This window comes from Helianthus annuus, chromosome 4 (genome assembly GCF_002127325.2).
Source record: "Helianthus annuus cultivar XRQ/B chromosome 4, HanXRQr2.0-SUNRISE, whole genome shotgun sequence".
Lineage (NCBI taxonomy): Eukaryota > Viridiplantae > Streptophyta > Magnoliopsida > Asterales > Asteraceae > Helianthus > Helianthus annuus.
This window is the reverse complement of record NC_035436.2, coordinates 123,972,376-124,044,464: the sequence shown is the minus strand read 5'-3', so window position 1 is coordinate 124,044,464 and position 72,089 is coordinate 123,972,376. Positions and strand designations below refer to the sequence as shown.

The 72,089-nt window shown below is 36.5% G+C and overlaps 1 protein-coding gene and 1 long non-coding RNA gene across 13 annotated transcripts; one reads left to right on the top strand and one right to left on the bottom strand.

The window, feature by feature from the left end:
- The first annotated feature begins 37,194 nt into the window (after positions 1–37,194).
- Positions 37,195–51,049, top strand: LOC110916956 (protein DOWNY MILDEW RESISTANCE 6). Its single transcript, XM_022161594.2, has 4 exons — positions 37,195–37,478; positions 37,695–37,942; positions 50,217–50,541; positions 50,629–51,049. Exons 1-4 carry the CDS (start codon positions 37,281–37,283, stop codon positions 50,869–50,871), a joined length of 1,014 nt encoding a protein of 337 aa, XP_022017286.2. The 5' UTR covers positions 37,195–37,280; the 3' UTR covers positions 50,872–51,049.
- On the bottom strand, positions 40,734–43,807 carry LOC110916957. Of its 12 annotated transcripts, none has more exons than XR_002580159.2 (7): positions 43,605–43,803; positions 43,321–43,377; positions 42,485–42,588; positions 41,976–42,368; positions 41,653–41,882; positions 41,149–41,287; positions 40,734–41,068 (listed from the first exon to the last, which is right to left on the bottom strand). It is a non-coding gene; the product is annotated as an uncharacterized LOC110916957 (long non-coding RNA). The 12 variants fall into 12 exon arrangements; XR_002580151.2 differs by having other exon boundaries at positions 40,734–41,287; positions 41,976–42,248; positions 42,327–42,368; XR_002580153.2 differs by having other exon boundaries at positions 40,734–41,287; positions 41,976–42,217; positions 42,327–42,368.
- Positions 51,050–72,089: the final 21,040 nt, after the last annotated feature.

Here is a 72,089-nt window from a genome sequence, read left to right as displayed (position 1 = left end):
TCTGGATCAATCTGGTCGTAGTCTTCTTTTGTCAGTTCAGAATTACCGATTTTTCCAGCTACAAGACCTTCATATGATTCCAGAACAGATGCAAGAAAGCTCATTTGCTGCTTTGCTGCATTTGATGCTCATCGAAGGAGAATTCTTTAGTTTAAGAGCAATGTTGCACAAAATCTCCTCTCCATCTTCAGAACTAGTTTGTGAGGATGAATGATACCCAGAATGATGACTTGTGGATGTTGTTTGTGGTTCTTTCATCTTCTCACCGCTGAATGCTGTCTTTGGTGAACCAACGCCTTTATCAGAAGGTACACTGCCTTTGTAGTACAAGCCAACATTCTGTTGATGTGAAGAACCAGTCATCTTGCTTTGCTTTTGAAGCTCCAAGTCATGACTTTCAATCTTTTCAAACAAAGAATCAAGAGAAATTTCATCGTATGAAGCATCATTTTTTAAGATAAAAACAAATGTTTGCCACTGATCAACTCGTGGTAACGCTTCAATCACTTTATCTATAAGTTCCTCTCTTGTTTTGTCAATTTTAAAACGTTCAAGCTCGATTTTAAGGTGACAGAATCTCTCTATCATTTGCCTCACCGATTCTCCTTTTAAACCATTAAAAAGATCAAATTCTTTTTTAAGTAAAGCCATTTTGTTCTTTTTTATCTGTTTGCCACCCTCAGCTTTAACACGTAAAGCTTCCCAAACCGATTTGGATGACCCACTATGATTAAGCAATGCAAATATATCATTCCTAATTGCTGACTGTATCAATGCAATCATCCTTTGTTCGGCGGCAAATTCTGCTTTGTCATCTCTGGAGAATCTTTTGAACGGTAGTTCTTCACCTTTGTCATCTTTTGGCTTTTCGTATCCATACTCTAGACAGAACCAGCTTTCATGCGCATACGCTTTCGCCCAGTTGATGAACCGTTCTTTCCACCAAGTGTAGTCTTCAATACTTTCGAGAGTTGGTGGCTTTGAGTGCGTTCCGTAAAAGTTATCATGCTTGATGTTCTCATTGATCGCCTTCGTGATGGTTTTTGGTGTAACATTTGCAATTTCGGATGATTCGGATGTGAACGCGTTGAAAAACGTGTTATAGAATTCTTCAGCCATGGTTTGAACTTCTAAATTACCTTGAATCACCTGAATCAATCACGTAAACAAACGATTAGTTCAAAAATATCAATCAACTTGTACGTACGGGAGTTTGAACAATTGATAGTGATTTGTGCAGTTCGATCGAATACACCAGCCGATCGAGTGAACTGGTCGAACCAAGACAGTGCTAGCCGATCGAGCGAGATGTCCTGCTAGCCGATCGAGCGAGATGTCCTGCTAGCCGATCGAGCGAGATTTCCTGCTAGCCGATCGAGCGAGATGTCCTGCTAGTCGATCGAGCGAGATGTCCTGCTAGCAGATCGAGTGACAATTAACGCTGCTGTTCGATCGAGTACACCAGCCGATCGAGTGGGCTACTCGATTGAAGATACTACACAAACAAACAAACACTACACGACAAAACTTGTTCGATAGGCTTACACTTCTACCAATACCACTTAAAGACAAAACTGACCGATCGGTTGACCTTTTAAATCATCACACGCAAACTGACAAAATACAAAGCGAAAATTATCACATGCAAACAATTATCAAAATCATGAAGTGTTCGTTGATGATTGGGCCGCAAGTAATGAACAAGGATAATATCACAGTGGCCGACAACTTTTAAATGATCTTCAAATGTTATAGGGCCGCCAGTTACTTGTGACATTCAAAAAATGGCTGACACAAATTTATATGAAACAATTTTCAATTGGACCGATTGGCATTGATATCACTTTATATGCAAATACTGACAAAAATTTAGAACAATAATTCTCCCTTTTGACTTTAGTTTTTAGTGGGCGGCAATATCTTGATAAAACAATTGTTGATTGGGCCGCTTTATGACATATATGATTTTAATTCACATCAAAGTGTAGCCAATACATTTATATCATTTAGTCGGTTGTGATGTCATCTTTACAAAGTAAATCACATGTGTCTGATCAATACTGATAAAGTTGTCTGATAAAAATTGATTTATGTTGACAAAATGTGAAAGTGATGACTTAAAAGGATGATGTGTTATAACATGATATTCTGACCGAACGGTTATAATTGACAAGTCAACTCTTATAAAAGTATGTCAGATAAGCAGTGCACGAGTATGATGTTCGATTGGTTGAATATGAGGTGGATCGGATAGGAGTGCTGGCCGATCGGCTGGGCTGGCCGATCGGCTGGGCTAGCCGATCGGCTAGGGTCAACAGGTCAACTAAATAAATGAATGTGATGCAATGAATCGACTAGGCTAGCCGATCGAGTGAGATGTTCGATCGAACTTGCTAGCCGATCGAGTGGTTGGTTCGATCGAACTTGCTAGCCGATTCAAGACAATGCTAAACTTTCTGTTCGATCGGCTACACCAGCCGATTCAAGTGACACCTAAGTCTGCTGTTCGATCCAAGTCAAAGTACCTGCAAACTTGAATCACTCAATCACATGCATTTGTTAAGTGACACTTAATTCTCATAGGACCTCACTTATGAAGTGGCTGACATCAATTAATAATAGTCACATGCACCTTTTTAATTCTTAGTGACTGACATCAATTCACATAACAATGATTGGACCGAACTAAAGGTGCAATGGGATTCACATGCAAACTGTTAGTGGGCAGCACCGTCTTGGAATTAAAAAAAAATGTATTTGACCGATATTTATAACAAAGTTGACTTATGTGGCCTAAATGGTGATGTGTTGTGAACTTATTTGCAATGAACATGAATATGCTGTTCGATTTATTGAATATAACGGTGAAAGTGGAACGGTTAGAGATGCTAGCCGATCGGCCGGGCTAGCCGATCGGTTGGCATCTTCAACATCAACAGCATACATATCTCAACTTTTTCGAACCGAAAATTCAAGATTTCTCTCAAACCATTAAGAATTAAGATCTGAAAATTTGTAGGGTTGTAGATCAGGTAGTTTCGCACAACATATCAAAAAAATCACCAATTTTTAACCGTGAAAAGTCGTTTAATTTTGCGATTTTCAGTCAAAAACGTGAAAAAGATGAAGAGTGAAGAAATTTGACAAATCTGAGTGAAATCGACTCTGAATCTGACGAATTTCTGTGCGAATTCATGCGTTTGATCCGTGCAATCGAACTCCTGCTCTGATACCACTTGTTAGGACCGGTTTGACTCCGAAACGATTGCGTATGACACGTTCGACGTGCGAAATCCGTGAACGTGAACGACCAAAACACACGAGACGTACTCAATCTGTGATTCTATAGAAACGTATGAAAATGTACAAGCAACACGAATCACCTTTTGCCTTTCTCTCTCTAGCTTCTCTCTCTAGCCTTTAGCTCTCCAAGATGCAAAATGGCAAAAGTTCTAAATGAGAACCCTAATGGTTCTATTTATAGGCCAAGGTGATAAGGAATCTTTCCTTATTTACAATAATGCCACCTTGCCTTTTAGTAACAAGATATTACATTATAATCACTAAAGTTCTTCTGTTTCTGCTACGAACGGAAATGACGGAGGCGATAGACATTACTGCACTAACAATATCGAAAATCGTTTTGAAAACCATCGTTAAAACCTTGAAAACATTTAGCACATATGAATCACCCCAAAACAATTGAAAATAGTAAAATAGGGGAACTATGTACTCACATGGAGTGCAAAGTATCCTCAATCAATAGAACTTCAACAAACTCGAGCAAACCAGAGAAATCAAACAGCACCTAGTAATCGAATCACTAGTCAAACAATAGACGCCTAAATCGGAAGATCGGACAGAATGTGTAACAACTGTCACAAAAATCCATAATTAGGATGGTAATTAGGTAATAAGGAAACCCTAATTAAGAAACCCAAGTGATTCCGTATAAACCCTAAAATTTTCATAACAATCGGAATCAGGATCAGGGCCCCTAAAACTCAGGGGGGGTTAAACCTTAGCAATGTTTATCTTCTAAATTGCTGTAGAAACGAAATTGATTCGTTTAACTTACTCACCAAGGCTAATAGGGACACGAAACAACCTAGGCTACGAAATAGACCCGTCGCGCCACGCGACGGGTACACATGTCTTCTTCGCGTGGCGCGAGGGAGGCCAAATTCCAGCTATAAATAGAAGGCAGTGGGACTTAGTTCTGTGCTTTACTTTGACGTTCAATTTCGAATTGAGCTCTGAGTTATAACGAATATCGTTCACACAAAACACACACCGATCACGAAGTGCTGCCGCAATCAGGGTAATAACTCGATCGCTATTACGATTCAACGTCCGATCGATTATAACTATCCAACGATAGTCCGGGTGCTGCTCAATTGAGCTTGTACTTTGATTATTCGTCGTGATTTCGACTTGAATATTAGAGTGCTGTTCGAATTCGGACTATGCTCTGTTATTCGTTGTGAATCCGATTGAATTATCGAGTATTGCACTGATTAATCGTTGTGAAAGTTTAATCTCGTGAATTGACGTAACTGCTGTATTAGTTACTAACCTGTGTGTGTGCATTGTGTTAAATTAGGTTTAAGCAAGGCTAATCAGTAGGCTTATATCTATTGCTCGTTAATCTGCAATGTGAGTCATTCTTCTTTTTAACTGTTTTCTCACAGTTTGTGAATAAGTATTACAATACCTCAAATTATTTTCAAGGTTATAGTTACAGGGATTAAGTCTTTGTAATCACCAAATTACAGCTGGTATGTGGGGTATTGTGCACATTACTGTTATTATCACTCTATGTGAGTGAATATTACTCTATGTGAGTTATTATTACTCTGTGTGAGTACACCGTCACTATTTGGGCAACGGGACCCAATAGTGGTATGACCACAGTCACAGAAATGAATCGAGTGACAAATACCCATTCTTGATAATTGGTTGATAGAAACATTGTAATCGCTCTTAATACTGTAAATTATAACTAACGGGTCGTTTTAGAAAACAGAATGATTCACTCAGTATTTCCCGCTGACAAAACCTTTTTCAAACATGTTTCAGGTGATCTGTGTGATCCAGAAAAAGTGCAGTAAAGCACTATCAAGCTCAGGAAAGTGGCTCAGTATAAATAAATGAATAAAACATGTTTTGAGAAATAAAGATTTCTGTGTGAAATCAACGTATTGTAAATTATGGGATTTATCCCTTAAACTTTGTGTAATATATTAAACGAGCATATTTCACGGATAAAAGATCCTGTTATAAAAAGACTTCCGCTACCACATAAATTAAATACCACGGGAACTGCCTCGCGGTCCCCCGACTCCGTCCAGGGTGGGTCAAGGGGCCGTGACAGCGAAGGTGGTATCAGAGCTAATAATTAAATTGAGCCACTGATCGAGCCACTGATTAAGCCTAAATTAAGCATTTTTGACCACAGTGCTTAATTTTACTAATTGTTATTCTATGATTATTTGTTTTATTAACTGGCTATTTTTAGTTACAGTATGGGTAAACAAAAGTTGTCTGCTATCTACCACAAACTAGATGTGGCATCTTCTTCTAAAAATCCGGTAAATTTAGAAGAAGGAATCTTTGTCCGCAAAGCAAACTATGAGAATCCTCTTTCCCCAGAGAAAAGGGATTCGATACTTAAAAAGAGTCAGGAGACAAAGAAACCCCGAACCAAGAGAGTTAGGTTTAACCCAGAAGTTCAAGAGTTGGGTAATAATACACCTTGGGAAGATAAAATAGACGGGAAATGGGCAAATCTCTATATGCTAGCTACTGTAGCAGAAAATGCTAATCTCTAAATATCCGATAAGTTGGGTCTAGTAAGAGAAATCACAATCCCGTAAATAAATAAAGTCCTAAGTGTGTTTATTTCTGTTGTTCTTTGTATAAATTAGTATGCAATAAAACTTCAGTATTTTGTTTGTTAAACTTTGTTCCAAAGTTTTAACATTGCATTTTACATATATGCTATGCAGCATGAATGAGATGTCGGAAACATTCCAGAATCTCAACTTATATCCAGTGCCTATCGAAGTCTCTCACGACTTTACTGGTTACATTGCTGACATAGAAGAACCTGTGGAATTCCAAGCTCCACCGCTGGAAAAAGCCAAACCTAAAAAGAAGAGAAGATATGTAGGGTGGAGGAAAGTGCGCCGTAGGAAAACTGCCACTAGGAAACTCCCTAAAATAGAAAATCCTGTGATCATGAACAAGGGAAAGGAAATAGAAACTGGAGAAGGTTCGAAATCACCTGAAAAAGAAATAGGAATAGATCTGAAGCAAAAGGGAATAGAGATTGGCGAAAGCTCTAAACAGTCTGAGGAAATCACGTTCCAGGACGAAATAGATCGCCTATTAGAAAACTGTGATGTTTTAGAGCCTATCAACGATAATCTCTTTTCTTACCCGGCTACAGTTCAATTCCCACTAAATCTAGGACCAGTTATTCCAGACCCACTAGTTCATACCAGACCATTAGGCCAAATGGAGGAATGGTGGACCAACGACTGGCAATTCCAAAACATAGTTAACAGTGCTTACAGTTTCCTTCCACAATTTGACCCAGAACCACTCCCAAATCCTCCCATGAGTAATGAAAACCTAGCTGAACTCCGTCAGTTCGGTGAAGAACTGATAGGTACAGGTAATAGGATTAGGGAAATGGGAGAGCATATAACTTGGAAGTACGATGAGAGGGAGCATCATTACTAGAACTGTCAGTTAAACCACAGAAAGCCGTATTGTATAATAGTAACTTAAAATTCTGTAAAATGGGCAATAAAACTCTGTAAAATACAGGTGTGTATGGATGCATATACAATATACTAACAAAGTAAAAGTCGAGAAATCGACAATTTTGGTTATATTCGTATGTTGTAATAATCTATGTGTATCTATGTGAATTTTGTCATTGATAAGTTAGACACTAATAATTTTACCAATTAGCAGATGGAAAACGCTATCAATGAACCAATTAATGAAGTAAATCAATCTGAGCAAGAACAGGAAGATCAATATATAACTCGACAAGATATCGAGCATTTTATCGCCCAAGGGATAGCTCATGCTATTCCAGAAATTGTAGCTGCTGTTCGAAAACCTGCCGAACCACAATTAATTCCTAGTAAACGTATTCCAGAAGATAACGACAGTAACAGCATAAATGGAGGCGGTAATCATGACGATCATGATCCGCAGCAGGCCCCACTCCCTAAAAGAATGAAAGCTGCAACGCCTGGTTGCACTTACAAAGAATTTCTTGCTTGCAAACCCGCTGAATTTGCAGTTAACGAAGGGGCAACTGCAACACTGCGTTGGTTAGAGAAAACCGAAGCAGTAATTGCAATAAGCAAATGTGCCACAGAGGATCAAGTGATGTATGCATCAAATTTGTTCAAAGAAGGAGCACTCGAATGGTGGAACACGGTCCTCCAGGCAAAAGGAAGAAGGATAGCCTATGCAATGAGTTGGGAAGAATTTAAGAGTCTTGTAGAAAGAAAATTCTGTCCCGAATACGAGAAGGAACAAATGGCAAACAAGTTCCTAAATCATCGTATGCTATGAGTAGATTGTCGGGGATACACTTCGACATTCTTTGAATACGCAAGGGTAGTGCCATCACTGGCTTCGCCAGAACCGGTACTTATCTCTCGTTACATCTGGGGGTTAATTAGTGAAATCCGAAACATCGTAAAAGCTGCGAGACCTCGTACTATTGACGATGCTGTAGAATTAGCTAATACCCTAACAGATGAATTGGTACGCACAAGAGAGGAAGATCGCAAGAAGGAATTAGCTCACAAGATTACCCAAGGATTTCGTGTGGGTAATGCCAAGAAGAGAGGAACCGGACAATCCTCATCATCTCCTTTCTGCAAAATTTGCAAAAAGAAGCATTATGGACAATGCAACATGGTTTGCAATTTTTGCAAAATGAAAGGACATCGGGAAGAAGACTGCAGGAAGAAAACAAAAGTTTGTTATAATTGCAGAGAGAGGGGACACTTTCAATCTGAATGTCCTAAGTTAGCTAAACCTGTAGTTAACCAAACCAAACCAGCTGAAGGAGCAACCAAGAGAAATGCGCGAGCATTCCAGCTGACCACTCAAGAGGCCGAACTCATTCCAGATGTGATAGCTGGTACGTTCTTAGTTCACAACGTATTTGCAAAAGTATTATTTGACTCTGGTGCGAACCAAAGTTTTATAAATACTTTATTTTGCCAAGATCTTAAGTTACCTTTAACCACTCTTAGGCAAATCTTCACAGTAGAAACCGCAGAAGGAAATTCTGTAAAAATAGATAAAATCTGGCAAGAAGGAAAAATAGAACTATTAGGCCATAAGTTTTCTGCAAATTTGTTACCAATGAATTTAGCAGGATTCGATGTAGTATTAGGAATGGATTGGTTAATAGCCAACCATGCACGAATCCTATGTGACAAAAATGCAGTAGAAATTCAAACACCTACAGGAGAAGTAATTTTAATTACCGGAGATAGACCTCGAAAGCCACTAAAATTCATCTCAGTAATGAAATTGGCTAGTTATTCAAGAAAACAGGAAATGGTGTATATGATTTCAGTAACCATTAACACTAAGGATAAGGAACTTCAGGATATTCCGGTAGTGTCAGAATACCCAGACGTTTTTCCAGAAGAATTACCTGGATTACCACCTGATAGGGAAGTAGAGTTTAGAATTCATTTAATTCCAGGTACTGCACCAATAGCTAAAGCACCATATAGATTAGCACCTACCGAAATGCTAGAATTGAAAAAGCAATTAGATGAATTATTAAGCAAAGGATTTATACAACCTAGTTCATCCCCTTGGGGTGCACCGGTATTGTTTGTGAAAAAGAAAGATGGATCGATGAGAATGTGTATAGATTATAGAGAATTGAATAAGGTTACGATTAAGAATCGATACCCACTACCTAGGATTGATGATCTTTTTGATCAATTGCAAGGAGCTAGGTATTTCTCTAAGATAGATTTAAGATCCGGATACCATCAGTTGAAAGTACAAGAAGAATTAAACATGAGGCAAAGAAGATGGATGGAGATGCTAAGCGATTACGACTGTGATATTCAATATCACGAAGGAAAGGCAAATGTAGTTGCAGATGCCTTAAGTCGTAAGTATCATGAAAAACAGAAACGAGTCCGTGCTCTGAGGTTAAATCTACAAGTAGATTTAATGGCACAAATCAAAGAAGTTCAGAAAACAGCAATCCAAGATGATGCTGAAGGAATGAAAGGTTACTTAAAAGAATTAGAACAAGGAAATGATGGAATTTGGAAATTCCATAAGAAACGAATTTGGGTACCTAAGCAAGGAGAGTTAAGAAATAAGATTTTAGAAGAAGCTCATAAATCTAGGTATACTATGCACCCAGGAAACAATAAGATGTACCAAGATTTAAGAAATAATTTCTGGTGGATAGGAATGAAAAAGGATATAGCCGAATACGTATCCAAATGCTTAACTTGTTCACAAGTTAAAGCTGAACACCAGAAACCTTCAGGATTACTACAACAGTTAGAAATGCCTGTATGGAAATGGGAACTCATAACAATGGATTTTGTTACAAAGTTACCCAAAACCAAAAGAGGTAATGATGCGATTTGGGTAATCGTAGACCGATTAACCAAGTCAGCTCATTTCCTACCAATGAAAGAAACCTTTAGTATGGAAAGGTTAGCACAACTCTACGTGGACGAAGTAGTATCCCTACATGGAGTCCCGCTCTCCATTGTATCGGATAGAGATAGTCGATTTACTTTGCATTTCTGGAAAAGTTTTCAGAAAGCAATGGGAACTCGACTAAATCTAAGTAATGCTTATCATCCACAAACAGACGGACAGAGTGAAAGGACAATACAAACGCTAGAAGACATGCTTCGAGCATGTGTAATTGACTTTGGTGGTAATTGGGATAGCCATTTGCCATTAATTGAATTCTCCTATAACAATAGTTATCATTCAAGCATCGAAGCTGCACCATTCGAAGCATTGTACGGACGTAAGTGCAGAACCCCAGTATGTTGGGCAGAAATCGGAGAAAGTCAATTATCAGGTCCTGAAATTGTACAAGAAACTACTGACAAAATAACTCAGATCAAGGAAAGATTAAAAACAGCTCGAGATCGTCAGAAGAGCTATGCAGACAATCGTCGCAAGCCACTCGAATTCCAAATAGGAGATAAGGTACTTTTAAAAGTTTCTCCTTGGAAAGGAGTAGTACGATTCGGAAAGAAAGGAAAGCTAAGTCCGAGATATGTTGGACCATTCCCAGTGATTCAACGAATCGGACCAGTTGCCTATCGTTTGCAACTACCAGAAGAATTGGCTGGAGTACATGATGTATTTCATGTATCCAATCTCAAGAAATGTTTAGCAGATGAATCCCTGGTAGTACCTCTTCAAGATGTAGAGGTGAACGAAAAGTTGAAGTTTATAGATAAACCACTACAGATCGAGGACAGAAAAGTCAAATTTCTCAAGCACAAACGACTAGTACTGGTCAAAGTCAAATGGAATTCAAGGAGAGGACCAGAATACACTTGGGAACTGGAATCGGAAATGAAGCGAAAGTACCCTCATCTATTCCAGTAAATCTCGAGGACGAGATTTTTCTTAAAGGTGGGGAGGATGTAACAACTGTCACAAAAATCCATAATTAGGATGGTAATTAGGTAATAAGGAAACCCTAATTAAGAAACCCAAGTGATTCCGTATAAACCCTAAAATTTTCATAACAATCGGAATCAGGATCAGGGCCCCTAAAACTCAGGGGGGGTTAAACCTTAGCAATGTTTATCTTCTAAATTGCTGTAGAAACGAAATTGATTCGTTTAACTTACTCACCAAGGCTAATAGGGACACGAAACAACCTAGGCTACGAAATAGACCCGTCGCGCCACGCGACGGGTACACATGTCTTCTTCGCGTGGCGCGAGGGAGGCCAAATTCCAGCTATAAATAGAAGGCAGTGGGACTTAGTTCTGTGCTTTACTTTGACGTTCAATTTCGAATTGAGCTCTGAGTTATAACGAATATCGTTCACACAAAACACACACCGATCACGAAGTGCTGCCGCAATCAGGGTAATAACTCGATCGCTATTACGATTCAACGTCCGATCGATTATAACTATCCAACGATAGTCCGGGTGCTGCTCAATTGAGCTTGTACTTTGATTATTCGTCGTGATTTCGACTTGAATATTAGAGTGCTGTTCGAATTCGGACTATGCTCTGTTATTCGTTGTGAATCCGATTGAATTATCGAGTATTGCACTGATTAATCGTTGTGAAAGTTTAATCTCGTGAATTGACGTAACTGCTGTATTAGTTACTAACCTGTGTGTGTGCATTGTGTTAAATTAGGTTTAAGCAAGGCTAATCAGTAGGCTTATATCTATTGCTCGTTAATCTGCAATGTGAGTCATTCTTCTTTTTAACTGTTTTCTCACAGTTTGTGAATAAGTATTACAATACCTCAAATTATTTTCAAGGTTATAGTTACAGGGATTAAGTCTTTGTAATCACCAAATTACAGCTGGTATGTGGGGTATTGTGCACATTACTGTTATTATCACTCTATGTGAGTGAATATTACTCTATGTGAGTTATTATTACTCTGTGTGAGTACACCGTCACTATTTGGGCAACGGGACCCAATAGTGGTATGACCACAGTCACAGAAATGAATCGAGTGACAAATACCCATTCTTGATAATTGGTTGATAGAAACATTGTAATCGCTCTTAATACTGTAAATTATAACTAACGGGTCGTTTTAGAAAACAGAATGATTCACTCAGTATTTCCCGCTGACAAAACCTTTTTCAAACATGTTTCAGGTGATCTGTGTGATCCAGAAAAAGTGCAGTAAAGCACTATCAAGCTCAGGAAAGTGGCTCAGTATAAATAAATGAATAAAACATGTTTTGAGAAATAAAGATTTCTGTGTGAAATCAACGTATTGTAAATTATGGGATTTATCCCTTAAACTTTGTGTAATATATTAAACGAGCATATTTCACGGATAAAAGATCCTGTTATAAAAAGACTTCCGCTACCACATAAATTAAATACCACGGGAACTGCCTCGCGGTCCCCCGACTCCGTCCAGGGTGGGTCAAGGGGCCGTGACAGAATGAGGTCTTGTAAACCAAATGAGTGTTGGAACTCATGTGATATGGTTTAACAAAGCCTACATTCTAAATCGGAACCTAACCTAAGTGCTTTCGACCCATTGCGAACTATTTAAGGTAGCTCACGCTACTTTAACGCGACGTGCGTGCAAAAGCGCGTTCGAGACGTCTAACTAGTCCTCTGACAAGTATTATATGCCCATACATGTTTAATTATGTTACATAATCAGTTACGTGTCAAAAGTTTAGGTTACATATGCTTAATTACCAATTATGTATGAAAAGGGTATTTTGGTAATTTACCAAAGGCATATAACTACCTATCATGCGACTAATTAAACCTAAGTGACCATAAGGTATAACCTTGGAAGGTTATTCCCTATGCTACTATGGTCACTAAACATGTTTGGTCGGATCCTAACGATCGACCAAACGGGTCGTGTTCGAAAGTCTAATCGGGTGTTTAGTCCGCTTGACTTACGACTCTACACAAGCACCAAACTAAAAGTGACGAGCTAAACATGCTAAAACATGTTTAGTTAAGTTAGAAAACAGGTTTTGATATCAAAACAAACGGTTTTGATACCCTAGAGTAGTTTGGTTACAAAATACGCATAAACACGCATTTTGGCCGAAACTACGACTCGTCACTACGCCTAGTCAACGTGGTAATCAGTAGGTATAGTCACAAGGGACTATAGACATCGTGATTACGCTCATGTTGCAAAGTTCAACGGAACTTTGTGTTGACCATTGACTTGGTCAAAGCTGAAAGTCAAACTTGTTTGACTTTCATGCTTGAAATACAGGAACAAGCAAGAAGAGGACTTACAAAGGGTCCAAGAAGGATGTTTGATCTAAAATAGCTCAGGTATGAAGTGTAAACACCCCAACTTAGAGCTGAATTCAGATCAAGTGTGAAGAACCCAAATGAGGAAACTTGCTATTTATAGGAAGTTAGGATCAATAGGATGATTCCAAGTGGTTTGAGGGAGTAATCTTGGCCATACATGTGGGTTAATGGTAGTAGAATACAATGGGAGTCGAAAACCAGCTCCAGGTATTGCAAATATTACATTAAAACCCTTGAATTCAGCCCAGATTGCTGTTTCTGAACTTTCTGTCTGGCAAGGCCACGCGGCCCGCGTAACCTACACACCAAACCTTACGCAGCCCGTGTGAGGAAGTTTCACAGAATGTCAAAACAGGTCCCTGCACTTCAGAATCCTGCAATTCGGCTCATTTTTGACATGTTTAAGCCCCGTTAACCTCATTTCAAGGCTCTAAAATGATGTTAAAGTATAGGGAACTCAAAACATGCTCATAAAAATCTCGGATGTAGGTTCGTTTGGTTGTACGGTTGCGTTGTTCGGTTAATTACGACGGAAGTCGTAACGAACGCAAATATGATCCAAATTAAGCGACGAATGAAATTTTATCATGCCACACACTAAAACATAATATTTTAATGATTATATGAATTTTTGGATGTCCGGATATATTCAGAACGTAAAATATGCGCGAAAATGCAAACTTGTGCACTTTTTGACGCTTTTAGTCCCTATTGATCAATAAAGTTTATTTTAGCATACCGAACCCTTCAAGGCCTATTTCTAAGCTATGTAAAGGATATTTATGGTATGTTTAACTTATGATCAAGTTCCGGAGTGTTCGTTACTATACAAATCGGTACAGTTTCGCAGTTTGACACAAATAATCCTTGCGATCGAACAAAGTTGATTTTAACACACCAAACCATCCAAAACTTATTTCTAAGTTATGTGGAGGTTATTTAAGGTATGTTAAGCTTATTTCACTATTCCGGATAGTTTATTGCATTAAACTAGTTATATTTACGTATCAGTGCGCGTATAACCTTCCAGAAAGCGATTTAGAGCTTGAAATTGGAATCGAATCGAATTGAAAATTCACCAAACACAATTACACACATAATAAAATTAAAACATATATAATAACACCAAAGCACATTGTTTTATTAATAATCAACATTGTTTTACATCGTACATCGATTACAGAGCACAGTTGTCACAGTCTCCCCTACTTCAGGAAATTTCGTCCCGAAATTTTAACTAGAGGAAGCTTGTGAAAGCAAATGCGGATATTTCGTCATCATTTGGTCCTTACGTTCCCAAGTAAATTCTGGGCCACGTTTGGACTCCCAACGAACTTTAACCAAATGAATCTGTTTGTTCTTCAACTGCTTGAATGTACGGTCCACTATCTCCACGGGTTTCTCGACAAAGTGCATCGTTTCATCGATTCGGATTTCGTCGAGAGGAATGTGAAGATCAGCATCAGCTAAACACTTTCGCAAATTGGACACGTGAAAAGTCGGATGAATATTTCCAAGCTCTGGAGGTAGCTCTAGTCGATAGGCAACCTTCCCAATTCTTTCCACAATATTGAATGGTCCCACATATCGAGGTGCAAGTTTTCCTTTCTTTCCAAATCTCATGACTCCTTTCCAAGGTGAAACCTTGAGTAGGACACGATCTCCGACTTGAAATTCTAAGGGCTTACGTCGCATATCCGCATAACTCTTTTGACGGCTTCGAGCTGTCACAAGATTATCGCGGATTTTCTTGATTTTGTCCGTTGTTTCCAGAACGAGCTCAGGTCCAGTAAGCTGAGCTTCACCGGTCTCGTTCCAACAGACAGGTGAACGACATTTTCGACCGTAAAGAGCTTCGAATGGTGCCATTTTGATGCTAGAATGATAACTATTGTTGTAAGAGAACTCGATCATTGGCAGATGAGAATCCTAATTACCACCAAAGTCTATCATGCATGCTCTAAGCATATCCTCCAAAGTTTGAATTGTCCTCTCGGATTGTCCATCTGTTTGGGGATGATAAGCAGTGCTTAGATTTAGTTGGGTTCCCATAGAAGATTGCATGGTCTTCCAGAAATGAGATGAAAATCGAGCATCACGATCGGAAATGATATCCAAAGGAACACCATGTCGTGAAACAATCTCATCAACATAAATCTTTGCAAGTTTATCAACAGATAGATCCTCGCGAATCGGAAGAAAATGAGTTGACTTCGTTAATCGATCGATAACAACCCAAATAGCATCGTGACCTTTAGATGTACGCGGTAACTTAGTGATGAGATCCATCGCAAGGCTCTCCCATTTCCAAACCGGTATCTCTGGTTGTACAAGCAAACCAGAAGGTCGTTGATGTTCAGCCTTGACTTTAAGACAAGTTAGGCATTTTGATACATACAAGGCAACATCTTTTTTCATACCAGGCCACCAGAACTTAGTACGAAGATCCTTGTACATTTTATCAGCACCAGGATGGATAGAATATCGAGATTTGTGAGATTCGTCCATCACTAGGGTGCGAAGATCGTCTTTTTCGGAATCCACAAACGATCCTTGAAGTAGAGTAAACCATCGCCTTTCCTTTCGAGCTTAAGCTCAAGTTGAAGCGGTAGCTCATCTTTCAATAAACCCTTGATCACACAGGATCGTTGAGCTTGAAGGACACGAGATTGGATAACCGGATAGAGCTTGGACAGAGTGAACCTTGACTCGCTCTTTTCGACTAAGCGCATCGGCTACGACATTCGCCTTACCAGGATGGTAGCGAATCTCGCAATCGTAATCGTTCAAGAGTTTAACCCAACGTCGTTGCCTCATGTTTAGCTCTTTCTGATTAAGAATATGCTGGAGACTTTTGTGGTCTGTGAAAACCACACACTTCGTTCCATAGAGGTAGTGTCTCCAGATTTTAAGCGCGAAAACCACAGCTCCTAACTCAAGATCATGAGTCGTATAATTCTTCTCGTGAACTTTCAACTGTCTAGATGCATATGCTATAACCTTACCTCATTGCATGAGGACGCAACCAAGGCCTAAGTTGGATGCATCGCAATAGATAACGAAATCATCGCTTCCCTCGGGCAGAGATAGAACATGAGCATTACATAACTTCTGCTTCAGCGTTTGGAACGCTTCTTCTTGCTTGGGTCCCCACTCAAAAGGTTTATTCTTCTGAGTCAAAGCAGTGAGTGGAACCGCAATCTTTGAGAAGTTTGAAATGAATCGACGATAATAACCAGCAAGACCAAGAAAAGATAGAATCTCAGTAGGTGTCACCGGTGTACTCCAATCCTTAATAGCAACAATCTTGGATGGATCCACATGAATACCCTGCTCGTTGACTATATGACCCAGAAACTGAACTTCTCTAAGCCAGAATTCACACTTGGAGAACTTAGCGAAAAGTTATTCCTTCTTAAGGAGTTCCAACGTTAAGCAAAGGTGTTGCTCGTGATCGGCTCGAGTCTTCGAATAAATGAGGATACCGTCGATGAACACAATAATGAACTTGTCTAAATAAGGTTTACAGACCCTATTCATTAAGTCCATAAAGATAGCTGGAGCATTCGTCAAACCAAAAGGCATGACTGTGAACTCGTAATGCCCATATCTCGTGCGGAAAGCAGTTTTGGGAATATCTTCTTCGAGAACACGAAGTTGATGATACCCAGAACGCAGATCGATCTTAGAAAAGCATGAAGCACCTTGCAGCTGGTCAAAGAGATCATCAATTCGAGGCAGGGGATCGATTCTTGATGGTAAGCTTATTAAGCTCCCGATAATCGATACACATTCGAAAAGACCCATCTTTCTTTTTCACGAAGAGGACAGGAGCTCCCCAAGGTGAATAACTCGGACGGATGAATCCTTTGTCAGATAACTCTTGAAGCTGTTTCGATAACTCTTGCATCTCTGATGGTGAAAGACGATAAGGTGCTTTCGCAATCGGGTTGGCATTGGGTATAAGGTCGATATGAAACTCAACTTGACGAACTGGAGGCAGACCATGCAGTTCATCAGGAAACACCTCTGGATAATCCCGAACAATTGGAATATCCTGAATACTCTTACTCTTGTCTTTCTCCTCGGTGACATGTGCTAGAAAAGCAACATATCCTTTTCTCAAATAACTTTGGGCCTTTGTACATGACATAAGCTTCAAACCATCTGTTGGTTTCTCGCCACGAACTTCCAGAACGTTGCCAGACGGAAGAGGAATACGAACAATCTAATCGAAACAAACCACCTCAGCGTGGTGTTTGGTTAACCAATCCATTCCAACGATAATGTCGAAGCTCCCAAGTTGCATCGGCGTGAGGTCAATAGGAAAAAGATGGCTATCAAGGTTCAATTGACAATCACGAATAACAGAGTCGAGGACAAGAGGTTTACCAGTAGCAACTTCGACAGATAAGGGTTTCCTCAATTTAGTTCTAGGTATCGCAAGCAAAGGTTCAAAAGATAACAAAACAAAACTTCTATCGGCACCAGAATCAAAAAGAATAGATGCGGGTCGATTGTTAACAAGAAACGTACCATTGACAACCTCGTTGTCAGCCCTTGCTTCGTTTGCATTCAAATTGTATGCTCGCCCTGGAGCAGGATTTACGTTGGCGTTGACGTTCTCACTCGGATTTGCGTTAGCATTCGCGTTTGCATTTGCCAGCTTCGGACAGTTGTTACGGAAGTGACCAAACTCTCCACAATTGAAACATGAACCTGGTGGGAATCTAGCAGCATTCCCTTGTACCGGAGCTTGAACCTGGGCAACCTGATTTTGTCCTAAACGACAAACATTGGCCAAATGCCCAAGTTTACCACACGTCGTGCACTGCTTACAAGCTTGCTGTGCAACGTGATGACCGCTGCAGCGAGCACAATGAGGTGCGGTACCAGCATACGCCTTTTTTGCAGGAGGTTGAGCCGGTGAGTTCTGATTAGTCTGTGCCATAACAGCAAAATTCTGGGCACCCTTTCGCTTCCTCGATTTCCTCGATGACTCACCTTCTTTACCCTTACCCTTTTTCTTGTCCTTCCCAGAATCAGTCGCCTTCTTTTTATCCCCCTTTCGGGTGAGTTTCCCCTTTCTGACTTGAATCTCAGTCAGGGTAGCAGACAACTCGATTGCTTGACGAAGGGTAGTAGGATTAACACCGGTCACAATATCCAGCATAGAATCGGGTAGACCATCGATATATCTTTCGATTGCTTTGTCTGGTGGGGTAACCATGGTGGGACACAATAGACTGAGTTCCTCAAAACGATCCGTGTACACACGGTGCTCAGCCCCATCTTGCTTTAAATCGTCAAACTCTCGTTCCAAAGCTCGAATCTCGTGACGGGGACAAAACTCTTTCACCATGAGAGCTCGAAGCTCTTCCCATGTTTGTGCTAATGCCACTTCGGAACCCCTATCGCGCATAATACCATTCCACCAGGTAAGCGCTCGCTTCTCAAACACGCTCGAAGTAAATTCAACCTTACGCGCATTCGGACACTGCACATGCCTGAATGTGCTCTCGATACTCTCAAACCACTGCAGGAGCGCAGTTGCCCCTTGCGACCCAGAAATCAAACATAAATTTAACTTGCGTTTACGTGGGGAACATCTCCAGGATATATAGGTAACCCCTGAAATCCTGTTTGAAGGGTCCCGTATTCTGAGATACTAGGTCTTTATGCTCAGTGATATCTGGGGTATTATCCCGGGACTTCTGCTGTATGGAAGTACTGACCTAGTCCCCGGATAATACTTTCTGCAAAAAGCTTTGAAATACAAGCTCGCCCTCAGCAATTTGATTAAACAATAAAATTGATAATCTTTGCTGTTGTAAATAAAAGATCCTCTAAATGGGACACACCTTAAAGTCGAAGCCGTCATCTCTCTGCGTATACGGAAGTATCGACCTGAGCTCTCACGGCCCTCGCACCTACCCCTTAACAGATATCAGTTGTGGTATACTCACGTGTAAGACTGAATACTGGGGTCTGGATACGAGAGTATATACTGAGGTGGGACACATGTAGATGTTTAAGTTCTAAAACACTAATTCTGTATCCCGAAAAGGTTGAACATTTTGTGAGAATTTAAGTGGATCATAATATCGACAATCAACGCGAACTGTTTAAAAGCTTAAAATGAAATAACAGCTTAACGGTGCTAGTGTTTAGTCAGTAGCTGATATGATCCTCTTGCACGAACTCACAAAAACATGTTTGTATATCTTTTCATTTCTGCACTTTTGTTATTGCATTTGTGTTACATATGTTGAAAAATCCAAAAAGATTTTCGACAACTGATGTTGGAAAACTGAAATTCAAAATCTCAAAGGCTAAACATGATGATCAGAGGTTTGGTTAAATTGATTTGAAATGGTTAATCAGATTTTGGAAAGTTTAATAAATTGTTAAATGTGTAAAATTCTTGAATATTCTTAAATGATTAGTTGATTCATTAAGTTGAATCACAATTGTGTTTGTTTGTGATAGAGTGTTTAAGTTGTGCTGGTTTCTGATCCTGTTGCTACGGAAAGCCAGGAGATACATCAGAACCTGAGAAGAAATTTAAACTGATAAAGCCAGGAGTTGATTTCAATGGTGATAACGATTTCCAGACGGCGATCCCAGCATGATGATAGGGGGAGTCTGATGAAAGTTAGAGCCAGAGAAAGATCCAGGCACATGATTCCAGGAAGAAGTTTCTGAAGTAGATAAGATTCCAGGAAGAGTTCCTGAAGAAGACCGATTAAGAGTGAAGAGCTGTCAATGCTTGAAGACTCTCACTGAAGATTCCGTCAACATTCAAGGGGGAGTCTGTTGGTGCAGTTGTCTGTCGACTACATCTTAGTTCGAGTCTTAGGTTAGGGCTGTTTGTATTATGCATGGAAATCGAGAAATCATGTTTTAGACATGGTTCCGCTTATGTGTCATAGGATAGGTTCCTCTTGTATGTCATTTAGTGGTTTCGCTTGAATGACAGCAGGAGGTTTCGCTTATGTGAGCATGTACATTCAAGCGAAACCTCGTGTCTATATATAGGTGGTCTCATAAGCGGAACTGAGTATCAGTTGTGAGGTGTAACGGCGAAACCCTGCCAGTTTGTCTCCGGAACTTGTAATTTGTTAGCAGATTAATAAAAGAGACATTAAAGTGTGAAATCAAGCTAAACGAAGACCGAATCAATGAATTCCGCCTCTGATTCTATCTAAGCACTCTTCTGATCGACTCATCAGGTCGTCTAACGATCCTACATGGTATCAGAGCAGATTGAATAAATTATTTTCGAATGATCAATCGCTCTTCTTCTTTTTTCTAAATATGGCCAGCTTTCAAACCTGGAATAATGCTTTTAACATTGGTTCTATCTCCAAACCTCCGACTCTAGTCAGGGAGTAATACCCCCAATGGAAAATCAGGATGGTCAATTTCCTTAATGGTCATGACTGAGCTCTGTTTCAATCCATTGAAAGGGGTCCACATATACCAATGACTGAAATACCAGCAATTCCAGCAACTGACCAAACACCAGAAATCCCTGCCTCCCGTGCTCCCAAAAGTGAAATAAACTGGAGCGCGGAAGACAAGGATCTGGTGGTTGGGGATGAAAGAGCAAAATCACTCTTAATAATGGCCATCCCTAATGACATATTTTCACAAGTTGATGCTTGTGCATCAGCCAAGGAAATATGGGATCAGTTGGAAAATCTTTGTGAAGGAGGAAAAAGGATGAAAAGAAACAAGAGAACTAACAACGTCTCATCCTATGAAAGGTTTAAAAGTTTACCTAATGAAAAGTTAAATGACACATATCAAAGGTTCACAAAACTTTTAAACGAGCTAAAGAAATTTGGAATAACTAAATCAAATGATGAAAGAAACATAAAATTTCTTGATGCTTTGCCTAGAGAATGGAGAAGTCTAATAATGACTTTGTCCTCAACCTTAGAACTAGGAAACATGAGTCTTCATGACTTATATAGCATCTTGATCCCCAGAGAGGAAGAAATATTTGAAGAAACCATTCAAAGAGGGGGATCTTTAGCTCTTATCTCTAACTCACAAAGACAAACAACTTCCAATGATCCACAACCATCAAACAGCCAGGCCCTTGAGACTTCTGATTCATCATCAGATTTTTCAGTCTTTGCTGATGCAATAGCACTGCTCACCAAAACATTTGAGCAAAGGTTGAGGGGAGGAGGCCAGAGGTACCAGGGGAGTGATAGAAGGAGGATGGATGATAGATCTAAAGAAGATGTTAGATCTAAGGATAAAGGAAAGGCTGAGGTGGTGTGTTACAAGTGCAAGCAAAAAGGTCATTATGCATCTGAGTGTAAGACCAAGAAGCTGAAAGATGTTGATTACTATGAAAAGAAGCTTGAGGAAGCTAAGAAGCAACAACAGCAAGTCAGCTTAATGGCTGGAACAGATACATGGCTATCTGATGATTCTTCTGATGAAGAAGAAGAAGAAATGGCCAACTTCTGTCTCATGGCACTTTCTGATGACATACCAGAGACTTCAGGACAACAGGTAAGTTTAGACAATCTTGATCTTGAACACAAGCTAAATGAGCTCATGTCAGATTTTTTAAACTTGCAAGTTAAACATCAATCAGATGGTAAAAAATCTGATGAGTTGCAGAGGACCTTGAATAAAATCATTCTTGAAAACCAATTACTAATAGAACAAAGTTTAGATCAAAGAGCTAAAATCGAGTTCTATGAAAGTGAAAGAAGAGATCTTTACAAGAAAATCAATGATAAAGAAATTAATGTAAGAGGTTTTCAAGAAGTAAAAGAATTTATAAATTTCATAGAGTCCACTCCAAAGAACAAAGGAGAAGGGTTGGGTTATGTAAGAACAAACAATAACAAACCTACTGTCTTTGTAAAAGCTACTCAACAGTCTTCTGATAAATACCTATCAGAATCTGATTCTGAAACTTGCAAATCAACATGTTCTGAATACTCCTTTGACAAGCCAAATTTTGAACCAAAAAGAAGTGAATGCAGTCAAGAGTCTGTAAAAACTCCAGAAGCAGTTCACTCGTCTTTTCAAAACTATCCCTTCATTCCATCACAAGAAGGAAAATCAGAAATTTCTGATGATTCCTGTATGTGTGTTGAAATACTGAAGCTTGTTCAACACCATCTCCAAAAGAAAAACAAAAATTCTGTTAATGGCTCAGCATTCAACAGAAATTCTGATGAAAGGTCATCTAGAAGAAATAATAGAACCAGAATATCATCAGAAAGTGTACCCAAGCATGCCTGGGTACCTAAAACCCTCTAATCATTTTATTTCAGAACCATCATGTGCAGCAGATCTGGTACTGCGACTCAGGAAGCTCCAAGCACATGACTGGAGATAGGAGCTTACTCAGCAACTTTGTCTCAAAGCTGGGTAAAATGGTGAATTTTTGAAAATGAAATAAATGAAAGGAACATCTGACCATTGAAGAAAGTAGCCTATAGAGGCTTAAGGTACACTCTGCTAAATCATGGTCAAAATTATGATAAAGTTCTCCGTGATTTATAACTTGTTTAAATAAAAAAAACACATAAGAAGAAAAAGTACTTTTTCTGATAAAACACCAGAAGATCTGATAAATTTTTAAGAAAATCCGATACATCATCAGAAGAATCTAACAAATTATCAGAATTTCTGGTAACAAATCAGAAAGCTTCTTAAAACAAAATTGTCGAAATGACTATTTGAACAAGTTCATACATTTCATCACCTTTATTCATAACTCAAAATTGACAAACTCATAATTTAAACTTTTTGTTTATTGTTTATTTTATTCTCTTTGGCAAACGTCACATGACAGAAGATTTTCTGGAAATTATTAATAGATGTAGAGTTTTTTTCTTTCTTCATTAAATACACTGAAATGACAACAGTAGGCAATCATGATAGAAAACTGAAAAATAGCCGCCTAAATCATTTAATGAAGAAGGGTTCAATCTGGGTTATTCTTAAGATCACCTGATAAAACAATAAAATAACCAAGATTGTGGTAGACAAGATTCAGTGGGTAGATAACATTTATGGCAGTTCTTAAATTTACTATATATGTCTACCACATTAAGCAAAGACAATCACCTTCATCTAGAAATTCAGAAAATCTCTTCATTTCCTTCTTCACAGATAAAGATCTTCACTTAAAAAAAATATGCTTACCATACAAGCTGATCGTTTCCCACTTCTTTTACATCCATACCACAACCTCAGACACAGAACCAGTTTTGAGGGTCCTCTCTGGGATGGATGTCAAGCTGTGGTAAACATGCTTATGGCAAGTAACTTAGGAAATGCTCTCACTGCCAACATAACAATATTCCCTGAAATCCTTCAAACATTCTGGCAAAATGCAAAATTGTCAGAAAGTCAAGATAGAGGGTGGATATATGTTGAAAGTAAGGTTCTCAATCAAACGATCAGAATAACTAAAAATACCATCAGAACAGCTCTTCAACTCAATGATGACAACAATGTTCTGATGTTCTCAGAAGATAAGATTGAAGAAACTTTGGAGCACATGGGGTACAATCCTGAAAATGATCCCAGAGCAATCAACAAAAATGGCTTCATCAAACCATGGCAGTTTCTGATCACTCAACTGGGTGCATGCTTCTCGAGGAAGACAATAAATCATCATGAAGCATCTAATAAGTTGTTAGAAATTTGCCGAGCTGTCACATTGAAAGTTCCTTACAACTTCTATTATTCTTTAATGAGAGACTTTGCAAGCAACATGTGGTCAAGCAGGCCATTTTTGATGTATCCGCGCTTTCTGATGAAGATAATCACAAGTCAACTGGACTTTGGTGGAATTCCTGCTGGTTATCAAAGAGCAGAGCTAATTCTTCAACAAAATACAAGCATAGCTTTACTTAGACCAACAAATAAAAATTTTGGTTTAGTAACCGAACAATGGGTACTTCTTGAGATTGAATATGGAGATGGAATAGATATTGATTAAAATCCTTCATAAATAGGTCTTATATGTGTAGATGGTATGTAGTATATATGTTTATATAAAATGCTACATGTTTTGCTTTAAATCTTGCTACATAAGTAAAATTTTTTAACAAGGAAAATCTGGTAAGAATCAAATGAAATCTGATAGGATTTAATAAATCATCAGAATCTGATAAAATTTATCAGAAACTTCATCAAATCATCAGAATTTGATTCAATTTCACCAGATAAAACTGAAAAATTTGATACAAAACATCATAAATAATTTTTTTTTTCAAAAAAAAAAGGTGACAAATTTAGGGGGAAAAACATATCAAATTTTGTTGACTTCTGTTGACTTTATTTGATCGAAAGGGAGGAAGACGATCAAAGAAATGGAATTTTGACTTAAAAAAATGAAGATGAAGATAGCTAATTGGACCTCCTCAAAAGAGTAGGGTCCACAAAGAAGGAAAGGTGTCATACAACCGATAATGTTTTTCAAATCTAAATTCAGATGAAGCACTTCAGTGAAACTACAAAAAGAACAAGTTGAAAGGGCACAACCACGATTACACGATTAATCATCATTAAAGTCTTGATACCCACGATCTAACGGTTATATCATGAATCAAAAACCGAAATCCCATGATCAAACTGTATAAAAGACAATTAATGATCCTTTAACCGCCACTACACGACACGATCCATATACTCTCAACTCCATAAACCCACAACACTCTGCTAAAAATCTTCACTATATAGCCCTTAGCAGAAAATTCAAAAGGATCATATCTACCTCACAAGTTCCAAACCAAAGCAAACTTTGTTCCTCACTCAAAAATCCCTAAATTTCAAACCCTAATTCACAAACTTCAAAAAAAATGGCCGAAGTAAACCTCAAAATCCCAATTGTTCAACATGATGTACCTTTCATTGACGATGATGAATTTCTGCCAATGAAGGAAAACAATTTGCTAATGAATACAGAGCATTCAGAACATGATGTGAGATGTCAACTTCTGATAGAATATCTCATGAACTGTCCAATTACAGGAGCTCTAACAAAAGAGAAAGAAGTACCAGAAAAACTGCTACAACAATTTGTTCACACCTTTGATGAAGTCGAAGAAAACCAACTCTCTGCCCATGTATGGGAAAATGTTTCCGTAACATTAACTCCTGCAAGGGTAAGAGAATGGCTTGAACTACCCATTCTTGATAACTATGCTGAAGCACCAAGCAGGAAAGAGCTATTAAGCTTTATTGTTAAGCTTGGTTACAAGAACAAGAAGATCAACAAAATTGGTTCAATCAGAAGAAATGAACTACCAGCAATATGGCAAGTGATGATGGAAGTATTAAACAAATGTCTCACTTCAAAAATTGGAGGAACTGATCAAATTAATCAAGCTATTCTAACAATCATGTATGGACTCATAACTGGGTTTAGAATTGATTATGGATTAGAAATTTTTAACCTAATCAAAAGGTCAATCATCACCAAAAATGGAAAAATAATCTCACATTTGCCATATCCAAGATTAATTTCTATTTTTATTTCTGAAACATTTGCTGCAAGAGAAATGGAAATTCCAATTCTGGAAAATCCGTGGAGATCAAACACAATGAAGGCCTGGAGTTCTAATCATGGATGGGAATCTGACAAAGATATTCCTATATTACCATAAAGCATGCTATGTTTCATTTCACAAGATTCACAGTTCAGAATACAGCATGAGACTCTTCTAACCAAATCAAACTCCACAACAGAAAGAGCCAGCAGAGAAGTTTTTAAATGCTCTTCATCACTGGAAGGAGATGAAGAACAAAAGTCAAAATCATTAAAAGAAGCAGGAGGAGAGAGAATTCTGATGATTACCAACATATCAAATGATGCTGAAAATGATCAAATTCATGAAGGAAGAATTCATCCAGATTTTGATATACTACAAGAGACAGCACAAGAACATCATGCAGAATCACAAATTGCTGGAAGAATTCACGAAGAAGTTCAATTTGGTGGCACTGAAATTGAAACAACGGAAGTAATACATCATGAGGAATCTCATATCGCGGGTACATCTTTCTCAAGAACTGTTTTAGTTGATACTTACTCAAAACAAACTAACTCAGAAAGTTCAGTAAATGTTTCTTACAACTTAGAACACAAAGAAACTGAAATTGATAAAGAGGTTACTAGTGCTTTTAATCTCAACTCTGAATCAGAAAATGAGGAGGAGTATGAGGTCTCAACAGATAGAGATCATGAAACTGATCAAGGAAATCTGGAAAAAGGTAATATATTTACCTTAAAAACTTATGGAGAATCACATCTTGATGTGATTCAAGGACATAAGGAAATCCAGGATGAGAGTATGTCACTCACCACTGGTGGAGATGATACTGGTAAACATAAAGCTGCACTAAATTCTGGTAAAGCAAAAAAGTGATCCTATCATTTCCAAAACAGCAGCAAATGTGTTTGCAGCTGGTATGTTAGCAGGAACATCTGTTGTTCCAAATATCCCTGAAAAACCCATGAATCAAGAAAATCTGGAAACAATGTTGGAAAAGGTTTACAAAATCTGCAAAAGAAATCCAGTGGAAGAAAAACTTGATATGTTGCTGTCAGAAATACAAGGTCAAAGGGCTGAAATGAAGATATTATCAGAATCAGTGGAAGCAATAAAGAAACAGACTGATGATAACACTGAAGCACTAAAGTCCCTTCAGAAGATGAAAGAAAAAGCACCAGAACTCAACATCTCTGCATCAGAAATTCAAACGATTCTCACAGAAATAGAAAAGATCAAAACACAAGTTGTGAATGTGATGGAGTCGAGACAGTCAAGCAGTAGAAATAAAGTTTTGGAAGAAGAAATTGCCATTCTAAGGGCAAGTAATAACAGTATCACAGATGCCCTTGAGAAGCTGTCAAAAGAATGGGCAGAAAATCAGAAGAAATCTCAAGCTGAATTCAACCAAGCTCAGAAGAACATGGCCAACAACTCAAAACTGGTGAGAGAAACACAACAACTAATGGAGAGAATGCAATTCAATGTTGCAAGTTTAGCCAAAGTGGATCCTCAAAAACTCATGAAACAAATTCATGATTCAAGCTCACATCAGAAGGCTCTAAAGTCAGCTCCTCAACAATCATCAACCACACCAATCACTAAAGCTGACACCACAGTGATGGGACCACCTCCAAATATTCCAAAAGAAGAAATGCTGAAAAGATTAGTAGCTGCAAAACCTCAAGTCATTACAAATTTGAAGATGCTGGTTGCTGTTCCAAATCTAACAATATCTGATGACTCAGCAATAAGTAAATATATGAATATACAAACAATGAAGGAATGGGAACAATAAGGTGAGTCAGAGGCGAAGTCAAAGATTGTTAAGAGAAAAATCTCAGAATCCAAGTCTGTCATGGTCAAAGAAATTGCCAGAGATATAATGATATTTCCTGAATACAATCTGGTAAGCTACCACTTGACAAAAGAAGATGAAATACCAAGATCACTGTCTCCTACCAGAATGGGCTTGAGAGAAGAAAGAATGAAAAGAGGGCCATACAGCATTCACAAGCACAATGAGAATCCGGTGAAGAAAATTTTAAAGGTAGAAGAAGTGAAAGTTGCAACCGATGATATAGGAGGAACGTTTGTACAAAACAGATACACACTTCAAAGAGAAAAGGGGGATGAACAGAAGGTGACTGATGAAGAACTAGTTGACCAGTTGCATCCTTTGGACATTCTGTTCATAAAGGATAACTATGAAAAGGAAAAGAAAAATAACCAAGAGGTCAGAAGGGCATTGAATGGCATATCAAAGGCTGGAATATTGCTATTTGAAAGAATGGCTTTTTCAGACTTTGATCTATGCATCAATTATGAGCATGTGCACAACAAAAAGGTGTACTTTAGATCACCAAAGACAAAAGTTCCCTCAGAAATACTGGATGATGCAAGATCTGGAGACATCATTATGCAGACAAGCAAAGATGGAGAACAAGAATATAGTGTAATCTTCAGAGATCAAGACAATAACAAAGCTCTGTTTAGAAGTGTTGACATCTGTAAGTACTCAAATCAAACCCTGAGGTATATCTTAAAAACCATGAACAGAAGACAGGAACATCTTCAGAAGATAGAAAAGAACTTGGAAGGAAGCAGGAAAGAAATTGAGCAAATGATTGAAGAATGGATTCAAGCAAGAAAATGGTATAAAGACATGTATGACAGCTGCAACAAATACATTTCCTACAAAAAGAAGATAAAGAAAGGAGATATACATAAGAGAGTGAAGCTGAATTAAAAAAAAATGTTTATTTTCATCTTTTATGTAATTTGTTTTTCAAAAACTTTAAGCAACTGGTTTAAATTTTGCAAGTATTAAGTTTCCACTGTTTGGAAATTTTATATTCATGAGATAGTTCATTTTCTTACAATACTTAGGGGGAAACCGTTAGGAAACTTTATTTGTAAGTATTGAAGAAAATCTCAATCAACTGGATCTCTGAAGAAGATAACAGTCCTGAAGAACACAACAAGATGAAGAAAAATAGTTGGGACAACTGGAAAGGAAAGTATCTACTACAAAGAATCTCAAGTTGATAAAGAGTTGATTTGGATTATCAGAGAAGGTCGTTTCTGATGGATCTGATGATATTTCTGATAAATTATCATCAGTTTCTGACAAATTCTGATCATCAAACTTTCTGATGATTTGTTCACCAGAATTTCTGATGAAGTGGCTTATCAGGAATTCTGATGAAAGACCCAGTTGTCTAAAATCACAACTCTATCCTGCCACCCATGACCGAAGCATGACATTATTGGTTTTCATGATTATAAATGCAACTTGAACGATGGATTCAATGAATATGTCAAATTGCTACTTTACGCAGGACTTATTGCATGAATAAACAATCGTTTATTCATGTCCACAGCCGTCTATAAATAGAAGGCTCGAGAGGCAGAAGATACTTGAGTTTGAAGCTTAGCATTCACATACAAACAATCAAACTCCAACTGCTCTTCTCACCCACAGAAATCAAGATTCATTTGTATTAGATAATAATCTTACAATCACCTTGTTAAACTAATTTGTTTCAAAGTGATATAAACTTGATAATTCTGTAGGTCTTGTTTCTTGAAAGTCTGATTTCTATTTCCGCACATCTTTTTCACATATACTGAAATCACTTGCCATATTACGTAAAAAGAAGTTGTTAAGGCCATACTGGGTCCAACATAAGAATAGTAAAATAACAACAACAACAATAATAATAATAATAATAGGGTGGAGATACAATAGGAAGTTTATTTGGCTAGGAAGGATAGGAAGTGATCTTGACCATCCATTTAGTTAATCAAGGGCTAAGATTAAATTAGGGAAATTGAAGGGAAGAAAAGGGGCGCGTGAGTTTGTTTAGAGGCATTTTAGTCAATCCAATCCAATAATTTCTCTCTCCTCCAATTCCCCCCCCCCCCATTTTTAAATGTTAATAACTCTTTCATAAGACATTATTTTTTTATAAAAATTGCACCAAAAAAACGAGCGTTTTTTTATCTTGAAAACGAGTATACTATTGCTATATTTTCAAAAAAAAAAATTAAAACCTAGTTGCGTAAAACGCAATAGAAAAACCCCCAGTTACGTAAAACGCAATGAAAAAAAACCTAAAAATGACATTTTTCTAAAACGCAATGCACCAAAAACACAAAGAAATGACTTATTTGTAAAACGCAATGGCCAGAAAATACAAAGAAATGTCTTATTTCTAAAACGCAATAGCCTAAAAACTCAAAAGAAAATGTCCTTTCTAAAACGCAATGGACTAAAAACACATAAAAATGTGTTTTACCTAAAACGCAATGCCCCAAAAAACACAAACACATGTCTTATTTATAAAACGCAATGGCCAAAAAACACTTAAAATGTCTGTTTTCTAAAACGCAACGGACTGAAACACATAAAAAACTGTTTTAAACGCAATGCACCAAAAACACAAAGAAATGTCTTATTTGTAAAACGCAATGGCTAGAAAACACTTAAAAATGACTCATTCTAAAACGCAATTGCCTAAAAAAACAAAAGAAAGTGTTCTCTGTAAAACGCAATGGACTGAAAACACCTAAAAAAGTGTTTTACCTAAAACGCAATGCACCAAAAACACTTCAAGAATGTGTTTTTCTAAAACGCAATGGCCAGAAAACACATAAAAATGTTTTAGTTCTAAAATGCAATTGCCTAAAAACACCAAAGAAAGTGTTCTTTCTAAAACACATTGAACCATGACAATAGTTTTGTCTGTGCTGTGAACTGTCTGAACCAATGCAGTTTCCAAAGGCAATTTACAGAAAATTAATTTTTCTGATGCATTTTTATAACAGCAATTTATAGCAGCTCAACCCCAGCCAGGGGCTGCTGCCCCTGGGACCCCACTAACAGGGGCGCTGCCCCCGGACCCCCGCCAAGATCGTAAAACGCAATGACTAAATCAAAAACCCAGATCGTAAAAATAAAATTAAAGAATTTCTTACATGGATCAAAGTGATTTCTTCAACAATTGACGAATTTTGAATAATTGAAACACTTATCAACGCTCGAATCGAACGGATCGAGTGATTATCTTCAAAATCGCCGGAAAAAACGAGATTTTGTATGAAATTAAATTGGGTTTTTTTCAAAAAAGCTGAAGAACACGTTGATCGGGTGTTTGAATCATTGATCGGTGATGAAAATCGCACTGCAATGTAGTGATTATTGAGATAGAAAGTGAAGAAATGGTTGAAGATGGTGGGTTTTGAAAATGGTGGGTATTGAAGTTACTGGGTTTTGAAAAGAAAGATAATAATAATAATAATAATAATAATAATAATAATAATAATAATAATAATAATAATAATAATAATAATAATAATAATAATAATCATAATAATAATAATCATAATAATAATAATAATAATACAACAATAACAATAGTAATACTCTAGGATAAAAAAGAATCCTCATTCAGGATGGTGATTAGGAAGTAAGCACCATCTAATATGAGTTTTGTATGGTATCGAAACAGTTGGGCGAACACACGAGTTTCCACCTCCCATCGACGCATGCATTGTATCCCCTTAACAATTTTAAAAAAGAATATGCTTCAGACCACACCTATTTACACTATCTATACAAAAAACAACCAGTGTTGTAAGAATCGTTAGACGTTACTCGGCTAGAGGGGTATCCACTAGTGATTAATCGGTATTAATAGGGAATGATCGGATTGTGATTTTATATGTAATTTTCAGTTTTATATGTATTTTAATTTGATACGATTAAATGACGGAATTTACAGGTTTTAGTCAAAAATCTGGTCGGGGTCGATAGACTACCACTGATTTTGGCCAACTAGGACTGGATTTGACCACTATTGACCGCCTACTGATTAATTGGTCGATTAGATAAAAATTACTCGATGAACCTTTGACTAGTATTTAATTGGAGACTAATAGAAGACTAGGCGACTAATAGAAGGCTAATCAGGATTTTTGTAATGGAAAAAATTGATGAACTTTCAATTTATAAACACATAATATTTTGTTCAATGTATTAGTTTGTATAAATACTCAAGTTAGGAGTACTTCACTTACATTAACAAAGATTTTGGTTATACCATTTATTAAATCTTTTACAAATACTATTTTTCAAATATAAATAAATTTATTGTATAATATTATAGTTTTTATTATGTAATATACTTTATTTTGAAAGACAAATTTGGATTCCTGACGTACGACTGCGTATCATCGTACCACCAGCGGAACCACCATATCATATCCATCTACACTAGGTATAATCAGTGTTGTAAGAATCGTTAGACGCTAGTCGGTCGTTGGGGTACTGACAAGCGATTAATCTTAATTAATCGGATTGGGATTTCTATATGTTATCTGTAGTTATATATACACACACTTTTTATATATAGTTTTTTTAAAGTAGATGTGTTTTAACCTCTCACTGGCCCATTTTTTTAAGTAATTGATTGTATTTTATAAGGTGTGGTCGAAATTTGGCTGGGATCTGGCCAGAATAGGATCGCCATTTACCGCCTAGTGATTAATCGTTCATTAATCAATGAGCCTCCATTTAGTGATTAATCAGAGACTAGTCGGGATTTATACAACATTGACCATTTTCAAATATAAATAAATTTATAGTATAATATTATAGTTTTCATTATATAATATACTTTATTTTGAACGACAAATTTGGATTTCTGACGTACCACTGGTGTATCATCGTACCACCAGCGGAACCATCAGATTATATCCATCTCCACTAGGTATAAGCAGTGTTGTAAGAATCGTTAGGTGCTAGTCGGTCGGTGGGGTACTAACTAGCGATTAATTTTAGTTAGTCGGATTGGGATTTCTATATGTAATTTGTAGTTATATATATACGCACACTTTTTTATATATAGTTTTTTTAAAGTAGACGTGTTTTAACCTCTCACTGACCCATTTTTTAAGTAATTGATTGTATTTTATAAGGTGTGGTCGAAATTTAGCTGGGATCTGGCCAGAATAGAATCGCCATTTACCGCCTAGTGATTAATCGGTCATTAATCAATGAACCTCCAATTAGTGATTAATCAGAGACTAGTCAGGATTTATACAACATCGGCCATATTGCCTATACACCAATTCAGGTTGAAACCCAATAAATATGGAACCCCTCCCTCTTTTATTAAAATTGAAAACTAAAAGTTTAATTACTTATTATTAATATATATATATATATATATCTACGTGTGTGTTTTATATAAACACTTATAACAACTAAGTCGTATTCGATTTATTTTACTTAATTGTTCTAAATAAATTTCTAGATTTTAAATAATTAATTGAGTCTTATCCTTTTTTTTCTTCTTCCTGGTCTCTACCTGTTCAGCAGTCCCAGCCTGAGGATTCACAACAGGGGTATCAACATCGTCAGCAACAGGTTCATGAACAGTCCCTCGTTGCGGACCTGCACGCGCGGAACGATGGATTAGATCATGATACGACTCAGCAGACTCCTCACTCGAAAGGATGATAACCTCCCCTCGAGTAGGAGTAAGATCAACGTCAATATCATCCCCATCGTCTTCACCTAAAACAGTGTTAGCATAGGTGGCTATGCTTTCGCTCGTGGGGTGCAAAAAATTGTCTCTTATCTGTTCAACCCATAGAGGCCTCCCCTCGGGTAACGCATCAACAACCATGGCACCACCGACTTTAGGATCAAAACATTCATCAAGCTGTATCCTGCTGCAAGACACAGGAAGATGTGAACAAAAAATAAAGAATAAATCAAAAAATTAATAATAATGATACATTTCCTTTGATATCCGTAAATCGGAAAACCCCTAGGGTTTTGAGGCCGCCACCAAAGCCCTCTCTTCAAGCTGAATAATAGGAGTGACCTTCCGTGTCAGAACCTTGTACCACTCTTGCTCAGCAAAATCCACCGAAACATTCACATGTGGAACGCCTTCACTCTCAGCCCTATAGTACATGTCAATGGGAATGACCCCACGACGAATGTAGAAAAATTTTTGTTTCCAGTCATGCAGGCTTTTCGATGGATCCCGGCTACAAGGATCAACCCCACTGGTACGAGAATTAAAAGAATAGAAACCACCGGTGTAAGTAACGAAATAAAAAACGTTGAACTTCTCGAAAGTTGGCTCAACATGGTTAGCCCGACATATAAACTCAAAATGGGTGAGTCTTGGCAACCCTAGAGTGTTTATTTGCGAGATGTGCAAACCATAGTTTGTTAACACTTCTTCGGTGAATTTTGTCATCGGAAGGCAAAAGTTACCCTCTCGGAAAAAAATCAGCATATAAGGTCACATACCCCGGAGGAGCATCTAATGCAGTAGAATTAGGGGTTGGAAATTGAACACCCTAGTCAGAATGGAAGCCAAAATTTTGAACAAGATTATGGAATTCTTCCTCCTTCCAGTTTATCTCTTGCTGATCTGGACCAGGAGGATTTCTTGGCTTGTATTTCCTTCTCTTGGTAGAAGGTTTTGCACCGGTGGACATGATTATGATTCAAAAGAGAAATGGAGATGAGAAGGAAGAAATCGGAAGAAGGAGTAGAGAAAAAAGGGAGTTTGAAATTTGAAATTGGAGAAGAAACTGTTGATATGGTGATAACCGCCTCCTTTTTATACCCATCGCATTTAATGCGATGGGTAGTGGACCGTCAGCAAGACATGGAGACACCCAGTGAAACACTAACATGTCAGGAGAGAGAACAAGCGTCGCCTCCACTTTAGGGCTCGTGGGCATCACGCACCTGACAAACGGCGAAAACGTGCCTGACACTTCTGAAAAGGCAATTGTTCACATCTCCGACAAGACAGCCACCTCAGATGGAACGTCAGTCACATCAATTGTCTCAATCTCAACCAAGAAACTTCCCTTAGAAGGAACCTCCAAAAAAGTGAAATTGCCTTCATGAACCATGCGCCATTTTGGCTCAATTTTGCAAGGTAGCCTTCATGCGCCATGCGCCATTTTGGCTCAATTTTGCAAGGTTACCTTCATGCGCCATGCGCCTTTTTGGCTCAATTTTGCAAGTTTGCCTCCATGCGCCATGCGCCATTTTGACTCAACTTTGCAAAATCCCCTTCACGCGCCATGCGCCTTTTTGGCTCAATTTTGCAAGGTAGCCTTCATGTGCCATGCGCCGTTTTGGCTCAACTTTGCAAGGTTGCCTTGATGCGCCATGCGCCTTTTTGGCTCAATATTGCAAAATCCCCTTCATGCGCCATGCGCCATTTTGGCTCAATTTTGAAAAGTTGCCTTCATGCGCCATGCGCCTTTTTGACTCAATTTTGCAAGTTACCTTCACGCGCCTTACAAAATTCAAACAAAACCAAACAACAAAACCACTACCCTTATGAATCCAGAATCCCTCCTAGACGATAAACTCAACTAGAAGGCACAATGGACTGGGGGGACTTGAAGAGGTATGGTCCTAATTCCATGTACACATGCCAGGGACCACACCCCTTTTTTATCCAACATGGCGCCTACATCAGCAAGCGTATCCAGAAGCTTCTAGAAGCTTCTGGAAGCTATCAAGGTGGCACCAAAGATGCTCCTCCAGACAAAAAGGACAACACGTGTCACCAATAATCGAACGCCATTTGGACCTGCAGCATGATCCTAGGACAGGCCGACAGCCACCGGTACGGTTCCCCTACCTGGGCAAATAGCAGCGTGCCACGTCACCCACTACTCTGAGTGCAACAGAGGAGACCAAGAGGATATTCCCCTTGGTCGGACAGCTGGCGCCTTGTGGCTAGCAAGGTCTCTCCTCCCTCCTTAATCCTTCGGCTATAAATAGGACCCTTCCTCATTCAGGTAGAACATTCTGCTCTCCTTACATTTCACCTACAACACACACTATTTCTCCTCAAAGCAGTACTTATTCTCACGCCGGAGGGTGGTCACAAGGAGAACCCCCATATTCTCCTCCTTGTGGCGAGTCACCGGTGTTCTGTTTTGCAGGATTCCTGACATCGGCGAGTAGAGAAGGAGATTGAACCCCACATACGAGACGACCCAGCTGATTAGCCCAAGTGTAAACCAGTGTTTAAAAAGGAAGTAAGCACCATCTGATATGAGTTTTGCATGGTATCGAAACAGTTGGGCGAACACACAGGTTTCCACCTCCCATCCCACCTATTGACGCATGCATTGTATCCCCTTAAGAATCTTAAAAAGGAGACCACACCTATTTACACTATCTATATAAAAAACAATCAGTGTTGTAAGAATCGCTAGACGCTACTCGGCTGAGGGGTATCCACTAACGATTAACCGGTATTAATAGGGAATGATCAGATTGTGATGTTATATGTAATTTTCAGTTTTATATGTATATTAATTTGATAGGATTAAATGACGGAATTTACAGGTTTTAGTCAAAAATCTGGTCGGAATCGCTAGACTACCACTGATTTTGGCCAATTAGGACTTGATTTGACCACTATTGACCGTCTACCGATTAATTGGTCGATTAGATAAAAATTACTCGATAAATCTCTGACTAGTGATTAATTGACGACTAAGGCTAGTCAGAATTTTTGTAATGGAAAAAATTGATTAAATTTCAACTTAAAAACACGTAATATTTGTTCAACGTATTAGTTTGTATAAATACTCAAGTTAGGTGTACTTCACTTACATTAACAAAGATTTTGGTTATACCATTTATTAAATCTTTTACAAATACTATTTTTTAAATATAAATAAATTTATTGTATAATATTATAGTTTTTACTTAGATAATATATTTTTTAATGACAAATTTGGATTCCTGATAGACCACTGGCATATCATCGTACCACCAGCGGAACCACCTGATTATATCCATCTCCACTAGGCATAATTAGTGTTGTAAGAATCATTAGGCGCTAGTCGGTCGGTAGGGTACTAACTAGCGATTAATCGGAATTAGTCGGATCGGGATTTCTATATGTAATTTTTAGTTATATATATATACACACACATTTTTATATATAGTTTTTTAAAGTAGACATCTTTTAACCTCTCACTCACCCTTTTTTTAAGTAATTGATTGTATTTTATAAGGTTTGGTCGAAATTTGGCTGGGATCTGGCCAGTTTAGGATCGTCATTTACCGTCTAGTGATTAATCGGTCATTAATCAGTGAACCTTTAATCAAAGACTAGTCGGGATTTTTACAACATTAGACATAATGCCTGTACACCAATTCATGTTGAAACCCAATAAATATGGAACCCCTCCCTCTTTTATTGTGAGAATCGAACTAAGAACCTATCGGTCACAAAGTCTTATCCAATCTCAAAAATACTACTAGGTTATAAAGCCGTTTAAAAGTAAATAAGACTATTAAAATAAATATAAATAAGTTATTAGTAAACTATTAACATGGGAAGTAAGACTCAAATAATAAAATATAAACCTTTCAAAAAAAATAATAAAATATAAACATATTGCTGGTGTTTATTTTTAGAAATAAAATATATTTATAAGTACTAAATTAAATTATTAAATTAAATTTTAAATTAAAAAATAGTAGTAGACCTTCCTCATTCTTATATATACATACATCATGTCCACATGCTACGCACTTACCTCGCAATTTCCTTCATTACTTAGAATCTTGCTGGTCGGTCCTACAAATCTCACCACCGTAATCCCTCCTCCGATGGCGGGAAAAGTCATCTCCAGTGGCATCCAATACACTACTTTACCCGACAGTTACGTCCGTCCGGTCAACGACAGGCCTAACCTATCCCAAGTCTCCGAATGCAACGATGTTCCGGTTATCGACATCGGTGGAGCTGACCGGGAGCTCATAAGCCGGCAAATCGGCGATGCGTGCCGTCACTACGGCTTTTTCCAGGTGCATATGCGCTTTTCTGACTAAGAAATGGTAGCAGAACTAGAACTTTTTAGTCAGGATCAATTATTATATTATTATGTTTTGTACTTGTTACCACTAACAAGTACAACTCATATTTTAAAAAGATTTTAAATTAAGAGTTTCTTTTTATGTTTATAGAGGAGTCCATGATGTGGAATTTGTCTAGGGTGTTAACGTAAAGTGATTGTTAATCAGGTGATAAACCACGGTGTGGCGGATGAATTGGTGAAGAAGATGGAGCAGGTAGGGAGAGATTTCTTCCAGTTGCCGGTTGAGGAGAAGATGAAGCTCTACTCGGAGGATCCGACGAAGACGATGAGGCTTTCGACGAGCTTCAACGTCAAGAAAGAACAAGTGCATAACTGGAGGGATTATCTCCGGCTTCACTGCTATCCTTTGGATCAGTACTCTCCTGAATGGCCTTCCAATCCTTGTTATTTCAAGTAACTCTCTCTCTCTCTTTCTTTTACGCGTAGTGAATTAATGAAATCCGGAATATATATGTATTAGTCCTTCCATGACCTTTCTAGTTATATATATAACCAGAAAGGTCTGGAACGACTAAGAGCGGGAAGATATCTTTAGATTCAAAATTGGCCGGGTTGGATTTCTGATGAAAGAATTAGATACACCGGCTGGCTGCTACAAACATCATTTGTCCAAGTGTCTTATCCATTTAGATGTTTGTGTTCACCAAGTAACTTCAAACGGATAAAAAGTTGTGCTCCTTTTCTTTCATACAAGTCAACTCTATAAAAATCTACATCTATATACACATTATATTTATTAGTAATTAAGAATAATCAAATTGATAATGACACACATAGACTAAATTGATAAAACAGTAACAAACAAAATATAAAAGACATGATTAATAGTATTATTATATTGATATTTGACTTGATTATTATTAGATAAAATGGTTTAGGTAAATAGTAAAATCTATGATTGAAAGTGCACATGTGATGGGTCCATGAAATGGACAAAACCGAAAGGTGAGAATATAGACCTTTTATGTGACTTTGTCTGCTTGATTTGTATATGATATGAGAATGCATTTTACTTGAAATATAAATCAACCTGCTTATTAGAGAATGGGTAAGATTTGTGGAATTTATTACAGTTAGACGAGAGTAAGCATGTCTAACTAACTTCAACTTATATATCTAAAACTATTATATACGTGAAACAAATTCACATATCTATATTTTATTTGGTTTCTCACCATTTGAAGGCATTTTATGTATTTCGTTAGTATATTAACATATAAATGTCACTCTGTATATGTTATCTACATATAAGATGTTATTATTTTTACCGTTTTATTGGTGGAAATAAATCTTGGAGTAAACTGCCAAAATGGTCCTGAGGTTTGGTCACTTTTAACACTTTAGTCCAAAACTCAAACTTCTTGAAACTGGGTCCCTGTGTTTTCAATTGTGTTATCATTTTCATCCAAAAACAAAATCTAATCAAATTTTTCAGTTAACATCTAGTTTTGTTTTCTCTTTTTCCTCCCTTTTAATGAATGACAAAACGGTCAGATTTTTTTAATTTGTCATAATAAAATATTAAAAGACCATTTTGTCCTTCATTAAAAGGGAGGAAAAAGACAAAAAAAAAAAAAACTGAATGTTAACTGAAAAATCTAACCATATTTTGATTTTGGATGAAATAGAAACAAAATTAAAACCACAAGGACTCAGATTCAAAAGGTTTGAGTTTTACATTAAAATGAAAAAAGTGAAAAAAACTCAAGAACTATTTTGACAGTTTACTCTAAATCTTGTAACACAAAATATGAAAGTTTGATTTATTTCTTTCTTAATAAAATAAAATAATATGGAAACAAATTTGACCAAGTCTAATCTAGCCCGATCTAGAACTTGTGGCAAATGCCGACATTAGGAAAGCAAGATAAAGTTATAATTTTTTATTGGATGTCTTCTGAGCATGTCACGTTAGAGGTGACGTATTTGTTATGATGTCATATAAAATCGTATTGAGCCTTTCAAAAAAATTCTTTTGAAAAATTTAAACCCTTCACACGTTTATTTAGTTACTAGTGGGGTGCCCGCGCGATGCGGCGGGGAATACAACACTTAGATTGATTCGTTAAGCCATAATTGGTTATCAAAAAATATGGTTCGGTTATGATTACGATGTGTGGCAAAACCGAATAACCGAACTGATTATACATAATACACATAAATTTTGAGTATTGCATCATACATTTTCAAGAGATTTCCGTTCCATTTCAGAAAATATATAACACAAAAACAAAACAAAGTTGAGAACTATGTTGCAGCATTTTCTATTAAAAAAAAAGTTTTTCAGGAAAACAAAAGTTTAGTACAGTACGTGTTATAGCGTGTATAATAAAAACATCATATATACAATTATAATCATATATACATGTAAATAATAATCAGTTTTTTGTAATATATTATAATGTATATAAAAATAAAATACATTAAAAGTAAAATAATCCGAGCTAAGCCGAGCCCAGCTAAAAAGCGAGTCAAACCGAGCCAATTTGGCTCGTTACGAGCCGAGCCGAGCTAGGCTTGCTTTCTTACCGAGCCGAGCCGGCTCCGCTCAGTTTCAAACCGAACCATATCGAGCGAGCTTTTTCCGAGCTAAATCCGAGCAAGCTCCAAGTCGCGAGCTTTTTGGACAGGTTTTGCCATTAAGTTGATTAGCATTTATTAGATATATGATAGTTATAATAAAACCTGGAGGAATAGCAAAAACCAAAACTTAGATTATAATCCAACCTCTCTGCTAGTTGATTGTTTGAAAATTTTAGCTTTTTTATTTCGTTTTTAGAAGTGTAAGTCTTGTAAATAAGCCGCAGTATGAAGATTATCACATCACCAAAATTATGCTACTTTTTGTTGTTAAAGGGTTGCAACTTTTATGATAGTATATTTACTGTACTGTTATTAGTTTTAACCCTGCTATAAAATGAAAGTTTGAAGCTACGGTCGTAAAGTTTGTTAATTCGCAATTTCACGTACTTACGGCACTCTAGTTCAGTCTCACATCACTTGGTAAAACAAAGTCAAGTGAGAATTACTCCTTCTTAAGTCTCACATCATTACTCAGTAGGAAAATTTCTTTGAAAATGAACTTATATGGGAGGCTAGGTTCAAATGTATTAACCCCTTTTTTAACTTTCAGCTCAATGAATGAAGAATATAAATAAATAATTCAGCTTATTGGATGAAAAGCTGAATAAAAGGTTGTATTTCTATATTATAATTTGGAAAATTATTGCCAAGTCAAGTTCACTCTACTTAGGCTATTTTTTGGCCAACTAAGGAAGCATGTATTGAAACAAAACGTACTACCCTTAGCAAAGCTGTTAAGAGGGCATCACAAGTACAGCGAGGGAGCAACCCCAAAAAAGGAAAACAAACAGAACTTAATCAAAATACATCCCCTCGAACCTACACCAACTCTCCAAATTAGATACTGCATTCCTGGACCTTCTGGCCATCCACCAGTAGGAAATTGTCTTTATCTCCACCAACATCCAAGCAGCCAGTTAGACTATTATTTGTTGTCTGTTAGCACATGGCACATGTATATGTCATGCAAAAAGGTTATTTTCATTCATGATACTTGTCATTAAGCATATGTATACCCTTTCCATCGTGTATGATACTATGATCACGATCCGTGGTCCGCCAACACGCTATATCACATTCTGCCATCTTCATATGAATCCCTCCTGGATGTCTTCCTTCTTGTTCATGAACATCAAAGAAAGCTCACACCATTGCCTACATTTTTTTTAATTTTCTGAGTTGTTTGGTTAATTTTCTAAATTTTTACTGGAAACAACAACCATATTCATGGTATGCTTTTATTGACCAGATATTCTATTAGGTAAGATATACCAACTTTACCCTTTGCATATCATATCAAACAAATAATCAATCTATTTACAAAGAAAAGTTATTATCTATATCTGAATGTAAAAAAAAAATTAACTTCCATTGGCAAAACCCATAAAAGTAGAAAATCAGTTTGATCTTGCTAGTATTCCATTTCAAACCAAAATTAGTCTTTAATCAATGAAAACACTTAGTCCATAAAAACGATATAACTAAACCAGATATAATAAATATTGAGAAAAAATGCTTACCAATAAGGAATCGAAGGGACGTGTTTTAAAGCCAGAAGGCACCTTTATAGTGTTCCCATGCATTGGGTCACACCCAAGTCACAACCTGACTTGCCTTTATCAAAGGTGAAGCTTCACTCTCATATTCTCGGCTCCCATTCTTACAATCATTGTAATACTTCCAAGCTTATTATTAGGATTAATAATGTCAGCAAGCTTAACTAATTCGCTCGGATCCATCTGCTGGCTCACTTGCAAAACATAATTTCTCAAAAGATTAAACATATATCCACCACATAAATGGGGGGAAACGAAAAACATAAGTTGCTTTACTGTTTACTGACCTTGATACCAAGAGGATTAGCAAAACCTCTTAAAACCTAAACAAAGTCGCGATTGCTAACTGCTCCTGGAAACTTGGTCGTGAACTGCTCCCCACCACTCCACGATTTCATTGCTGTGTTGACTAAGTGGGTTAAACCAGAGCCCAAAAATATAATTAAAATGCTCTGGCCCAACTGGTTTGGCCTTGTTCTTCTTTCTAGAATACATGTGTTGGATCCTATCAGCCACATAGGTCATAAACCTGGTGAGTAAGCAATCGATGATAGCACCTTCTGAGATTTGTTCAAGTCATACAAATAATCATTAAAATCCATTGCTTGTTAGCTCTAGCAAATGAAAAAGCAGATTACCCTTCTTTGGGCCACCATATATTCATAGAAGGATGCTATGAACTACATAATTAATGTTATAAACGAAATTTAGTACTTGAGTGCTTTAAATAAAATAAACTTAGTAAAATCATAAAATGGAACAACGATAAGGTAGATAACATTAGAGAGTCACAAACCTCTGAATTTTGTGCAAGTTCAAGACCAAAACTGAATGATGGGCTCAATGGACTGTCGGTTCCAAGCCAGTAGCCTATGGCATAATTCCATTTAGACCTGAAACCTGGATGCGGATTGAGAATTCTTTATTGTCATTTTCTATATAATCTAACATGACTGCAAAAATAAAATTTTGAATGTGGAAGCTAAGAAAGATCTCCATTTATCATATTTTCTATGATTCAATTTAACTCCAATCATAAATCATAATATAGATAAAAATAAATAAATTGATCATAAAAATGTCTCACATAGATTAGTCACTATATTTTATATTCATTTTAAAATTATAGGAATGTATATAACTTTTTGTGAAGATAAAAGGTTCACAAATATGCATTGTTTACACATTTGATGGCAAAAAGGCATCATGAGTCCTGTCAAACTAATAGATCTCTATGTTACGAAACCCCATGCTTTTTACAGTATCCAGCAATATAGATAATAATCTAATATATGGAAATCCAAAAACCATGTGCCAGATTGCCTAAATTGAGATGAGAAACCATGTCAAGAATGCAATAAATTGAAGAACCAAAAGATTGTATGTGATAAACGCAAATTGCATATGAAACAAAGTTGTGGTTTCAGTGATACAATAGCAATTAGATCTACATGAGAATCATGAGTGGGCTTAAGCAAATTTTTTGTACTAAAAGTTTTGCATCTTCAAAATAATCATCAAAAAGGCATTTTCTAACTAATAAACTACTTATTTGTTGGACAGAAAACAAGAAACTGAATATGCCATCAATTGAAGATCGTCTGAAAAAAATGAGTTGAATTGAAAAATTACCTAGTTAATTCAATGTGTTCCCGCAAAGCGCAAATCAACAGAACCGTTCATTGCTACCTGCAAACCCAAACTTTAATATCAGACACATCACAAAAGTATAATAAAAATATAACACTCAGAGCAGTTACAATTTAATTTAAAAGAAATCTAATTTATAGAACACACAGTTACACCAACAACATTAACTTCAAATATAGAAAACAACATCAAAAAATTAACAGATTATAGAACATAATTTAAGCAAGAACAAGAAATAAAACAAGATCGAGAACAAGAATACGAACAAACATGCAAAATGGTTAAGGTTTATTCAAATCGGTGTTCAACCCTGTGCGTTTTCGATTTCATGTCGCTTGTTTTTCATCTCCATTTCTTCCGATATCATCTTTGTGCGCGTAGGGGAGGAGAGCGGATTTAGGATATCGGAGATGTGGAGGCTAGGGTCCAGATCTAGAGAAAAGGAGAGGTTGTGATTTAAATTTTGAAATTGCCAAAAACTTCGGATAATTTGGGGAATTCAACTTTTTGACTTTTGAAAGGGTGAATTGTAACTAATTATCTATAATTTTGTTAAAACTTTAGGGATGTAAGTGTAATAAGTTTATGGGCTAAAAAGTAAATAGTGTTTAAAAGACCAAACTACCCTCATTTTAGGGGTCTTTCTATAAATAAAGGGGGGAAAAGTTCTTATTTTTTGGGTATCTTAAAATGCCCTTGCCTCATGCATTATAATATAGTATAGATTAAATAATTTTTTTAACCATAAATTTCTTTTAGAGTAAATTACACTTTGTCTCCTTTATGTATTACACAAATTATGAAACCTGACATTTGAAAAAAATAATTACATATTATGTCCAAAATCATCATATTATGTAACATTTTATATCCTTTAAACCTAACTAAGTTAATTATCTTAGTTAGGTTAAATCAAGGTAAAGACACTATTGTCTTTTCACATACCATAAAGGACATAAAATATAATATATACATAGTTAGTTATCATTAAAGACACAAAATGTAATTTACTTTTAAAAACATTTTTGTCTTTTAATTAATATTAAAATTAAAAACTAAAAGTTTAATTATTTATTATTTATATATATATATATATATATATATATATATATAGAGGTAGAGGATCCTATAAAAAGTGCTCAAAGTGTAAGAAGTGTGAGAAGTGTATTATAACACTATATATAATACTATATAACACCATATAAACACCGTATAACAATATGTAACACCATATAATACCATATAACACTATGTAACACTATATATCATTATATAAAAAATATAACACTATATGTTGTCTGATAGCATGTCTATGATAGATGTATAGTGTTATATTTGTTATATAATGATATATAGTGTTACATAGTGTTATATGGTATTATATGATGTTACATATTGTTATACGGTGTTTATATGGTGTTATATAGTATTATATATAGTGTTATAATACACTTCTTACACTTCTCACACTTTAGGCCCTTTTTACACTATCCTTACCCTATATATATATATATATATATATATATATATATATATCTGTGTGTGCTTTATATAAACACTTATAACAACTAAGCCGTATTCGATTTATTTTAGTTAATTGTTCTAAATAAATTTCTAGATTTTAAATAATTAATTGATTAATTATTTTTACTACTAAACCTAATCAAATAATTATTTATAGGAATTTGAATCATATTTTATAATACTTTTATAAACCGAATACGAGAATTTATATGTGAAATAATAATAATAAATAATTAAACTTCTAGTTTTTTATTTATAACATTAACTAATTTATAGGAATTTGAGTCATATTATATAAGTATTTTTATAAACCGAATACGACTTAGTTTTTATAAGCGTTTATATAAAACAATATACATACATACATACATGAATTAATAAAAAACAATTAAACTTTATATGTGTATATATATATATATATATAATTTATAAGGCTCAAATTCCTATAAATTATATATATATATATATATAAAGTTTAATTATTTTTTATTAATTCATATATGTATATATATACATATATATTGCTTTATCTAAACACTTATAAAAACTAACTCGTATTCGGTTTATAAACATATTTATGAAATATGACTCAAATTCCTATAAATTAGTTAATATTAAAAATAAAAAAACTAAAAGTGTAATTATTATTTCATGTATAAACACTTATAAAATCTAAATCGTATTTGGTTTATTAAAATATTTATAACATATGACTCAAATTCCCATAAATAATCAAATAATTATTTATTTGATTAGGTTTAAAAGTAAAAATATAATTCAATTAACTATTTAAAATTTAATAATTTATTTCAAACAATTAACTAAAATAAATCGAATACGACTTAATTTTTTATAAGTGTTTATATAAAACAAATATATATAATAAATAATTAAACTTTTATTTTTTTTTACTTTTAATATTATCTAAAAGATAAAAATGCTTTTAAGAGTAAATTACACTTTGTGTCCTTAATAATAACTAACTGAATATATTACACTTTGTGTCTTTATGGTATGTGAAAGGACAATGTTGTCCTTACCTTGATTTAACCTTAATAAGATTATTAACTCATTTAGGTTAAAAGGACATAAATATTACATAACATAGTGTTTTTGGACATAACCTGTAATTATTTTTTTAAAGGCCACGTTGCATAATTTGTGTAATACATAAAGGACACAAAAAGTAATTTACTCTTTCTTTTAATCCCTGTTGGTTATAGGACTTGAACCCAAGAACCTTCTCTCAAACTCAAGTAGTTATTAAATAAAAATTTTGATTTCAACACATACCTATTTTTAAAAGCTAAAGGACTTTTAGTATAGCGGTATGAAGATCTGTATTTTTTTAACGGCTTAAATTATATTAAATTCATTTTCAGCATGGATCGAAGCTTTAACCTTAGGGGGGCAATACCTTAACTTCAAAATCTGTGACTAATTATAACTTTCAAATGATTGAAAGTTATAGTCCTACGATACGATGCCATTGGCCCATTGGTGTAGATTTAGGATTAAATTTAACGTATGTGAGAGCTAATCGCATCTAAATATATATTAGTTTAATTTATGTAATTTAAATGCGTTATTATAAAAGCATATCAGTTAAAACTATAATTAAAAATAACTTTCCTTTTATCAAAATCATTTATACGATAAAAGTAATTCTTAGAAAATTATATGAACACATGACAAAAATTTAAAAGAAAAAACGAATGATGAAAAGTAATGACAACGTGCATGTGGAGCCCAATTCTATATATCTGACCAGGTCCATAAATGAGAGTCCCATGATTAATTTCAAAAGTTATTTTTCGTACCTAATTTATTATGAAAATAAATGCTTGTATATATTTTTATCATGTGTCACGTCATTTATTTATACATTAACAAATACAAAGCTTTTAAACAACTTAGACGGGTATGGTGGGCTTGGGTTGGGGCATGGGTTGGGGCATTTGTTGACACGTGGAATGGGAGAAAAATGGAAAAAAAAAAACTCACGCCCATGGGATATGGTGGGGCTTGAGTTGGGAGCTTGGGTTGAGGGTGGGGCTTGAGTTGGGAGCTTGGGTTGGGGGCATGAGTTGACACATAGCCATTAAGAGTCTGCCATGTCACCTTGCTAGCCCGCCCCACGCCCGGCTTCAAACCCACGAAAAAGGGGCCACACCCAAACCCATGCCCAACCGGGGTGGTGGCTTGGGCGTTTTCAGCCCACCCACGCCCAAACCCCCGCCCCATACCCCGCAGTCTTAGGAGGAGAGGTTTTGCGTTTAAGTTTCACAGACGAAAAGAATAAAAGAAATCAATCGTTCAAAAAAATTATTTATTTTTTAATGGCAAATTTCTTTTAATATTTGTCATTTATGAGCCTTGAATCTAATATCTCTCTCTCTTAAAATCAGGTGTTTAAAAGTTTTGTGTTTATTAATAAACAAACACTTCACTAATATAATTTAGTTTTTTTATTTTGTATAGTTCAAGTATCTATTGTATATACGTGACTCATCTAAAAACCATGTTATAGTTAAATCCCCTCCAATTTTCATGAGAACTTGGATTAAAACGAATCTAATACGTATTAAATTTTAACTAAATAACTATAAGAATCATATAAACTTATAAGCATATTCTTTTAAATCTGATAATTTGTGGTTTCTCTCTTCTATTAAATATTATCGACACAAAATTAGGTGTTTATTAGTAAAAACTATTAATTCTCAGAGTTATTTCGTTTGAAATGACCAGGTATTAAATACGCTCGCATTATAAACATTAATATACACCATATGAACTAAATTTGTTTATACATGTACATATATATGCCAATGTAGAGTTAGCTCACTTCGTAGAGATTCTTGCCTCTTAATTAGAGAGTTTGGGTTCAATCTTAAGTAAGGTGATAATTTGGTGTAATTTAATAGTGATTAAGAGTTATGTATCACTGGTCGTTCAAAACAGAGGCGGATTCAGCCCACATTTATAGGTTCCCAGGAACCCACTGCGTTTGGAAAAAAATAGTGAGAACCTTATAGAATTTAGAAAAAAAAACTAGTGAGAATTAAGGAGAATTTATCAAAAGTAACTCAATAGAACAAAATCCTGGATCCGCCACAGGTTAAAAAATATACTTATGTATATCCTGTTATTTCATTTTAAATTAAGAAACATTAAGGTGGTTAATTCTTCCCTCACCGTCATTATTATCCTTATATATAACAAATTTTAAATAAGATGACACATGTAGAAAACTAAGAAAACTAAAAAAAAAACTGATTTGACACCAATGTTGAGAGAAGTTTATAGGTAGGGGTGTAAATAAGACATAGGGGCTCTAGAGCTAATCAGGATCGGTAAAAAACTCGAATGAGCTGAGTCTTAATGAGCTTGAGCCTGAGCCAAGCTTTGACTTGTTTAAGCTATCAAATCAAGCTCAAGCTAAGCTTTTAGCTCATCTAATATTGTTCTCTAATTACCTTGAGCCAAGCTGAACTCGAGCTTTTGGGTTTTACGTTTTAGCCGAGGTCGATCTCAAAATAATAGGCTCGAACAGAGCCCAGCTCGAGCTTGAGCCTTGTTAAGTATGATGAGTTGCTCGAGCCTAGTCAGGCTCTGACTCAGCTGTACTCGACTCTTTTACACCTAGTTATAGACAAGGGCGGACTTACACATAGCCCAAGGTGGGCGGGCGCACCCCCGAGAAAAAAAAAATTTTAGTGCTATTTTCCGTTGAAAATCCCGTCTGCACCGCTTGAATTTTTTCGTCCGCACCCCTTGAATTTTTTCATCCGCGCCCCTTGAAATTTTTCGTCCACACACCTTAGGTAAAAATGTTTTCGATTTATATTTTAAATTTTTTTAGTAAACTCTAATTAAAAAAACTAACTAAATTATATAATCTTATACTACCCAACTTAACCCAAATACCCAATACCTTAACCCACTATTTCATTAAACATAATTAGCCCACTAATTACTAGCCCATTAACCAAACTCAACCTATGTTCAAACTATAATAATTAAAATAAGCTCAATAGTCCCTTAGAATTCCTCCCGCCCTCCCTCTCTTGGGTCGTCTCCTACCAGTGATCATCGAACACAATAGCAACCACAACAGCACGCATCAGCAACCGCGAACCACCGCCGTCTAACACCAAAGGGTAACAAAATTCTTAAATAGGTTTAAAATTTCATGTGTTTTGACGTTGTTTATGGTTGTTTAGATGATTTTTAGGGTGATTATGTTGTTTAGATGATTTTTAGGGTGATCACACACGATTTCTAGGGTTGAAAATTAAAATTGAAACATTATGTTATGGAGCGATGAACTTATTTATCAATTTGTTTGTGATAGGAACCATGAGTAGGGACGTTAATTATGGCGCAATTTCTTTTGTTTTACATGACCCGACCAGATACGAACCGACTTTTTTACTTATATACCTAAGGGCCTAAAATTTTTAAAAATGTTTCGCACCCCAATGGAAAAATTTCTGAGTCCGCCACTGATTATAGAGAGAGACATAAATGTTTTCATATACACCATATGCATTTAATTTGTCTATTCATATATTTTTATTTTATATAAATTAAGAAAGATTAGTGGTGGTTAATTCTTCCCCCACCGTCATTCTGAGCGAACCTCATTTTCCGGTGATTTTTGGCCATATAGTGTTTTGTTTTTGGGGCGGTCACCGCCCCCGCCCAGTTAAATGCGAGAAAGAGGACAAGATGTGACGATTCAGTGAATCGTCGCTAAAGTACACGTTACTCTCAATCAATTGCACTTGGTCAATGTCGTTTGTTATGAGTGGATGACATCCACGCGGTGCCGACGTCAGACAACAAGACACGTGTTGACATCACCCTCAGTTATATTTATTTATATGTTTTTCCAATAATTAACCTTCAAAAGTCATGTTTGCTTCTAGTCATGTGCCACGAATCTTTTCGTCACTCATTATGTGTTCATTTTATATATATGTACCAACTATCACGGGTGATCCGGTGGTAGGTACGGGTATTTAAGTTCTTTTTATGGTGGGTGCGGCCCGTGCGGGTAAGTTTTTTCCTATCCAGGTATAAAGTTCGAGTCTGAGTAATAAGGGTTTCTCATTAAGTGGTTTAAATTGGGGATCTATTGTACGAAGGGGCTCTCTAGCACGGTCCCAATTAAGATAACGTATGCTAGACCTCTCGACATTCATGAATAATTCACACATTTCAAAAAAATATATATATGGACCGTTATGATGATTCATCTATATTGACCGTTATGATTTAAATTTGACATAAAATATATGTTAGTTCACTAATTAATGTCGTCATTATTATTTTAATTTATTTTTCAGAGAATATGTTGGAAATTACTGTATAGCGGTACGCGAATTAGGGATGAGGATACTTGAATTCATATCGGAAAGTTTAGGTTTAGAAAAAGAGCGACTAAATATGATATTAGGCGAGCAAGGACAACATATGGCCATCAACCATTATCCAGTGTGCCCTGAACCTGAGTTAACTTATGGGTTGCCTGGTCACACTGATCCTAATGCACTCACCATACTCCTTCAAGACACGCTTGTCTCTGGATTACAAGTTCAAAAAGATGGCAAATGGGTAGCGGTTAAACCACACCCTAACGCGTTTGTCATCAACATTGGCGACCAACTAGAGGTGATTTACATTTTTGTGTAGCCAACATGATAATGTGTCGGGTTGAGCAATTTCAAATGCTAACTAGCTTATTGTTTTTCTTAATAGGCGTTGAGTAATGGTGAATACAAGAGTGTGTGGCATCGAGCCGTGGTCAACTCAGACCAACCAAGAATGTCAATAGCTTCGTTTTTGTGTCCCTGTAATGACTCAGTCCTCAGCGCTCCTAACGAACTAATAAAAGATGGATCGACGCGTGTTTTCAAAGACTTTACTTACACAGAATACTACAAGAAGTTTTGGAGTCGAAATCTAGACCAAGAACATTGTTTAGAGTTCTTCAAGAACTAGCTATATTTCTGCACATCATCCATCCCAATATCCTATCAATCTTATGTCCTAATTCCCTAGTTTTTACTAGTGTTAGATTTTCAAATAATTTAATGTTTCAAAGATATATAAACATTAGTCTATCTGTTTTAATGTGGTATTAAAGGAAATAAAGGAGTGGATTTAAGCTTGAAAAGTATGACAACCGAAAGTTAAATTATTTATGTCTTGTTTGTTTGCAACTATGTCCACGTTCTACCCCACATAAAGTAAAAAGGTGAAGGTCGAGTATCAAATAAAAAATTTATTTTGGCTAGGAAGGATAAAAAGCAATAGGATTACGACATATGACAAAATTTAAAATAAAGAGGAAAGGTATTTTAGTCAATCTTATAATTTCTTCTTCCTTCTTCTCCCCCGTAACTTCAAACCCACCATTTTCAAAACCCACCATCTTCAACCTTTCTTCACTTTCTATCTCAACAATCACTACATTATAGTGTGATTTTCGTCACCAATCAATGATTCAAACACTCGATCAACGTGTTCTTCAGCTTTTTTGAAGAAAACCCAGTTTAATTTCATACAAAATCTCATTTTTCCTGTGATGTTGAAGATAATCACTCGATTCGTTCTATTCGATCGCTGCAATCATTCAAATTTCGTCAATCATTGAAGAAATCGACTTCGATCCATGTAAGAAATTATTTAATTTCATTTTTTCGATCTGGGTTTTTGATTTAGTCATTACGTTTTACGATCTTGGCCGGGGTCCGGGGGCAGCGCCCCTGGTAGCAGGGTCCCAGGGGCGGCAGCCCTGGCTGGGGTTGAGCTGCACTTTCTTTTAATTGCTTTAATAAAAATGCATCAGAAAATTTAATTTTCTGTAAATTGCCTCTGGAAAACTGCATTCATAGACAGACTTTTGATCTCCTACTTCCTGGTTCAGACAATTCACAGACATTTTTAGGCCATTGCGTTTTAGAACTAAGACATTTTTATGTGTTTTCTGCCCATTGCGTTTTAGAAAAACACATTTTGAAGTGTTTTTAGTCATTCCGTTTTAGGTAAAACACATTTTTAGGTGTTTTCAGTCCATTGCGTTTTAGAGAGAACACTTTCTTTTGTTTTTTTAGGCCATTGCGTTTTAGAAAGGAGACATTTTTACGTGTTTTCTGGCCATTGCGTTTTATAAATAAGACATTTCTTTGTGTTTTTTCTGCATTGCGTTTTAGGTAAAACACATTTTTATGTGTTTTCAGTCCATTGCGTTTTAGAAAACATACATTTTAAGTGTTTTCTGGCAATTTTGTTTTACAAATAAGACATTTCTTTGTGTTTTTGGTGCATTACGTTTTAGGTAAAACACATTTTTATGTGTTTTCAGTCCATTGGGTTTTAAAAAGTACACTTTTTTTTTGTGTTTTTAGGCTATTGCGTTTTAGAAATAACACATTTTTTTGTGTTTTCTGGCCATTGCGTTTTACAACTAAGACATTTATTTGTGTTTTTGGTGCATTGCGTTTTAGGTAAAACACATTTTTATATGTTTTCAGTCCATTGCGTTTTAGAAAGTACACTTTCTTTTGTGTTTTTAGGCTATTGCGTTTTAGAAATAACACATTTCTTTGTGTTTTCTAGCCATTACGTTTTACAAATAAGACATTTCTTTGGGTTTTTGGTGCATTTCGTTTTAGAAAAATATCATTTTTTAGGTTTTTTTTCTATTGCGTTTTACGCAACTGGGTTTTTTCCATTGCGTTTTACGCAACTGGGTTTTAGAAAAAAAATTTCGAAAATATAGCAATAGTATACTCGTTTTAAAGATAAAAACGCTCGTTTTTTTGGTGCAACTTTTATAAAAAAAAATAATGTCGTATGAAAGAGTTATTAATGTTTAAAAAATGGGGGGGGGGGGAATTAGAGGAGAGAGAAACTATTGGTTTGGATTGACTAGAATGCCCTAAACAAACTCACGCATCTCTTTTCTTCCCTTCAATTTCCCTCATTTAATCTTAGCACTTGATTAACTAAATGGATGGTTAAGATCACTTCCTAGCCTTCTTAGCCAAATAAACTTCCTATTATATCCTAACTCAAAAGGTCAAACTAAGATGACTTTATCGGATGTAGCCCCAAGTCATATAATATAATAACGAGCTTTTTATATGATTATCCTACCAACCACGTGAAAACAAATCGTAGCAGTTAAAAAAAGTTGAATTAGTACATACTAAAATAATACATATATAAAAGTAACACTTTGAATTATATTAATGCATGAAAATTAATCAAGATAATTGATTTTAGCACATATGTGAATGATATCAGTACTTTTCTTTATGAAGAATTATATCAGTATATTGAAAACAAAATGAATATCCAAATAAAGAATTAATTGCTTTTTAGCATAATTATAGGGAATTCAATATAACTGATATTATTTTACCATTTCTTTATAATTGGTTGGATGACACGTGACATTTTTTAAATGGTTCTTACAGTTTGTATACGAAATATGATTTGTATTTGATCTACTCCTTATAATAATAACTTCGAAAGTTTTGACTTAAAATTTTGTATGATGATGCATATGGATTTGTGGCACGATATGGTATTCGAGAAGTATAGATTTCAAACTATTTTCTAATGAATTTGTGACATTATGCTTGTAGGAACCATGATTCGAAAAAGAGGACCATATATGATCTAAAATGGGATCGTAATAGGTCAACAAGAAGATGGAATCATATATGGACAAGTAGACTTTATAGGTTGACGTGCATTTGCATTGGCCAATCGTATATATGGTTCACGTAAACACATGTTAAATATGTTAGTTAAATTGGTTAGTTTTTTATTACATATTGGCCTAGGATATTTAGGTTTTATATTTGCGTTAAATTGGTGCGGTTTCAAGTCCTATACATTGGTCTATTTGTGTTAAAAATGATGCGGTTTCAAGTGTCACAAAGTGGTTCATTTGCGTTAAATGGTGCGATTTCAAGTCCCACAATGTGAACATTAAGTGGATTTTAGGGGTATATTACAAATAGACGTGCGTATTCGCCGTTCAAAAAACTGTTAAGTTGGTTAAACTAAATATCAATTAGTTTTTGTTGATCCATTATCTATGTAACACATCCTTATATTAAGTAAACCTGATACAAATTACACATTTCTTTTGTCTTTACATTTCGTTGATGCAAGAATCAATGAATTTAAGAAGTGAGTTTATAGCAACCTAAGTAAAGGGTCTCATGTTACTATTGGCTTTGCCTCTAATTGGTTTCTCATCTTGGAACTCACGGTTTGTTTTCAACCGACAAATTGCCCACCTATGCAAAATATGTCGCGGTTGAGAATGTTTGCATCCCTCTTATAAAGAAGGTTTCATTATCTCCCTCAACCGATGTGAGCCTTACAAAGTTGCCTTTACTATTATGCTTTATCATTTTCTTTATCTTCAAATATATTAGAGAGTTATACGGCATATCTGTGACAACTGTCAATTTTCCGTGTATCCGTACAATAATTAAACAGTAATTTGTATCTTAATGATTGTGCCTGATTAAGTTAATGACAAGAATGATTTTCTTATTACTATCATATTCATACAAGTGCATTCCACGTTGCAAAATTATTTATCATTATTGCATGCAACACAGTGTGATACAATTAGTACACAAAATCAAGTAAGCACAGTTATCAGACAAACTAGAAGTACTAACGGGAGTTCAGTACTCAGACAGACATGATATTAAGACACAGAATGAGCCTGAAACCAAGAGTTGCACTAGTATAATGTGTAGGAAAGTAAGGATCACAAAACTGCCTTCCTAGTAATAGTTTAAGTGCTGGAAAGTGCCTAAAACTCACAAAAACTGCAGAATTCTGCATAATTCAGCAAAAATCAGCAATTTAACTACAAAATATAATGCAGAATTATGGTTTAATGGTCCAGAATGCTTTCCTAAGTGTCGGGAATCAAAACTGTCATAAAAGACTACATAAAGCACACTAAACTGCGTAATTTAGCACCTTAACGAACCGGTAGCCAACCGAACAACCGGACACTACCCGAAACACCAAATTTCACTAGAAGCATTGTTTTAGTGCTACGAAGTGACGTGATGTCGTCGTCACAATCAAATTTTATCCAATTACTACTAAATAGATAGCGGTAGGTGGGTATCGAATACAGGGAGTTTGTGGAATATGTGCTATTTAAAGTGTTTCTCTAAGTTAACTAAAATTAAACTAATTGCAAGAAAAGTAACTTTCAATGATTTGGATTGATTGATTGATTTTTAAGAACAAAGATTGCTATTCTAATTGCAAAATGAAAGTTTGGTTTGTAAACAATTTAGAGACAAATGACCATCTTTAGTTTCCGATTTGCTTTGACGTTTATGCTATCATTCCACTAGAAAGATGTGACACCTGTGTCACTTCAACCATCAAACAAATACCTTACTAATGAAATATTATATTTCATACTTGGGATTTGTATAAATATGTGTATCATTTGCACATATCAACTCTTGTTCGATTTCGGGCTCTAAATCGCTTTCTGGAAGGTTATATGCGCACTGATGCGTAAATATAACCAGTTTAATGCAACAAACACTCCAGAATAGTGACATAGGCTTAAAATACCTTAAATAACCTTTACATAACTTAGAAATAAGTTTTGGAAGGTTTGGTGTGCCGAAATCAAGTCTATTCGCTTACAGGGACTAGATTCGACAAACTGCGAAAGTATGTCAATTTTTTCCGTAAAAGACATTCCGGAACTTGATCATAAGTTAAACACACCCTAAATATCCTTTACATAGCTTAGAAATAGGCTTTGAGGGGTTCAGTGTGCTAAAATAAACTTTATGCTCATTCAGGGACTAAAAGCGACAAAAAGTGCATAAGTTTGCATTTTCGCGCATAACTTACGTTCTGAATACATCCGGACGTCCAAAATTTATGTAAGCATTAAAATATTTTGTTTTAGTGATTGGCATGATAAAATTCCATTCGTCGCTTAATTTGGATCGTTTTTGCGTTCGTTACGACTTCCGTCGTAATTAACCGAACAACGCAATCGTACGGCCAAACGAACCGACATCCGGCATATTTTTGAGCATGTTTCATGTCCCCTATTCTTAGACATCATTATAGAGCCTTGAAAATGGCAGAACGGGCTTTAAACGCATCAAAAATGGCCTTAAAAGCATGCAGGGACTGAAACTCCAATTTTTGAAACTTGTTTGCTGATCAGAAGGCTCAGGCGGCCCGCGTAAGCCCCCATAAAACCTTACGCGGCCCACAAGAGAGTGTCAGACCTGCAAAAATGTGTTTCCCAGCTGTTTCCAGCTGTTCTAGCTGATTTAGGGACTTGCACATGGTTTTTCAGCAATCTAGGGGCCATTTTTAGGTGCCCATGGTATTGCAAAACCATGGGAACATGTGTGTGGTTGAGATCGAAGCACGGATTTCGAGGAACGATCTTAACGGTTGCACGAACACTATAAATACCCCTCATGTTTTCACTTCAAACCCACACTTGAATCTGATTTTGGCCCTCTAAGTTGAAGTATACTCTTCATACCTGAGGGTAAATCGGATCAAGACTTGCGGGGACCTTTTGTAAGTATTCCTTCGTTCTTTTTCGTTTCTTTCGCTTAAAAGTCAAACTTTGTTTGACTTTCCGCTTTGACCAGTTTATGGTCAACATGAAGTTCGTTTGAACTTCATAACGTGAGCGTAATCACGATGGTTATAGTCCCTAGCGACTATACCTACTGATTACCACGTTATCTAGGCTCAGTGACGAGTCGTAAATTCGGCCAAAATGCGTATTCTTACGTATTTTGTAATCAAACTACTTTTAGGTATCAAAACAAACCTGTTTTCTAACTTTGTTAAACATGTTGTAACATGTTTAGCTCGTCACTTTAGGTTTAGTGCTTATGTAGGGTCGTAAGATAAGCGATCTAAACAATCGCTTATACTTTCAAACCCGACCCGTTTGGTCGATCATTAGGATCCGACCAAACACATTAGGTGACCATAGTTGTATAGGGAATAACCTTCCGAGGTTATACCTTATGGTCACGTCGTTTAAGTAGTTGTATGATAGGTAGTTTATATGCCTTAGGAAAATTACCAAAATATCTTTTTTACGCATAAATTCATTTTAAGCATATGTAACCTAAATTTTAACATCTAAACTGATTAGGTAACTATATTAGAGATGTTAAGGCATAAGCTACCTAAAACGGGTCGTAATGGGTCATGACCACTTAGGTTAGGTTTCATTTTAGTGTGTAGGCTTTATTAAACCATGTCATATGAGTTCCAATACTCATTTGGTTTACAAAACCTCATACTATCCAATCTCCGATTTAGGTCCGGTTATTTATGTAGTTATCTATATAGGGTGTCGTTTGATTCCGTGATCCCTCTAGCTTTGCTTGGTTGTTGTTCAAGACTTCTAAGCACCCTCAAGTGAGTACATAGACCCCTCTTTTACTGTTTTTCAAACGTTTTGGGATGAAACACATGTGCCTACTTGTTACTTTCATGCTTTCCATGTTTTCATATCATATACTTGCTATGTTCATTAGTACACTATTAGTACATGATTTCATTATGTTTTTGCTATGTATGTCCATTGTGTGCATACTTAGTACATCGTTTTACATGACAATTTATGCTATGTATGTTCATTTAGCGCATACTTAGTACATTGTTTTACATTACCTTTTCATGCTATGTATGTCCATCATACTTAGTGCATTTGTTTTACATCACATGCTATGTATGTTCATCATGCTTAGTACATTTTCATTTCATCACATGCTTACATTTTGGGTATGACATTTGGTTTGTTTAAGTGGGACCATATACATTCATTAACTTTGATCACGCCGCTCGTTAGTAGGTCGTGGTACCATAGGAATTGACAACTCCCATTCCTGACATCCTAGGTATGTTTGGATGGAAGGAATGACCGAATTCGATAAAACATAACACAGATAGACCTTTAAATTCGTTTAGGGGTTTATCGCCACAGTCACAAGGCTTCAATGTATGCATTTTCACAATACCGCATAAATGTTTGTATCAGTATAGCATGCATTTCCACAAAACATAACTTTGATTTAAACCATGTTTTACTTCAATACATTGTTTTGTGCATTTTTACCTATGGTTTAGTTAATATATATTTCACTTGCCATACATGACATTTTGTTTTCACATTACATGATTGACATTTGACATAGACATTTTGACATTGATATACACATTTCATGATTTACATTTGATTTTAGACATGGTTTTTCACACAAACATTTTGACATTTGATTATATATAAACATTTTTACATTGGTGGTATGTTTGGGTAAGTGATTCAAGTAGCGAGGCGTGTGTAATACGATACAAGCATGGTGGATACACCGCTGGTACTTCCTATATATAAGTGCTTGTATGATATTACATATCGTAGCGTTATTTAAATCATTTCAATTAAGACATATAACATTTTATACAAATAACATACTTTTCACAAGACATTGTTTTACAAACAACTTATCTTATACAAACTCATTTTTACTTGGTTATTCATTTAACCTTACATTACTCTTTTACATATCATCGCTTTTCAAATGATTTACAAAACAAAACATTTTACAAGGATCATGACTGACTTTTGTTAAACAACTTTTTCTAAAACTTGTAAGTCATTGTAGGATCGTTTTCGGCCCTGTTTGAGTCGATCAGAAGAATTCCTATCCAAAGCAAGAGGCGCCAACTAATGTTTTGGTGCAATCTCAGCCGTATTCACTTTTAACTGTTGTTGTATTGATCACTGTAGCGATCTGACAACACTTCGGCAGCACTTCGTGGCTTACCGGAAGACAACACCTAGAACTATGGTCTGATTTCGCTCCTACAACCCCTATATATAGTCTCACTGATTTCGCTCCTACATACATGTACACATGAGCGAAATCAGGAAGTTACCATATGGGCGAAATCAGGTCTATAGACACAAGGGCGAAATCAGTATATCATGGGGTTTCGCTCTAAATGACTACATGTCATTTGGGGCGAAATCACCTCCTAATACAAGTTTCTTGGATTTCATGCCCTATTCTAGCCTATACGACGCAAGACTCGATACAAGACGTAGTCGACAGACGGATGCACCAACAAACTCCCCCTCGGATGTTGACGGAGTCTTCAGTGTCGAGTCTTCGGTTGTCAACCTTCAATCTTTATCAGTCTTCGATCTTCCTCTGAAGTATTTGTCATTGCAAGAATCCTCATTCTCTATCTTTATCATCAACAAACTTCTCTCCCTCGGATGTTGAATCATTTAAACTTCATCAGCATCAGCAAATCCAGAATCAGCACATGCTTTTCCTGCTTTATCACGGTGTCTTCAGACTCCCCCTCTCAATCTGCTGGGATCGTAGTCTGGAATTCACAGCTTCAAGATTCATTTCAAAATCGTTACCAGGCTCTCTTTTTGTTCAGGATCATCACCTGGCTCAAATTTACCTGCACAATCTCTACTCAACACATAAGTTTCTTTTAAAGATTAGACCTTTAAACTTTTAGAAACTATTGAAAGCAGCCTTTAATAATGATATATACATTCAGGATCTTTTCCTAGCTCTTATCATGCAAACTTAACATCTTCACATACTCTCTCCCAAACCTGTTCTTCATGTTTAGCACTTGGAATTTCGAAATTCAGCTTTTCAACACCAGCTGTCAAAAATCTTTTTGAATTTTTCAAAATTTATGCTAAAACACACTAAAATCTTTTTGAATTTTCTGAAAGAAAGTAAATGCAGAAACGAAATATTTACAGACAATATTTTTGCGAGTTCGTGCAAGAGGATCATATCAGTTTTGAGACATATCACTAACACCGTTAAGCTAGATTACATTTTAAGCTCTAAACAATTCACCTAGATTGTCAGTATGTTTGTCCTCTTAAATTTTCACACAGATTTCAACTGTTTCGAGATATGCGATTAATGTCTTAATTACTTAGATTTATTCGTGTGTCCCACCACTTGAATATACTCCTGTATCCAGATCCCAATATTCAGTCTTACAGGTGAGTATACCACAGATGATATCTGTAAAGGGGTTAAATTGCGATGGCCGTGAGAGCTCAGGTCGATACTTCCATATACGCAAAGAGATGATGGCTTCGACTTTTCGGTGTGTCCCCTTTAGAGGATCTTTTGTTACAACAACAGCGACTATCAATTTTATTGTTTCATCAGCTTGCTGAGGGCGAAGCTATGTTTCAAGCTTTTGCGGAAAGCATTATCCGGGGACTAGGTCAGTACTTCCATACAGCAGAAGTCCTGGGATAATACCCCAGATATCACTGAGTATAAAGACCTAGTATCTCAGAATAAGGGACCTTTCAAACAAGATTTCAGGGGTTACCTATATATCCAAGAAGTTGTTAACCCACAGAATAAACAAGTTTGAATTTAGGTTTATATCTCGTTACAGTTTACTAAATGTGTAACAACCTACTGACACATCTGCAGTGAGATTGTTTATCACATTTTGACTTTGCATTTCTTTAGCGTGTTGTGATATTCCACTGATGTACTATCATTTCCTCTTTTATGCAACAAAAACTCATTTTTCAATTTTATCATGTTTTTGGCTTTTTCAAATTTTCTAATGTTTTTGGATTTTCTGAACATTTTCTGAACATTTCTTACTCCCCCTAAAATTCAAAAACATTTAACGAAAATGAAAACAAACTGTACAGAACATGACACTGATATCGAATTGCCTCAAATCTCCATCCGCTTGGCATAAACAATCGGAACTCCCCATCTCAACAAACTATTTTCCCATTAAGATTTCAAAATACTTAAGTTTGTTTTAATCAGAATGGTTTTTCTGGAAAATAAGTTCGTTTATCAACCATTTGTAGGTTTTGGGGTCATTTCATCACATTGTTTACCAGTCTTATGAATAATAGTTAAATCAAGTCCAATTTAATGACCTTGATTAACCACTTGTACAAACAAAACTTAGACCACTTGTAGGATTAACAATTAAACATTTTAAACCTGTTTTTCAACCAATTACCATCTGTTGGTTGAATTCTCAAGGTGCCGATTCCTACTCCACGCTTACAAACCTGGGAGTTCCGGCGATTCCTGCTTTTCAAAAACACATTTTTACAAACATGATAAAGAATGATGCCGATTCATGCTCCGCGATTACCAACTTGGGAGCTCCGGCAGGTCAGGTTTTACTTTTTAAAAAATATATCCACCCAAGCCTGACCTTCCTTGGGTGTAACAGCACCTTCTTCTTCTTCTTTTCTTTCAACAGACTTGTGAACACGTGTTTTAGAAGCATAAAAATCTTTGACACTTTTGGCCTTACCATTGACCATTTGTCCAAAGATACGTTTCACATTTCCATTGAAAGTCTTTTCAACATCAAATTTCTTCTTGTCAGAATAAAATTGATTTGAAATTTCTACTTTTCCAACTTTCTTCATAAAATTTTCAGCACGCAAAGGTGGAAAATTTTCATCATTCATAGTTGGAACTGATCTTTCAACCTTTTTCTCAACACGTGGCTACTCTGATTTTGTGGAATCAGATTCATCACCAGAATTGTTACCTGAACCTTTCACAACCCATTTTTGATTTTTTACATTTTCTTTTCTTTTCAAAGCACTCTTTGAACATTCTCCCTTCTCAAAGGTTGAATTTTCAAAGCTTGTAAACTTTCGGGTCGAAAGTTCAGTTTTCTCAATAACTTTCTCTTTCAGTTTACCAGAGACTTCCTGTTTTGGTTTGAATGTCTTCGGACAGTCCCTAGCAACATGACCCACAGTTTTACATTGAAAACAGGTTCTCTTTTCAATCTTTTTCTAAACATCATTCTTCTTTAACTCTTCTTGCTTATTGGCAAGGATTCCTGATTTGTCTGCTTTCTGAATACTTGTTCTTTCTCAGCTTCTGATGTTTTTCCTAAAACAAACAAAGTTTTTGGTTTATAAACTTTTTCATTTTTATAATTTTTCGGTTGATTAAAACCTAATCCTTTCTTTTTGAAATTACGATTATGGTTTGGTTTCTTTTGGAAACTGTAACCACAATTGTAACCCATTTTCTTGTTAATTCTTTGTTGTTCTCTTAAAGTGTATTGTTTAGGTTTTCCGATAAGATTTAAATCTTTTATTTCAGAAATATCAATTTCTGTAATTTTGAAAACCTTTTGAATCATTTCAAATCTGACACTTCTTAATGGAAAAGTTTCATCGGAATATAATTTGTCAGAATCTTTCAAAGTATATGCCACTTTGAATGATTCATCATTCAAATTAGATTTTGATAGCAAAAACTCTTTATCATAAACCCGTTTGTCCTTTTTGATTGTTGACTTTGACGCATCGGACTCAGATTTTGACTTGGATTTGGACTCCGGTTTTAACTTCTCACAGTCATCTTTATCTAACACCTGATCGACCACACTTTTTATCAACTTTGACTCATGATCCATGTCGGATGACGTGTACGTGACATCAATATTTTCCGGCAAGTTATCTGATGGCCCAGACTCCCATTGTAAGTTTATTGCCTTTTTGACTCTTTCGGAATTTGGATTTCGAGGTGAATATCCATTTTCGACCGGGGGTGGACATCTATTGTAGACCACACTTGGTTTCTTACCAGAAATCTTCACTTCATCTTCGTTTTCTGTCACAGATTTCTCTTCTTCCGAAGTCTTTACTTCTTCAAAAGTCTTCAAATTCTCCACAATTGGATAAATCCTGTCAACAACAAAAGTAGAACATGAGTAACTTTCTAATAACTTGTTGAATCTTTCAGTTTCGATTCTTTGTGTTTCCAGCTTTAATTCCAGCTCAGCACACTTCTTTATGTGAAAATTGACATTATCAAGCTGTCCTATGTAAGCTCTCTTCAGTGTATTCATTGCCATAGCTTGTTCACCGTTTGAATCAGTATATTTGTTGATTTCTCTGTTCATTGTATCATAGGATTCTTTCAATCTGTTTATGTTGTGCAGCAACTCATTGTTCTGCTTGATTAAAGAATCACAGTTCATGCACGTTTCAGGAACTATGACAGGTTCTGTATCAATTTGACTTCAAATTCAGGAACAACTTTGACTGTTCTGTTTGATCGTAAAAATTCAGCTCTTCTCTTTTTCTCGGCTTCAGCTTCAGCTTTTAATCTCTCTTCCTCTTCTTCCTCTTCTTCAAGCTTTCTCCGTTTTTCCTCTGCAGCTTCCATGACTTTTCTGCACTTTTCTGCCCATTTCAGATCGTAGGCATTATAGAATTCGTTGTCCATTGTTCAATTGTCCAAGAGTTCACAAATTCCAAGTTTAGGCAAAATTAGGGTTTAGAGCGAAATCCCAAGTGCTGTTTGAGCGAAATCAACAATTGATCTTATGAGCGAAATCACCAACGAAACTTGGAGCGAAATCAGATTGGTACTAAGAGAGAAATCAAACTTGATTGTCAGTAGGAGCGAAATCACACTAAACCTTTCGAGCGAAATCAATTCTTGTACCCTTGGAGCGAAATTACACTTATATTGTCCACAGGAGCGAAATTAGAGAATAACACTCGAGCGAAATCACTCGAAAGTGATTTTGGAGCGAAATCTGCTTGAACACTGGAGCGAAATCACGTTTTAGAGCAGAATCAAAGAATGATTTCGAGCGAAATCACTTATGACGTCATCATTTTCACGAGTCACCACGGGCGAAACCTCAAAAATACTAAGTTTTAGGTCGATTTTAGCTTTGAAACTTTCAAGGGTTTGTCAATACATGTTTACGAGTGCTGTGTGTGAAATTGAGCTGGTTTTACCGTTAAAAATTTTTAAAATTTTGAAAGAAGGTGTAGAAAATCAGAAAATGCAGCTGAAATGGCAAGAACTCTTCTTCCTGAGCTCTGATACCACTTGTAGGATCGTTTTCGGCCCTGTTTGAGTCGATCAGAAGAATTCCTATCCAAAACAAGAGGCGAAAACTAATGTTTTGGTGCAATCTCAGCCATATTCACTTTTAACTGTTGTTGTATTGATCACTATAGCGATTACAAGCTCTGACAACACTTCGGCAGCACTTCGTGGCTTACCGGAAGACAACACCTAGAACTATGCTCTGATTTCACTCCTACAACCCCTATATATAGTCTCACTGATTTCGCTCCTACATACATGTACACATGAGCGAAATCAGGAAGTTACCATATGGGCGAAATCAGGTCTATAGACACAAGAGCGAAATCAGTATATCATGGGGTTTCGCTCCAAAGACTACATGTTATTTGGGGCGAAATCACCTCCTAATACAAGTTTCTTGGATTTCATGCCCTATTCTAGCCTATACGACGCAAGACTCGATACAAGACGTAGTCGATAGATGGAAGCACCAACAGTCATGAATCCTAAATCAATAAAACCTATGTACTCGCCGGCATTCTTATGCTGATGTACCTATTTTCACATGTGTTTCAGGAAATGATGCATAGGATTGATCAAGATACACATAGGCGGACTTGGGCCTTAGTGACAATAAAAGATGCAAGACTAGTTAATTATGTTATGTTTCTTTGTTGTTAAGACCTTGTAACTTCTTTTGATTCAACAAAACAAAACTCAATTTTCCATGTGTTATGAAACAATGATTCTGTTACAACACTCCCCGACGATTCCGCCACGATTTGTTGTTTTACGTGGTCGGGGTGTGACAGAAGAACTACATAGACATAGCTCATGTGTGATTTCTTGTTGTGATAAAAGGGAACTAAGTACTCAGATTCCTAGAACGTGAGGTTATTACCCGATGACCAATTAACCCTTACCCAATCCTAATTCTACCTATGATATCTCGATTGCCAATGGCACCAAGAACGTATGGTTTCAAACTAGATTAACATAAGAATCAATAATATACAAACAATCAATCACACACCATAACAAATAAATCAAAAAGACAAAGTTTGTTATTCTAGAAATAAGGAATTCAAGCATAAAGTCTTACATAACCTTCAACCAAAGATAGTCATAACAAGTTTAGCCACTCATGGTGTCGCAACCCCCGTCCCCTAACAACCCGAGAACAGGCGGCCGCGGCCAGTTTTGGTGGTATCTAGGTGTTTATCATTTTGGTAGCGGAAATTGTATCAGGACCGTAGTTAGGAAATATTTTATCAGAGTAAAATACCACACTTTCATAATATTAAACACGTGGGAATAATCCCAAGTTTTAAGTACACACATTTTCATAGGGATAAACCCTATTTAATTTAAATAAAACATCTCTTTATTTTTGGTAACTTTATAGCCACTTTTCCAAGCCTTCAGTGCTGTCCAACTGGCTGCTATTTGGCTTTCACATTTTGTTACCTGAAACGCGTTTAAAAACATTTTGTCAGTGGGAAATACTGGTGAGTAAATCTCAGTTTAATCAAGTTTAGTAAAAACCATTGTACAGTATTGAGGGCGGTCGCGCAATTACATTTGTTTCCATCTACTTAATTACCACCCACGGTACTGTCAACCCGATTTGTGGTCATGTTACTCCACGCAAGGTAGTAACAAATTTTGTATACGAAACCCCAACATACTGACAATAATTGTAGAATAACAATACTCAATAACTATTTAATATATTATTAATTGTGTGAGGTTTTGTAAAAACAATGTGCAATAAGGAGATTACTCACATTGCTGTCTTAGGGTTTCCTTTAAGGGTTTCCTAGTGATTATCTATAATTTACACAAATACACATGCGTTAGTATAATAACCAAATATTTACATTAGTAATACCCTCCCTGAGACGACATTCCAACGACTACGTCAGACAGAACCACGATAGCTGTTACGGAACCCTGGATCAATCGGGCAGCGTATCTAATATGTAACCAGGGTTATGATACTTACAACGAGACAGAACTTCGTTATTAAGGGGAGTATTATGCCCGAAAAACACTTTGACTATATAGAAATTCGTGAGAGAGAAAGAGATTGAATGATCGGAACTGAAGGCCGAAGCCCTCTACTTATTGGGCTGAAATTGGACTTCGTCGCGCCCCGCGTAAGAGAAGGGGGAGGCCTTCGCGACCCGCGACATAGGCTGGGTAGGCCCTAGCCATGTCGGGTCACCGCTCTAGCTTTGACGCGTGGCTGCCACGTGGCAACACCGGGTGCCGCCTGTTGTCTAGGCGCTCGCGACTCGCGTAAGACCATGGCTGGGTCTTCGCGGCCCGCCACAGCCTTTAAAATTTTTATTTTTTAATTTATTTTTATAAAATAAAGGTATAGGGCCGTTATGCTCATTACTAAACTTGTTGAAGAGATGAAATATAACCAAGGTATATCTTTTTGATCAGAGGTTGAATCGATCATCAGAAGAAGAAGTAGGCCAAAAATTAGGATACATTCTGGTTTCGGGGCCCGTTTTCGTATACGGAGTGTATTTTAGGATGTATTGGAATATTTTAATTATATTAGGGGTGTCGAACTTTATTTTGGAGGGTTGTTATATCCTCCCCACCTTGTTTTAGAGCTCGTCCTTGAGATCTACTGGAATAAGTGCAGGTATTTCCTTTGCATTTCCGATTCAAGTTCCCATGTATACTCTGGTCCTCTTTTGGAGTCCCATTTTACTTTAACCAGAACTAATCTCTTGTGCTTGAGGTACTACTAGTGATTCATCGGTTAAGCATTTCTTAATATTAGATACATGAAATACATCATGTATTCCTGCCATTTCCTCTTGCAGTTGTAGCTGATAGGCTACAGGTCCTATTCTTCTAATAATCTCAAAAGGTCCAACATACCTGGGGCTTAGCTTTCCTCTTTTGATGAATCTTACTACTCCTTTCCAAGGAGAGACTTTCAATAACACTTTATCACCCACTTGAAATTCCAACGGTTTTCGCCTGTTATAGGCATAACTCTTTTGTCGATCACGTGCTGCTTTCAGTCGTTCCTTGACTTGAATGATCTTGTCGGTTGTTTCTTGCACTATCTCCGGTCCGGATAGTTGCTTTTCTCCAATTTCTGCCCAGCAGACTGGGGTTCGGCACTTTCGTCCATAAAGTGCTTCAAATGGTGCAGCATTGATACTTGTGTGATAACTGTTATTATAAGAAAATTATATTAATTGTAAGTGATCGTCCCAATTACCTTCGAAATCAATTACACAAGCTCTAAGCATGTCCTCCAATGTCTGAATTGTCCTTTCGCTTTGTCCGTCCGTTTGAGGATGATAAGCTGTGCTTAGATTCAACTTTGTTCCCATTGCTTTTTGGAAACTTGTCCAAAAATGAGAGGTAAAACGACTATCCCTATCAGAAACAATTGATAAAGGAATTCTATGTAATGAAACTATTTCATTTACATATAGCTTAGCTAACTCTTCCATACTGAAGGTTTCCTTCATTGGTAGGAAATGAGCTGACTTAGTTAGCCTGTGTACAATCACCCAGATTGTATCATTACCTTTCCTTGTTTTGGGTAATTGTTAGTGCAGTCGTCTGTCGACTTCGTCTTGTATCGAGTCTTGTCTTAGAATGTTAGATCAGGGCACGTATTTCGAGATTGTATGTAATTTCGCATGAAGAGGGTTCATTTCGCTTGCAGGGTGTCTAAGTAATTCCATGTGAAATTAGATTCCGCATGGAATCAAATTCCGCTTGGAACACCTTCAAACGAAATCAGGATGCCTATAAATAGGCTTCATGCGATATTAGTTATAGTGGATTCCGGTTTGTGCAACGAACTGCTGCCGAAGTGTCGTCTCGTTGTAATTTGTCTTAATATCAATCTTACGACAGTTTAAAGTGACATTCTTGCTGAATTGACCTCAGTTTGTCTGTTTCCGCCTTTCAAACTGAGCATAAACTCTTCTGATCGACTCGTTCGGGTCTGAAAGTGATCCTACAAGTGGTATCAGAGCTCAGGAGGAAGAGTTCATACCAATTCAGCTGCAAATTCTGATTTCTACACCTTCTTTTTCAAATTGAACTTGATTTTACGGTCAAAATGTCTTGATTTTCACATATCTTATGCGTTTTCATGTATTAACAAACCCTAGAAAGTTTCAAAACTAAAATCAGCCTAGAACTAGGTCAATTTGACAAATTTCGCATCGAGATGATGACATCGGCATAATTTCGTACGAGATTAGTACTTAATTCCGCACCAAAAGTTAATTTCGCTTGAAATTTCACACGGTATTAGTGTAGGACCGTATTTCACAGTCAATTGAGTCAATTCGAGCTAGCAACTACCGAAAATGCAGCGGAAATACAAAATCGGCATGAATTAAAGCAGAAAGGTGTAGAAACAGAAGGAATTCACTTTAAAACAGTTTTCTCATTCAATCTTCACAAAATACACGGGCAGCAGTTCGGCTACACGGGAGACATGAACGTACAAAATGAGAAAACAACTTAGGTATATATAGGGGATGGGGTTTCGCTTATGTGACATGTCCATATGAGCGAAACTGATGCGTGCGAAGTGTAGTATATTTTAGATGTATATTTTAAGCCCTTTTTACACTTTTAGCCAAGTTTTAAATTTATAAAACACGATATTTACTAACACTAAACACACATATGGGCAAGTGCACCCATCGTGGACGTAGTAAGTGTTGGTAAGATACCGAGGTCGTCCAAGGACACAAGAGCTTTTAGTACCGGTTTATCCTCAACATCTAATCAAATCAAAAAGTTAGAAAAGATTTTTAAACTAAGAAAATAAAAACTAACTAAATGCTGAAAAATAAAATAAAAATAAAAACAGATAGACAAGATTAATCACTTGGATCCGACTCGTCTATTAGTATAACCTTTGATTATTTTCGCACTTTTGCACTTGTTTAAGAGATTATCTTAGTTATTGTAGTAGGCCCCTCGGCGACGTTACCCTCAACCCAGTAGTTTGAGTCAGCAAGGATACAATCCTAAAGGGTTGGATTATTGGAAGATAATGAATTAAGTTATTAATGCAAATTATGGTAGGCCCCGCTTTTGGCGGTGACGTTACCCTCGACTAAATAGTCTGAGTCAGCAGGGATACAGTCCTAAATAGCCGGGTTATAGTATTAATAGTAGTTAACTTATGAGGGGGTCAAAGAGTTTGGATCCCCGCCATCCAATACCTATGGGTATTGAAGGAGATCCTACTAAATTTGACCCAGGTCCCTTGTAGGATCTCTAAACGCTGAACAAGGGCAAGACCCTTACCAAACCGTTCCCTTAACCCCCGACCAGGTAGCCAACATACCTCCATATAGACCGTGGAGATATGAATGGTGAAAATCCTTTATTTTATATAGACAGTAAAATAATGCCAAGACACCACGGACAAACGATAAGGAAAGATCACCTTCAACATAAGTAACTAGTTATTAAAGTCATTAATACAAAACCAAATAAAAAGTGCAAAAGATTAAAAATAAAAAGTATTATACTAAACATTTGTCTTCACCAAGTGATGTAAGAGACTTAGGCAAACATGGCCTTGATTGTCAAGAACTCTTACGATCAATCTTGGATCCCGAGACGACTCACACACTCTATGATGGACAATGGATGATGGTGGTGGATGATGGTGTTGTGATGGTGGTGGGTGGTGGATGAAGTGTGAGAGAGGTGGTGTGCCAAGGGATGAGTTGAAATGAAGCCAAGCACTCCTATTTATAGGCTGAACAGAAGGCTGGGCACGGCCTTGTGTCCGCTGGACACGCCCCCGTGCCCGTCTGACACTCTCTCTCTTCATTAATTGTAATTCGCAATTACAATTAATGCGCCTGCTGTACTTTCGCCACGCCCCCGTGCTCACTGAACACGGCCCCGTGGTGGGCAATAGAAGCTTCTATAGGTTTGTCTTTTCTGCTGCTTCTTGGGCACGGCCCTGTGCTGGCTGAGCATGGGGCGTGTTCAGTCTTCTGCCTTCTCTATTTTGCTTGGGAAGATGTCGTTGAGGGGTCGGGCAATCCGCTTGTGTTCCTTTTCTTGTATTTATGTTAGATTTAGCTGTCTTTTTGCTTCTTTTGTGAATTTGAGCTCATTTAATCCTGAAAATACAAAAGGAAGACAAAAACACTCTTTTTCCAACATTAGTACTTAAAACGGGTTAGTTTTATGCCTCATCTGATGTAATTTATATGTTGCATTTTACACACATCAAATACCCCCACACTTGAACTTTTGCTTGTCCTCAAGCAAAACTCTTTAATATGTGGCTTACACTCCCAAATGGAATGGGTAGAAGAGAAGGTTTTGGCTTGTCATAGAGTGTTGAGAATCCAAGATTTTTTTGGGTTTTATTTTTATTTATTTACAATCCTATTCGTTATGATTTATTTAGAACGTTTCATAGGATAAATTACGTATTTGGGCATAACATGCCTTTTTAAAATTCCATTTATGTACAAGTTCACATACCTCACGGGAGAAATCACTCACACTCGGCTGAAGGTGTATTTTTAGTGAATCACTCGAGAGCGGCATGGAACTTATTCCTACCGTAAGCTTGCCAAGCAATCAATCCTCCTCCTTTTTTGTAGGATCGTTCGTCGACCTGTTTGAGTCGTTCAGAGTAGTTCGTGTCCGAATTAAGAGGCGGAAACTAATAATTCGGTGCAATTGAAGCTGTATTCACTTTAATATTGCTGTTGTATTGATTATCTTGAAAGATTACACGATCAGACAGCACTTCGGCAGAGTACCGGAACAATACACCGTCAACTATATGATTTGGATCGCTCTACCAACCTATATATAGAGTATCTGGGTCGCTTATATGGCATGTACATAAAGGCGGTCCACATAGTGCCATATAAGCGATCCTAAACTAGTACACATGAGCGATCCTGACTAAACTTGACATAAAAGCGGTCCTAGAACATGTATCTATAAGCGATCCTATACAAATCACTAATTCTAGGATTTCATGTCATTTTCAATCTGATCAAACTTCAAGACTTGATGGAAGACGTAGTCAGCAGACGTAGGTGCACTAACAAACTCCCCCTCGGATGTTGACGGAGTCTTCATAACTGTCTTCATAGATCATTCCAGTCTGCATTCGCACATATCTATCTACTGTCTTCATCAGTCGACAATCTGCCTCTGAAATACCTGTCATTCCAAGAATCCTCGTTCTCTATCTTCATCATCAACAAACTCTTCTCTCTTGAATCGTTGACTCGGTGTCTTCAGACTCCCCCTCTCACACAGCTGGGATCGTAGTCTGAAATTCAAACTTTCACTGGTTCTAAGATCGTTAACAGGCTCCCATCGGATTCAAGATCGTAACCTGGCACTTTAACACCTGCACAATCTCTACCCATCCATAAGTTTCTACAAAGATTAAACTTTTCAACAATTTAGAAACTATGTTGAACCAAAACATTAATGATTTTGCATTCAAGAAATGATTACTGGTTCTTATCAAAACAATTTTACCATCTACACACAAATACTTCCCAAACCAGTTCTTCAAGTTTAGCACTTTGAATTTTGAAAATCAGCATCTCAACACCAGTTGTCGAAAATATTTTTGATTTTTCAAAATTTATGCTAAAACACACTGAAAATCTTTTTGGATTTTTGAATAAAAATAAACGCAGAAATGAAATATTTACAAACAATATTTTTTGTGAGTTTGTGCAAGAGGATCATATCAGTTTTGAAGCATATCACAAACACCGTTAAGCTTGATTACATGATAAGTTCTAAACAATTTACCTAGATTGTCAGTATGTTTGTCCACTTAAATTTTCAACACAAATTTCAATCGATTCGAGATACGATATTAATGTTTTAAAGACGTAAACTTAATTGTGTATCACTCCACTTGAATATACTCCCGTATCCAGATCCCAAATATTCAGTCTTACAGGTGAGTATACCACAGATGATATCTGTAAAGGGGTAATGTGCGAGGGCCGTGAGAGCTCAGGTCGATACTTCCGTATACGCAGAGAGATGACGGCTTCGACTTTTGGTGGGTCCCCTTTAGAGGATCTTTTGTTACAATAGCAAAGATTACCAATTTTATTGTTTAATCAGTTTGCTGAGGGCGGCGCTTATGTTTCAAAGCTTTTTGCAGAAAGTATTATTCGGGGACTAGGTCAGTATTTCCATACAGCAGAAGTCCCGGAATAATACCCCAGATAT

Bases quoted from the DNA above. Each gene is read 5' to 3' on its own strand.
- LOC110916956 (XM_022161594.2), top strand. From the start codon at position 37,281: ATGGCGGGAAAAGTCATCTCCAGTGGCATCCAATACACTACTTTACCC. The intron at 37,943-50,216 runs GTAACTCTCTCT...TTTATTTTTCAG, and splicing joins TCCAATCCTTGTTATTTCAA to AGAATATGTTGGAAATTACT. The intron at 50,542-50,628 runs GTGATTTACATT...TTTTCTTAATAG, and splicing joins ACATTGGCGACCAACTAGAG to GCGTTGAGTAATGGTGAATA.